This window comes from Heterodontus francisci, unplaced genomic scaffold, assembly GCF_036365525.1.
Source record: "Heterodontus francisci isolate sHetFra1 unplaced genomic scaffold, sHetFra1.hap1 HAP1_SCAFFOLD_75, whole genome shotgun sequence".
Classification (NCBI taxonomy): Eukaryota; Metazoa; Chordata; class Chondrichthyes; order Heterodontiformes; family Heterodontidae; genus Heterodontus; species Heterodontus francisci.
This window is the reverse complement of record NW_027141820.1, coordinates 6,482,868-6,553,712: the sequence shown is the minus strand read 5'-3', so window position 1 is coordinate 6,553,712 and position 70,845 is coordinate 6,482,868.

Genomic DNA, 70,845 nt, shown 5'->3' with positions numbered 1-70,845 from the left:
TGCTGGGTCAGTGAACATGTCCTGGGTTAGGTGATGATCACCTGGTTAGTTTCCAGGTGCTGGGTCAGTGAACATGTCCTGGGTTAGGTGATGATCACCTGGTTAGTTTCCAGGTGCTGTGTCAGTGAACATGTCCTGGGTTAGGTGATGATCACCTGGTCAGTTTCCAGGTACTGGGTCAGTGAACATGTCCTGGGTTAGGTGATGATCACCTGGTTAGTTTCCAGATGCTGGGTCAGTGAACATGTCCTGGATTAGGTGATGATCAACTGGTTAGTTTCCAGGTGCTAGGTCAGTGAACATGTCCCGGATTAGGCGATGATCACCTGGTTAGTATCCAGGTGCTGGGTCAGTAAACATGTCCTGGATTAGGTGATGATCACCTGGTTAGTTTCCAGGTGCTGGGACAGTGAACATGTCCTGGATTAGGCGATGATCACCTGGTCAGTTTCCAGGTGCTGTGTCAGTGAACATGTGCTGGGTTAGGTGATGATCACCTGGTCGGTTTCCAGGTGCCGTGTCAGTGAACATGTCCCGGATTAGGCGATGATCACCTGGTCAGTTTCCAGGTACTGGGTCAGTGAACATGTCCTGGGTTAGGTGATGATCACCTGGTCAGTTTCCAGGTACTGGGTCTGTGAACATGTCCTGGGTTAGGTGATGATCACCTGGTCAGTTTCCAGGTGCTGGTTCAGTGAACATGTCCTGGGTTAGGTGATGATCACCTGGTCAGTTTCCAGGTACTGGGTCAGTGAACATGTCCTGGATTTGGTAATGACACCTGGTCAGTTTCCAGGTGCTGTGTCAGTGAACATGTCCTGGGTTAGGCGATGATCGCCTGGTCAGTTTCCAGGTGCTGGTTCAGTGAACATGTCCTGGATTAGGCGATGATCACCTGGTCAGTTTCCAGGTGCTGTGTCAGTGAACATGTCCTGGGTTAGGTGATGATCACCTGGTCAGTTTCCAGGTGCTGGGTCAGTGACCATGTCCTGGATTAGCTGATGCTCACCTGGTCAGTTTCCAGTTGCTGGGTCAGTAAACATGTCCTGGATTAGGTGATGATCACCTGGTTAGTTTCCAGGTCCTGGGTCAGTGAACATGTCCTGGATTAGGTGATGATTACCTGGTTAGTTTCCAGGTGCTAGGTCAGTGAACATGTCCCGGATTAGGCGATGATCACCTGGTTAATTTCCAGGTGCTGGGTCAGTAAACATGTCCTGGATTAGGTGATGATCACCTGGTTAGTTTCCAGGTGCTGGGTCAGTGAACATGTCCTGGATTAGGCGATGATCACCTGGTCAGTTTCCAGGTGCTGTGTCAGTGAACATGTGCTGGGTTAGGTGATGATCACCTGGTCGGTTTCCAGGTGCTGTGTCAGTGAACATGTCCCGGATTAGGCGATGATCTCCTGGTCAGTTTCCAGGTACCGGGTCAGTGAACATGTCCTGGGTTAGGTGATGCTCACCTGTTCAGTTTCCAGGTACTGGGTCAGTGAACATTTCCTGGGTTAGGTGATGATCACCTGGTCAGTTTCCAGGTACTGGTTCAGTGAACATGTCCTGGGTTAGGTAATGATCACCTGGTCAGTTTCCAGGTGCAAGGTCAGTGAACATGTGCTGGGTTAGGTGATGATCACCTGGTGAGTTTCCAGGTGCTGGTTCAGTGAACATGTCCTGGATTAGGCGATGATCACCTGGTCAGTTTCCAGGTGCTGTGTCAGTGAACATGTCCTGGGTTAGGTGATGATCACCTGGTCAGTTTCCAGGTGCTGTGTCAGTGAACATGTCCTGGATTAGGCGATGATCACCTGGTCAGTTTCCAGGTGCTGGGTCAGTGAACATGTCCTGGATTAGGCGATGATCACCTGTTCAGTTTCCAGGTGCTGTGTCAGTGAACATGTCCTGGATTAGGCGATGATCACCTGGCCAGTTTCCAGGTGCTGGGTCAGTGAACATGTCCTGGGTTCGGTGATGATCACCTGGTCAGTTTCCAGGTGCTGGTTCAGTGAACATGTCCTGGATTAGGCGCTGATCACCTGGTCAGTTTCCAGGTGCTGTGTCAGTGAACATGTCCTGGGTTAGGTGATGATCACCTGGTCAGTTTCCAGGTGCTGGGTCTGTGAACATGTCCTGGATTAGGCGATGATCACCTGGTCAGTTTCCAGGTGCTGTGTCAGTGAACATGTCCTGGATTAGGTGATGATCAACTGGTTAGTTTCCAGGTGCTAGGTCAGTGAACATGTCCCGGATTAGGCGATGATCACCTGGTTAGTATCCAGGTGCTGGGTCAGTAAACATGTCCTGGATTAGGCGATGATCACCTGGTTAGTTTCCAGGTGCTGGGTCAGTGAACATGTCCTGGATTAGGCGATGATCACCTGGTCAGTTTCCAGGTGCTGTGTCAGTGAACATGTGCTGGGTTAGGTGATGATCACCTGGTCGGTTTCCAGGTGCCGTGTCAGTGAACATGTCCCGGATTAGGCGATGATCACCTGGTCAGTTTCCAGGTACTGGGTCAGTGAACATGTCCTGGGTTAGGTGATGATCACCTGGTCAGTTTCCAGGTACTGGGTCAGTGAACATGTCCTGGGTTAGGTGATGATCACCTGGTCAGTTTCCAGGTGCTGGTTCAGTGAACATGTCCTGGGTTAGGTGATGATCACCTGGTCAGTTTCCAGGTACTGGGTCAGTGAACATGTCCTGGATTTGGTAATGATCATCTGGTCAGTTTCCAGGTGCTGTGTCAGTGAACATGTCCTGGGTTAGGCGATGATCGCCTGGTCAGTTTCCAGGTGCTGGTTCAGTGAACATGTCCTGGATTAGGCGATGGTCACCTGGTCAGTTTCCAGGTGCTGTGTCAGTGAACATGTCCTGGGTTAGGTGATGATCACCTGGTCAGTTTCCAGGTGCTGGGTCAGTGACCATGTCCTGGATTAGCTGATGCTCACCTGGTCAGTTTCCAGTTGCTGGGTCAGTAAACATGTCCTGGATTAGGTGATGATCACCTGGTTAGTTTCCAGGTCCTGGGTCAGTGAACATGTCCTGGATTAGGTGATGATTACCTGGTTAGTTTCCAGGTGCTAGGTCAGTGAACATGTCCCGGATTAGGCGATGATCACCTGGTTAATTTCCATGTGCTGGGTCAGTAAACATGTCCTGGATTAGGTGATGATCACCTGGTCAGTTTCCAGGTACTGGGTCAGTGAACATTTCCTGGGTTAGGTGATGATCACCTGGTCAGTTTCCAGGTACTGGTTCAGTGAACATGTCCTGGGTTAGGTAATGATCACCTGGTCAGTTTCCAGGTGCAAGGTCAGTGAACATGTGCTGGGTTAGGTGATGATCACCTGGTGAGTTTCCAGGTGCTGTGTCAGTGAACATGTCCTGGATTAGGCGATGATCACCTGGTCAGTTTCCAGGTGCTGTGTCAGTGAACATGTCCTGGATTAGGCGATGATCACCTGGTCAGTTTCCAGGTGCTGTGTCAGTGAACATGTCCTGGGTTAGGTGATGATCACCTGGTCAGTTTCCAGGTGCTGTGTCAGTGAACATGTCCTGGATTAGGCGATGATCACCTGGTCAGTTTCCAGGTGCTGGGTCAGTGAACATGTCCTGGATTAGGCGATGATCACCTGTTCAGTTTCCAGGTGCTGTGTCAGTGAACATGCCCTGGATTAGGCGATGATCACCTGGCCAGTTTCCAGGTGCTGGGTCAGTGAACATGTCCTGGGTTAGGTGATGATCACCTGGTCAGTGTCCAGGTGCTGTGTCAGTGAACATGTTCTGGGTTAGGTGATGATCACCTGGTTAGTTTCCAGGGACTGGTTCAGTGAACATGTCCTGGGTTAGGTGATGATCACCTGGACAGTTTCCAGGTGCTGGTTCAGTGAACATGTCCTGGATTAGGCGATGATCACCTGGTCAGTTTCCAGGTGCTGTGTCAGTGAACATGTCCTGGGTTCGGTGATGATCACCTGGTCAGTTTCCAGGTGCTGGTTCAGTGAACATGTCCTGGATTAGGCGCTGATCACCTGGTCAGTTTCCAGGTGCTGTGTCAGTGAACATGTCCTGGGTTAGGTGATGATCACCTGGTCAGTTTCCAGGTGCTGGGTCTGTGAACATGTCCTGGATTAGGCGATGATCACCTGGTCAGTTTCCAGGTGCTGTGTCAGTGAACATGTCCTGGATTAGGTGATGATCAACTGGTTAGTTTCCAGGTGCTAGGTCAGTGAACATGTCCCGGATTAGGCGATGATCACCTGGTTAGTATCCAGGTGCTGGGTCAGTAAACATGTCCTGGATTAGGTGATGATCACCTGGTCAGTTTCCAGGTGCTGGGTCAGTGAACATGTCCTGGATTAGGCGATGATCACCTGGTCAGTTTCCAGGTGCTGTGTCAGTGAACATGTGCTGGGTTAGGTGATGATCACCTGGTCGGTTTCCAGGTGCCGTGTCAGTGAACATGTCCCGGATTAGGCGATGATCACCTGGTCAGTTTCCAGGTACTGGGTCAGTGAACATGTCCTGGGTTAGGTGATGATCACCTGGTCAGTTTCCAGGTACTGGGTCAGTGAACATGTCCTGGGTTAGGTGATGATCACCTGGTCAGTTTCCAGGTGCTGGTTCAGTGAACATGTCCTGGGTTAGGTGATGATCACCTGGTCAGTTTCCAGGTACTGGGTCAGTGAACATGTCATGGATTTGGTAATGATCATCTGGTCAGTTTCCAGGTGCTGTGTCAGTGAACATGTCCTGGGTTAGGCGATGATCGCCTGGTCAGTTTCCAGGTGCTGGTTCAGTGAACATGTCCTGGATTAGGCGATGGTCACCTGGTCAGTTTCCAGGTGCTGTGTCAGTGAACATGTCCTGGGTTAGGTGATGATCACCTGGTCAGTTTCCAGGTGCTGGGTCAGTGACCATGTCCTGGATTAGCTGATGCTCACCTGGTCAGTTTCCAGTTGCTGGGTCAGTAAACATGTCCTGGATTAGGTGATGATCACCTGGTTAGTTTCCAGGTCCTGGGTCAGTGAACATGTCCTGGATTAGGTGATGATTACCTGGTTAGTTTCCAGGTGCTAGGTCAGTGAACATGTCCCGGATTAGGCGATGATCACCTGGTTAATTTCCAGGTGCTGGGTCAGTAAACATGTCCTGGATTAGGTGATGATCACCTGGTTAGTTTCCAGGTGCTGGGTCAGTGAACATGTCCTGGATTAGGCGATGATCACCTGGTCAGTTTCCAGGTGCTGTGTCAGTGAACATGTGCTGGGTTAGGTGATGATCACCTGGTCGGTTTCCAGGTGCTGTGTCAGTGAACATGTCCCGGATTAGGCGATGATCTCCTGGTCAGTTTCCAGGTACCGGGTCAGTGAACATGTCCTGGGTTAGGTGATGCTCACCTGTTCAGTTTCCAGGTACTGGGTCAGTGAACATTTCCTGGGTTAGGTGATGATCACCTGGTCAGTTTCCAAGGACTGGTTCAGTGAACATGTCCTGGGTTAGGTAATGATCACCTGGTCAGTTTCCAGGTGCAAGGTCAGTGAACATGTGCTGGGTTAGGTGATGATCACCTGGTGAGTTTCCAGGTGCTGGTTCAGTGAACATGTCCTGGATTAGGCGATGATCACCTGGTCAGTTTCCAGGTGCTGTGTCAGTGAACATGTCCTGGGTTAGGTGATGATCACCTGGTCAGTTTCCAGGTGCTGTGTCAGTGAACATGTCCTGGATTAGGCGATGATCACCTGGTCAGTTTCCAGGTGCTGGGTCAGTGAACATGTCCTGGATTAGGCGATGATCACCTGTTCAGTTTCCAGGTGCTGTGTCAGTGAATATGTCCTGGATTAGGCGATGATCACCTGGCCAGTTTCCAGGTGCTGGGTCAGTGAACATGTCCTGGGTTAGGTGATGATCACCTGGTCAGTGTCCAGGTGCTGTGTCAGTGAACATGTCCTGGGTTAGGTGATGATCACCTGGTTAGTTTCCAGGGACTGGTTCAGTGAACATGTCCTGGGTTAGGTGATGATCACCTGGACAGTTTCCAGGTGCTGGTTCAGTGAACATGTCCTGGATTAGGCGATGATCACCTGGTCAGTTTCCAGGTGCTGTGTCAGTGAACATGTCCTGGGTTCGGTGATGATCACCTGGTCAGTTTCCAGGTGCTGGTTCAGTGAACATGTCCTGGATTAGGCGATGATCACCTGGTCAGTTTCCAGGTGCTGTGTCAGTGAACATGTCCTGGGTTAGGTGATGATCACCTGGTCAGTTTCCAGGTGCTGGGTCTGTGAACATGTCCTGGATTAGGCGATGATCACCTGGTCAGTTTCCAGGTGCTGTGTCAGTGAACATGTCCTGGATTAGGTGATGATCACCTGGTTAGTTGCCAGGTGCTGGTTCAGTGAACATGTCCTGGGTTAGGTGATGTTCACCTGGTCAGTTTCCAGGTGCTGTGTCAGTGAACATGTCCTGGGTTAGGTGATGATCACCTGGTCAATTTGCAGGTGCTGGGTCAGTGAACATGTCCTGGGTTAGGTGATGATCACCTGGTCAGTTTCCAGGTGCTGTGTCAGTGAATATGTCCTGGGTTAGGTGATGATCACCTGGTTAGATTCCAGGTGCTGGGTCAGTGAACATGTCCTGGGTTAGGTGATGATCACCTGGTCAGTTTCCAGGTGCTGGGTCAGTGAACATGTCCTGGGTTAGGTGATGATCACCTGGTTAGTTTCCAGGTGCTGGGTCAGTGAACATGTCCTGGGTTAGGTGATGATCACCTGGTTAGTTTCCAGGTGCTGTGTCAGTGAACATGTCCTGGGTTAGGTGATGATCACCTGGTCAGTTTCCAGGTACTGGGTCAGTGAACATGTCCTGGGTTAGGTGATGATCACCTGGTTAGTTTCCAGGTGCTGGGTCAGTGAACATGTCCTGGATTAGGTGATGATCAACTGGTTAGTTTCCAGGTGCTAGGTCAGTGAACATGTCCCGGATTAGGCGATGATCACCTGGTTAGTATCCAGGTGCTGGGTCAGTAAACATGTCCTGGATTAGGTGATGATCACCTGGTTAGTTTCCAGGTGCTGGGTCAGTGAACATGTCCTGGATTAGGCGATGATCACCTGGTCAGTTTCCAGGTGCCGTGTCAGTGAACATGTCCCGGATTAGGCGATGATCACCTGGTCAGTTTCCAGGTACTGGGTCAGTGAACATGTCCTGGGTTAGGTGATGATCACCTGGTCAGTTTCCAGGTACTGGGTCAGTGAACATGTCCTGGGTTAGGTGATGATCACCTGGTCAGTTTCCAGGTGCTGGTTCAGTGAACATGTCCTGGGTTAGGTGATGATCACCTGGTCAGTTTCCAGGTACTGGGTCAGTGAACATGTCCTGGATTTGTTAATGATCACCTGGTCAGTTTCCAGGTGCTGTGTCAGTGAACATGTCCTGGATTAGGCGATGATCACCTGGTCAGTTTCCAGGTGCTGTGTCAGTGAACATGTCCTGGGTTAGGTGATGATCACCTGGTTAGTTTCCAGGTGCTGGGTCAGTGACCATGTCCTGGATTAGCTGATGCTCACCTGGTCAGTTTCCAGTTGCTGGGTCAGTAAACATGTCCTGGATTAGGTGATGATCACCTGGTTAGTTTCCAGGTCCTGGGTCAGTGAACATGTCCTGGATTAGGTGATGATTACCTGGTTAGTTTCCAGGTGCAAGGTCAGTGAACATGTCCCGGATTAGGCGATGATCACCTGGTTAATTTCCAGGTGCTGGGTCAGTAAACATGTCCTGGATTAGGTGATGATCACCTGGTTAGTTTCCAGGTGCTGGGTCAGTGAACATGTCCTGGATTAGGCGATGATCACCTGGTCAGTTTCCAGGTGCTGTGTCAGTGAACATGTGCTGGGTTAGGTGATGATCACCTGGTCGGTTTCCAGGTGCTGTGTCAGTGAACATGTCCCGGATTAGGCGATGATCTCCTGGTCAGTTTCCAGGTACCGGGTCAGTGAACATGTCCTGGGTTAGGTGATGCTCACCTGTTCAGTTTCCAGGTACTGGGTCAGTGAACATGTCCTGGGTTAGGTGATGATCACCTGGTCAGTTTCCAGGTACTGGTTCAGTGAACATGTCCTGGGTTAGGTAATGATCACCTGGTCAGTTTCCAGGTGCAAGGTCAGTGAACATGTGCTGGGTTAGGTGATGATCACCTGGTGAGTTTCCAGGTGCTGGTTCAGTGAACATGTCCTGGATTAGGCGATGATCACCTGGTCAGTTTCCAGGGGCTGTGTCAGTGAACATGTCCTGGGTTAGGTGATGATCACCTGGTCAGTTTCCAGGTGCTGTGTCAGTGAACATGTCCTGGATTAGGCGATGATCACCTGGTCAGTTTCCAGGTGCTGGGTCAGTGAACATGTCCTGGGTTAGGTGATGACCACCTGGTCAGATTCCAGGTGCTGTGTCAGTGAACATGTCCTGGATTAGGCGATGATCACTAGGTCAGTTTCCAGGTGCTGGGTCAGTGAACATGTCCTGGATTAGGTGATGATCACCTGGTCAGTTTCCAGGTGCTGTGTCAGTGAACATGTCCTGGGTTAGGTGATGATCACCTGGTCAGTTTCCAGGTGCTGGGTTAGTGAACATGTCCTGGGTTAGGTGATGATCACCTGCTGAGTTTCCAGGTACTGGGTCAGTGAACATGTCCTGGGTTAGGTGATGATCACCTGGTCAGTTTCCAGGTGCTGGGTCAGTAAACATGTCCTGGATTAGGTGATGATCACCTGGTCAGTTTCCAGGTACTGGGTCAGCGAACATGTCCTGGGTTAGGTGATGATCACCTGGTCAGTTTCCAGGGGCTGTGTCAGTGAACATGTCCTGGGTTAGGTGATGATCACCTTGTCAGTTTCCAGGTGCTTTGTCAGTGAACATGTCCTGGGTTCGGTGATGATCACCTGGTCAGTTTCCAGGTGCTGGGTCATTGAACATGTCCTGGATTAGGCGATGATCACCTGTTCAGATTCCAGGTGCTGTGTCAGTGAACATGTCCTGGATTAGGCGATGATCACCTGGCCAGTTTCCAGGTGCTGTGTCAGTGAACACGTCCTGGGTTAGGTGATGATCACCTGGTCAGTTTCCAGGTGCTGTGTCAGTGAACATGTCCTGGGTTAGGTGATGATCACCTGGTTAGTTTCCAGGGACTGGTTCAGTGAACATGTCCTGGGTTAGGTGTTGATCACCTGGACAGTTTCCAGGTGCTGGTTCAGTGAACATGTCCTGGATTAGGCGATGATCACCTGGTCAGTTTCCAGGTACTGGGTCAGTGAACATGTCCTGGATTAGGTGATGATCACCTGGTCAGTTTCCAGGTGCTGGTTCAGTGAACATGTCCTGGATTAGGTGATGATCACCTGGTCAGTTTCCAGGTGCTGTGTCAGTGAACATGTCCTGGGTTAGGTGATGATCACCTGGTCAGTTTCCAGGTGCTGTGTCAGTGAACATGTCCTGGGTTAGGTGATGATCACCTGGTCAGTTTCCAGGTGCTGGGTCAGTGAACATGTCCTGGATTAGGCGATGATCACCTGGTCAGTTTCCAGGTGCTGTGTCAGTGAACATGTCCTGGATTAGGCGATGATCACCTGGTCAGTTTCCAGGTGCTGTGTCAGTGAATATGTCCTGGGTTAGGTGATGATCACCTGGTTAGATTCCAGGTGCTGGGTCAGTGAACATGTCCTGGGTTAGGTGATGATCAAGTGGTCAGTTTCCAGGTGCTGGGTCAGTGAACATGTCCTGGGTTAGGTGATGATCACCTGGTTAGTTTCCAGGTGCTGGGTCAGTGAACATGTCCTGGGTTAGGTGATGATCACCTGGTTAGTTTCCAGGTGATGTGTCAGTGAACATGTCCTGGGTTAGGTGATGATCACCTGGTCAGTTTCCAGGTACTGGGTCAGTGAACATGTCCTGGGTTAGGTGATGATCACCTGGTTAGTTTCCAGGTACTGGGTAAGTGAACATGTCCTGGGTTAGGTGATGATCACCTGGTTAGTTTCCAGGTGCTGGGTCAGTGAACATGTCCTGGATTAGGTGATGATCACCTGGTTAGTTGCCAGGTGCTGGTTCAGTGAACATGTCCTGGGTTAGGTGATGTTCACCTAGTCAGTTTCCAGGTGCTGTGTCAGTGAGCATGTCCTGGGTTAGGTGATGATCACCTGGTCAATTTCCAGGTGCTGGGTCAGTGAACATGTCCTGGGTTAGGTGATGATCACCTGGTCAGTTTCCAGGTGCTGAGTCAGTGAATGTGTCCTGGGTTAGGTGATGATTACCTGGTTAGATTCCAGGTGCTGGGTCAGTGAACATGTCCTGGGTTGGGTGATGCTCACCTGGTCAGTTTCCAGGTACTGGGTCAGTGAACATGTCCTGGGTTAGGTGATGATCATCTGGTTAGTTTCCAGGTGCTGGGTAAGTGAACATGTCCTGGGATAGGTGATGATCACCTGGTTAGTTTCCAGGTGCTGTGTCAGTGAACATGTCCTGGGTTAGGTGATGATCACCTAGTCAGTTTCCAGGTACTGGGTCAGTGAACATGTCCTGGGTGAGGTGATGATCACCTGGTCAGTTTCCAGGTGCTGTGTCAGTGAACATGTCCTGGGTTAGGTGATGATCACCTGGTTAGTTTCCAGGTGCTGGGTCAGTGAACATGTCTCGGATTAGGTGATGATCACCTGGTCAGTTTCCAGGTGCTGTGTCAGTGAACATGTCCTGGGTTAGGTGATGATCACCTGGTTAGTTTCCAGGTGCTGTGTCAGTGAACATGTCCTGGGTTAGGTGATGATCACCTGGTTAGTTTCCAGGTGATAGGTCAGTGAACATGTCCTGGATTAGGCGATGATCACCTGGTCAGTTTCCAGGTGCTGTGTCAGTGAACATGTCCTGGATTAGGTGATGTTCAGCTGGTCAGTTTCCAGGTGCTGTGTCAGTGAACATGTCCTGGGTTAGGTGATGCTCACCTGGTCAGTTTCCAGGTGCTGTGTCAGTGAACATGTCCTGGGTTAGGTGATGTTCACCTGGTCAGTTTCCAGGTGCTGGGTCAGTGAACATGTCCTGGGTTAGGTGATGATCACCTGGTCAGTTTCCAGGTGCTGGGTCAGTGAACATGTCCTGGGTTAGGTGATGATCACCTGGTCAGTTTCCAGGTGCTGTGTCAGTGAACATGTCCTGGGTTAGGTGATGATCACCTGGTTAGTTTCCAGGGACTGGTTCAGTGAACATGTCCTGGGTTAGGTGATGATCACCTGGACAGTTTCCAGGTGCTGGGTCAGTGAACATGTCCTGGATTAGGCGATGATCACCTGGTCAGTTTCCAGGTGCTGGGTCAGTGAACATGTCCTGGGTTCGGTGATGATCACCTGGTCAGTTTCCAGGTGCTGGTTCAGTGAACATGTCCTGGATTAGGCGATGATCACCTGGTCAGTTTCCAGGTGCTGTGTCAGTGAACATGTCCTGGGTTAGGTGATGATCACCTGGTCAGTTTCCAGGTGCTGTGTCAGTGAACATGTCCTGGGTTAGGTGATGATCACCTGGTCAGTTTCCAGGTGCTGGGTCAGTGAACATGTCCTGGGTTAGGTGATGTTCACCTGGTCAATTTCCAGGTGCTGTGTCAGTGAACATGTCCTGGGTTAGGTGATGATCACCTGGTCAGTTTCCTGGTGCTGTGTCAGTGAATATGTCCTGGGTTAGGTGATGATCACCTGGTTAGATTCCAGGTGCTGGGTCAGTGAACATGTCCTGGGTTAGGTGATGATCACCTGGTCAGTTTCCAGGTGCTGGGTCAGTGAACATGTCCTGGGTTAGGTGATGATCACCTGGTTAGTTTCCAGGTGCTGGGTCAGTGAACATGTCCTGGGTTAGGTGATGATCACCTGGTTAGTTTCCAGGTGCTGTGTCAGTGAACATGTCCTGGGTTAGGTGATGATCACCTGGTCAGTTTCCAGGTACTGGGTCAGTGAACATGTCCTGGGTTAGGTGATGATCACCTGGTTAGTTTCCAGGTACTGGGTCAGTGAACATGTCCTGGGTTAGGTGATGATCACCTGGTTAGTTTCCATGTGCTGGGTCAGTGAACATGTCCCGGATTAGGTGATGATCACCTGGTCAGTTTCCAGGTGCTGTGTCAGTGAACATGTCCTGGGTTAGGTGATGATCACCTGGTCAGTTTCCAGGTGCTGTGTCAGTGAACATGTCCTGGGTTAGGTGATGATCACCTGGTTAGTTTCCAGGTACTGGGTCAGTGAACATGTCCTGGATTAGGTGATGATCACCTGGCCAGTTTCCAGGTACTGGGTCAGTGAACATGTCCTGGGTTAGCAGATGATCACCTGGTTATTTTCCAGGTGCTGGGTCAGTGAACATGTCCTGGGTTAGGTGATGATCACCTGGTCAGTTTCCAGGTGCTGTGTCAGTGAACATGTCCTGGGTTAGGTGATGTACACCTGGTCAGTTTCCAGGTGCTGGGTCAGTGAACATGTCCTGGATTAGGCGATGATCACCTGGTCAGTTTCCAGGTACTGTGTCAGTGAACATGTCCTGGATTAGGCGATGATCACCTGGTCAGTTTCCAGGTGCTGGGTCAGTGAACATGTCCTGGGTTAGGTGATGTACACCTGGTCAGTTTCCAGGTGCTGGGTCAGTGAACATGTCCTGGGTTAGGTGATGATCACCTGGTTAGTTTCCAGGTGATAGGTCAGTGAACATGTCCTGGATTAGGCGATGATCACCTGGTCAGTTTCCAGGTGCTGTGTCAGTGAACATGTCCTGGATTAGGTGATGTTCAGCTGGTCAGTTTCCAGGTGCTGTGTCAGTGAACATGTCCTGGGTTAGGTGATGCTCACCTGGTCAGTTTCCAGGTGCTGTGTCAGTGAACATGTCCTGGGTTAGGTGATGTTCACCTGGTCAGTTTCCAGGTGCTGGGTCAGTGAACATGTCCTGGGTTAGGTGATGATCACCTGGTCAGTTTCCAGGTGCTGGGTCAGTGAACATGTCCTGGATTAGGTGATGATCACCTGGTCAGTTTCCAGGTACTGGGTCAGTGAACATGTCCTGGGTTAGTTGATGTACACCTGGTCAGTTTCCAGGTACTCGGTCAGTAAACATGTCCTGGATTAGGTGATGATCACCTGGTCAGTTTCCAGTTGCTGGGTCAGTGAACATGTCCTGGGTTAGGTGATGATCACCTGGTCAGTTTCCAGGTGCTGTGTCAGTGAACATGTCCTGGGTTAGGTGATGATCACCTGGTTAGTTTCCAGGTACTGGGTCAGTGAACATGTCCTGGGTTAGGTGATGATCACCTGGTCATTTTCCAGGTGCTGGTTCAGTGAGCATGTCCTGGATTAGGCGATGATCACCTGGTCAGTTTCCAGGTACTGGGTCAGTGAACATGTCCTGTGTTAGGTGATGATCACCTGGTGAGTTTCCAGGTGCTGGTTCAGTGAACATGTCCTGGATTAGGCGATGATCAGCTGGTCAGTTTCCAGGTGCTGTGTCATTGAACATGTCCTGGGTACGGTGATGATCACCTGGTCAGTTTCCAGGTGCTGTGTCAGTGAACATGTCCTGGGTTAGGTGATGATCACCTGGTCAGTTTCCAGGTGCTGGGTCAATGAACATGTCCTGGATTAGGCGATGATCACCTGGTCAGTTTCCAGGTGATGTGTCAGTGAACATGTCCTGGATTAGGCGATGATCACCTGGTTAGTTTCCAGGTGCTGTGTCAGTGAACATGTCCTGGGTTAGGTGATGATCACCTGGTTAGTTTCCATGTGCTGGCTCTGTGAACATGTCCTGGGTTAGGTGATGATCACCTGGTCAGTTTCCAGGTTCTGGGTCAGTGAACATGTCCTGGGTTAGGTGATGATCACCTGGTCAGTTTCCAGGTACTGGGTCAGTGAACATGTCCTGGGTTAGGTGATGATCACCTGGTCAGTTTCCATGTGCTGTGTCAGTGAACATGTCCTGGGTGAGGTGATGATCACCTGGTTAGTTTCCAGGTGCTGGGTCAGTGAACATGTCCTGGGTTAGGTGATGATCACCTGGTCAGTTTCCAGGTGCTGTGTCAGTGAACATGTCCTGGGTAAGGTGATGATCACCTGGTTAGTTTCCAGGTGCTGTGTCAGTGAACATGTCCGGGATTAGGCGATGATCAACTGGTCAGTTTCCAGGTGCTGGGTCAGTGAACATGTCCTGCGTTAGGTGATGTACACCAGGTCAGTTTCCAGGTGCTGGGTCAGTGAACATGTCCTGGGTTAGGTGATGATCACCTGGTCAGTTTCCAGGTGCTGGGTCAGTGAACATGTCCTGGGTTAGGTGATGATCACCTGACCAGTTTCCAGGTACTGGGTCAGTGAACATGTCCTGGGTTAGGTGATGATCACCTGGTTAGTTTCCAGGTGCTGGTTCAGTGAACATGTCCTGGGTTAGGTGATGATCACCTGGTCAGTTTCCAGGTGCTGTGTCAGTGAACATGTCCTGGGTTAGGTGATGTTCACCTGGTCAGTTTCCAGGTGCTGTGTCAGTGAACATGTCCTGGGTTAGGTGATGATCACCTGGTCAGTTTCTGGAACTGTTCCAGAGTTGAGGTGTTTGGTCGGTCCTCCAGTATATTCTCCAATTCATAATCAGTATATGTACTTAACTGGAAAATGTATAATTTACAATACTGCTACACTGTAATCTCCAGATCATACAGTCAAATATATATGTTGCGTGGCTGGTTTTGTATTACTGTCAGGGAATGATCTGCCTTCTAGATGCTATAAAAATAGGAAAGGGTTGAAAGCAGGATATGTGGGACACTTCAATAGAGGTAATGGGTAATTATGGGTCATTCAATTAAACTAAAAGAACATCAGAAATAAAAGAACAGAACAGCAAACAGAGGCAGCCTTGTTCCCATGGGAATGTAGACTATGCATCTTATTTGGAATGTGATAATGTGCAAAGGAGCACTGGTGTTCTGGTTCAAGACAGGACAGGGGATGGTGTTGGGAGGAACCTCTATCTGGAATCATTGGTCCATCAAGAATGTTACATGTCTACAGTGTGAAAGATGCCTCTTTGCATTGTCACAGCTCTGATAACTTCAGCGGGAGGAAAAAATGTGATCTCAGGGGTTATTAGACTGAAACCTGAGTAAAAGAGGTTCTTGTGAATGTCTATACCTATAATTGTAATAAGAGGATAGTAGTTATTCAATGATTGGTCTAGTGTAATTTTGTATGTTTGTATTATTGTAAGGGTTATACAAAGAGTGTCCAAATAGACAGAAGGTGTAGAAGATTTCAAAAGGCACAAAGACAAGTGATTTCACCCACAGCTGCAGATATTTATTACCATGAATTTTACCCAAGGGAAAAACCGGGTCATATAAATGACACATTGGAAACTACTGTTCAGATACTGTGAGGTATCATATCTTACTTGTGCAGAATAAAGTTTTATCACTGCCATCAATTTGGGCCGATGTCGACTCAATGTAATTAATTAACTGTAATTAATCAAATGCAGGACTGAACCATGACAGAGGGTGCAGTCACTCTGGGTTCAGCATGAATTATTCAATAATTTAAACTTAATCACTTCAGAGAACATTATTTCCAAATTCTTGAAGGAAACCTCAATGGCGGCCGTGGTACCCAGCATTCCAAGCGGGAATGAATATGCCGTACACACTCAACAGGAGGCCACCGCGCAGGCGCATATCCAGCCGCACAGAGACACTGCGCATGCTCCAGAGACAGGCGGCCATTGCGGTGGAAGGTGGTTGAAGTCGGTGACGCACATAAGACTAATGTAGCCGGCGAGCGGGGAGGAGGCTTCAGAAGGACTTGGTGTGGCCCGCAAACGCGAATAAGAATGTCAAAGTCCCGCTTTGGTAAGTCAGGCTCCTTTCACCTGCGAAGAGAATCCGGGGAAGGAAAAAGAGGCGGGAAGATTCAGATCGCCGCCATTTTGCTGCTGGGGCAACAGAGCGCATGCGCAATATCCTGGTGATGTCAGCTTCGGAATCCTCTGTGTTGAGCTGGAGCTGAAACAGCACAGGCTGGGGATGGAGGCTGGGATCTTCCAGTGCTCACTCAGCACAGGCTGGGGATGGAGGCTGGGATCTTCCTGTGCTCACTCAGCACAGGCTGGGGATGGAGGCTGGGATCTTCCTGTGCTCACGCAGCACAGGCTGGGGATGGAGGCTGGGATCTTCCTGTGCTCACTCAGCACAGGCTGGGGATGGAGGCTGGGATCTTCCTGTGCTCACTCAGCACTGGCAGGGGATGGAGGCTGGGATCTTCCTGTGCTCAGTCAGCACAGGCTGGGGATGGAGGCTGGGATCTTCCTGTGCTCACTCAGCACAGGCTGGGGATGGAGGCTGGGATCTTCCTGTGCTCACTCAGCACAGGCTGGGGATGGATGCTGGGATCTTCCTGTGCTCACTCAGCACAGGCTGGTGATGGAGGCTGGGATCTTCCTGTGCTCACTCAGCACAGGCTGGGGATGGAGGCTGGGATCTTCCTGTGCTCACTCAGCACAGGCTGGGGACGGAGGCTGGGATCTTCCAGTGCTCACTCAGCGCAGGCTGGGGACGGAGGCTGGGATCTTCCTGTGCTCACTCAGCGCAGGCTGTGGACGGAAGCTGGGATCGTCCTGTGCTCACACAGCACAGGCTGGGGACGGAGGCTGGGATCTTCCTGTGCTCACTCAGCACAGGCTGGGGATGGAGGCTGGGAACTTCCTGTGCTCACTCAGCACAGGCTGGGGATGGAGGCTGGGATCTTCCTGTGCTCACTCAGCACAGGCTGGGGATGGAGGCTGGGATCTTCCTGTGCTCACTCAGCACAGGCTGGGGATGGAGGCTGGGATCATCCTGTGCTCACTCAGCACAGGCTGGGGATGGAGGCTGGGATCTTCCTGTGCTCACTCAGCACAGGCTGGGGATGGAGGCTGGCATCTTCCTGTGCTCACTCAGCGCAGGCTGGGGACGGAGGCTGGGATCTTCCTGTGCCCACTGAGCGCAGGCTGGGGACGGAGGCTGGGATCTTCCTGTGCTCACTCAGCGCAGGCTGGGGACGGAGGCTGGGATCGTCCTGTGCTCACACAGCACAGGCTGGGGATGGAGACTGGGATCTTCCTGCGCTCACTCAGCACAGGCTGGGGATGGAGGCTGGGATCTTCCTGTGCTCACTCAGCACTGGCTGGGGATGGAGGCTGGGATCTTCCTGTGCTCACTCAGCACAGGCTGGGGATGGAGGCTGGGATCTTCCTGTGCTCACTCAGCACTGGCTGGGGACGGAGGCTGGGATCTATCTGTGCTCACTCAGCACAGGCTGGGAATGGAGGCTGGGATCTTCCTGTGCTCACTCAGCACAGGCTGGGGATGGAGGCTGGGATCTTCCTGTGCTCACTCAGCACAGGCTGGGGATGGAGGCTGGGATCGTCCTGTGCTTACACATCACAGGCTGGGGATGGAGGCTGGGATCTTCCTGTGCTCACTCAGCACAGGCTGGGATGGAGGCTGGGATCTTCCTGTGCTCACTCAGCACAGGCTGGGATGGAGGCTGGGATCTTCCTGTGCTCACTCAGCACAGGCTGGGGATGGAGGCTGGGATCTTCCTGTGCTCGCTCAGCACAGGCTGGGGATGGAGGCTGGGATCTTTCTGTGCTCGCTCAGCACAGGCTGGGGATGGAGGCTGGGATATTCCTGTGCCCGCTCAGCACAGTTTGGGGATGGAGGCTGGGATCTTCCTGTGCTCGCTCAGCACAGGCTGGGGATGGATGCTGGGATCTTCCTGTGCTCGCTCAGCACAGGCTGGGGATGGAGGCTGGGATCTTCCTGTGCCCACTCAGCACAGGCTGGGGATGGAGGCTGGGATCTTCCTGTGCTCACTCAGCACAGGCTGGGGATGGAGGCTGGGATCTTCCTGTGCTCACTCAGCACAGGCTGGGGATGGAGGCTGGGATCGTCCTGTGCACACTCAGCACAGGCTGGGGATGGAGGCTGGTATCTTCCTGTGCTCACTCAGCACAGGCTGGGGATGGAGGCTGGGATCTTCCTGTGCTCACTCAGCACCTGCTGGGGCTGGAGGCTGGGATCTTCCTGTGCTCACTCAGCACAGGCTGGGGATGGAGGCTGGGATCTTCCTGTGCTCACTCAGCACAGGCTGGGGATGGAGGCTGGGATCTTCCTGTGCTCACTCAGCACAGGCTGGGGATGGAGGCTGGGATCTTCCTGTGCTCACTCAGCACAGGCTGGGGATGGAGGCTGGGATCTTCCTGTGCTCACTCAGCACAGGCTGGGGATGGAGGCTGGGATCTTCCTGTGCTCACTCAGCACAGGCTGGGGATGGAGGCTGGGATCTTCCTGTGCTCACTCAGCGCAGGCTGGGGATGGAGGCTGGGATCTTCCTGTGCTCACTCAGCACAGGTTGGGGATGGAGGCTGGGTTCTTCCTGTGCTCACTCAGCACAGGCTGGGGATGGAGGCTGGGATCTTCCTGTGCTCACACAGCACAGGCTGGGAATGGAGGCTGGGATCTTCCTGTGCTCGCTCAGCGCAGGCTGGGGATGGAGGCTGGGATCTTCCTGAGCTCACTCAGCGCAGGCTGGGGATGGAGGCTGGGATCTTCCTGAGCTCACTCAGCGCAGGCTGGGGATGGAGGCTGGGATCTTCCTGTGCTCACTCAGCACAGGCTGGGGATGGAGGCTGGGATCTTCCTGTGCTCACTCAGCACAGGCTGGGGATGGAGGCTGGGATCTTCCTGTGCTCACTCAGCACAGGCTGGGGATGGAGGCTGGGATCTTCCTGTGCTCACTCAGCACAGGCTGGGGATGGAGGCTGGGATCTTCCTGTGCTCACTCAGCACAGGCTGGGGATGGAGGCTGGCATCTTCCTGTGCTCACTCAGCGCAGGCTGGGGACGGAGGCTGGGATCTTCCTGTGCTCACTGAGCGCAGGCTGGGGACGGAGGCTGGGATCTTCCTGTGCTCACTCAGCGCAGGCTGGGGACGGAGGCTGGGATCGTCCTGTGCTCACACAGCACAGGCTGGGGATGGAGGCTGGGATCTTCCTGCGCTCACTCAGCACAGGCTGGGGATGGAGGCTGGGATCTTCCTGTGCTCACTCAGCACTGGCTGGGGATGGAGGCTGGGATCTTCCTGTGCTCACTCAGCACAGGCTGGGGATGGAGGCTGGGATCTTCCTGTGCTCACTCAGCACAGGCTGGGATGGAGGCTGGGATCTTCCTGTGCTCACTCAGCACAGGCTGGGATGGAGGCTGGGATCTTCCTGTGCTCACTCAGCACAGGCTGGGGATGGAGGCTGGGATCTTCCTGTGCTCGCTCAGCACAGGCTGGGGATGGAGGCTGGGATCTTTCTGTGCTCGCCCAGCACAGGCTGGGGATGGAGGCTGGGATATTCCTGTGCCCGCTCAGCACAGTTTGGGGATGGAGGCTGGGATCTTCCTGTGCTCGCTCAGCACAGGCTGGGGATGGATGCTGGGATCTTCCTGTGCTCGCTCAGCACAGGCTGGGGATGGAGGCTGGGATCTTCCTGTGCCCACTCAGCACAGGCTGGGGATGGAGGCTGGGATCTTCCTGTGCTCACTCAGCACAGGCTGGGGATGGAGGCTGGGATCTTCCTGTGCTCACTCAGCACAGGCTGGGGATGGAGGCTGGGATCGTCCTGTGCTCACTCAGCGCAGGCTGGGGATGGAGGCTGGTATCTTCCTGTGCTCACTCAGCACAGGCTGGGGATGGAGGCTGGGATCTTCCTGTGCTCACTCAGCACCTGCTGGGGCTGGAGGCTGGGATCTTCCTGTGCTCACTCAGCACAGGCTGGGGATGGAGGCTGGGATCTTCCTGTGCTCACTCAGCACAGGCTGGGGATGGAGGCTGGGATCTTCCTGTGCTCACTCAGCACAGGCTGGGGATGGAGGCTGGGATCTTCCTGTGCTCACTCAGCACAGGCTGGGGATGGAGGCTGGGATCTTCCTGTGCTCACTCAGCACAGGTTGGGGATGGAGGCTGGGATCTTCCTGTGCTCACTCAGCACAGGCTGGGGATGGAGGCTGGGATCTTCCTGTGCTCACACAGCACAGGCTGGGAATGGAGGCTGGGATCTTCCTGTGCTCGCTCAGCGCAGGCTGGGGATGGAGGCTGGGATCTTCCTGAGCTCACTCAGCGCAGGCTGGGGATGGAGGCTGGGATCTTCCTGAGCTCACTCAGCGCAGGCTGGGGATGGAGGCTGGGATCTTCCTGTGCTCACTCAGCACAGGCTGGGGATGGAGGCTGGGATCTTCCTGTGCTCACTCAGCACAGGCTGGGGATGGAGGCTGGGATCTTCCTGTGCTCACTCAGCACAGGCTGGGGATGGAGGCTGGGATCTTCCTGTGCTCACTCAGCACAGGCTGGGGATGGAGGCTGGGATCTTCCTGTGCTCACTCAGCACAGGCTGGGGATGGAGGCTGGGATCTTCCTGTGCTCACTCAGCGCAGGCTGGGGACGGAAGCTGGGATCTTCCTGTGCTCACTGAGCGCAGGCTGGGGACGGAGGCTGGGATCTTCCTGTGCTCACTCAGCGCAGGCTGGGGACGGAGGCTGGGATCGTCCTGTGCTCACACAGCACAGGCTGGGGATGGAGGCTGGGATCTTCCTGCGCTCACTCAGCACAGGCTGGGGATGGAGGCTGGGATCTTCCTGTGCTCACTCAGCACTGGCTGGGGATGGAGGCTGGGATCTTCCTGTGCTCACTCAGCACAGGCTGGGGATGGAGGCTGGGATCTTCCTGTGCTCACTCAGCACAGGCTGGGATGGAGGCTGGGATCTTCCTGTGCTCACTCAGCACAGGCTGGGATGGAGGCTGGGATCTTCCTGTGCTCACTCAGCACAGGCTGGGGATGGAGGCTGGGATCTTCCTGTGCTCGCTCAGCACAGGCTGGGGATGGAGGCTGGGATCTTTCTGTGCTCGCTCAGCACAGGCTGGGGATGGAGGCTGGGATATTCCTGTGCCCGCTCAGCACAGTTTGGGGATGGAGGCTGGGATCTTCCTGTGCTCGCTCAGCACAGGCTGGGGATGGATGCTGGGATCTTCCTGTGCTCGCTCAGCACAGGCTGGGGATGGAGGCTGGGATCTTCCTGTGCCCACTCAGCACAGGCTGGGGATGGAGGCTGGGATCTTCCTGTGCTCACTCAGCACAGGCTGGGGATGGAGGCTGGGATCTTCCTGTGCTCACTCAGCACAGGCTGGGGATGGAGGCTGGGATCGTCCTGTGCTCACTCAGCACAGGCTGGGGATGGAGGCTGGTATCTTCCTGTGCTCACTCAGCACAGGCTGGGGATGGAGGCTGGGATCTTCCTGTGCTCACTCAGCACCTGCTGGGGCTGGAGGCTGGGATCTTCCTGTGCTCACTCAGCACAGGCTGGGGATGGAGGCTGGGATCTTCCTGTGCTCACTCAGCACAGGCTGGGGATGGAGGCTGGGATCTTCCTGTGCTCACTCAGCACAGGCTGGGGATGGAGGCTGGGATCTTCCTGTGCTCACTCAGCACAGGCTGGGGATGGAGGCTGGGATCTTCCTGTGCTCACTCAGCACTGGCTGGGGATGGAGGCTGGGATCTTCCTGTGCTCACTCAGCACTGGCAGGGGATGGAGGCTGGGATCTTCCTGTGCTCACTCAGCACAGGCTGGGGATGGAGGCTGGGATCTTCCTGTGCTCACTCAGCACAGGTTGGGGATGGAGGCTGGGATCTTCCTGTGCTCACTCAGCACAGGCTGGGGATGGAGGCTGGGATCTTCCTGTGCTCACACAGCACAGGCTGGGAATGGAGGCTGGGATCTTCCTGTGCTCGCTCAGCGCAGGCTGGGGATGGAGGCTGGGATCTTCCTGTGCTCACTCAGCGCAGGCTGGGGATGGAGGCTGGGATCTTCCTGAGCTCACTCAGCGCAGGCTGGGGATGGAGGCTGGGATCTTCCTGTGCTCACTCAGCACAGGCTGGGGATGGAGGCTGGGATCTTCCTGTGCTCACTCAGCACAGGCTGGGGATGGAGGCTGGGATCTTCCTGTGCTCACTCAGCACAGGCTGGGGATGGAGGCTGGGATCTTCCTGTGCTCACTCAGCACAGGCTGGGGATGGAGGCTGGGATCTTCCTGTGCTCACTCAGCACAGGCTGGGGATGGAGGCTGGGATCTTCCTGTGCTCACTCAGCGCAGGCTGGGGACGGAGGCTGGGATCTTCCTGTGCTCACTGAGCGCAGGCTGGGGACGGAGGCTGGGATCTTCCTGTGCTCACTCAGCGCAGGCTGGGGACGGAGGCTGGGATCGTCCTGTGCTCACACAGCACAGGCTGGGGATGGAGGCTGGGATCTACCTGCGCTCACTCAGCACAGGCTGGGGATGGAGGCTGGGATCTTCCTGTGCTCACTCAGCACTGGCTGGGGATGGAGGCTGGGATCTTCCTGTGCTCACTCAGCACAGGCTGGGGATGGAGGCTGGGATCTTCCTGTGCTCACTCAGCACAGGCTGGGGATGGAGGCTGGGATCTTCCTGTGCTCACTCAGCACAGGCCGGGGATGGAGGCTGGGATCTTCCTGTGCTCACTCAGCACAGGCTGGGGATGGAGGCTGGGATCTTCCTGTGCTCACTCAGCACAGGCTGGGGATGGAGGCTGGGATCGTCCTGTGCTTACACAGCACAGGCTGGGGATGGAGGCTGGGATCTTCCTGTGCTCACTCAGCACAGGCTGGGATGGAGGCTGGGATCTTCCTGTGCTCACTCAGCACAGGCTGGGATGGAGGCTGGGATCTTCCTGTGCTCACTCAGCACATGCTAGGGATGGAGGCTGGGATCTTCCTGGGCTCGCTCAGCACATGCTGGGGATGGAGGCTGGGATCTTTCTGTGCTCGCTCAGCACAGGCTGGGGATGGAGGCTGGGATATTCCTGTGCCCGCTCAGCACAGTTTGGGGATGGAGGCTGGGATCATCCTGTGCTCGCTCAGCACAGGCTGGGGATGGAGGCTGGGATCTTCCTGTGCTCGCTCAGCACAGGCTGGGGATGGAGGCTGGGATCTTCCTGTGCCCACTCAGCACAGGCTGGGGATGGAGGCTGGGATCTTCCTGTGCTCACTCAGCACAGGCTGGGGATGGAGGCTGGGATCTTCCTGTGCTCACTCAGCACAGGCTGGGGATGGAGGCTGGGATCGTCCTGTGCTCACTCAGCACAGGCTGGGATGGAGGCTGGGATCTTCCTGTGCTCACTCAGCACAGGCTGGGATGGAGGCTGGGATCTTCCTGTGCTCACTCAGCACATGCTAGGGATGGAGGCTGGGATCTTCCTGGGCTCGCTCAGCACATGCTGGGGATGGAGGCTGGGATCTTTCTGTGCTCGCTCAGCACAGGCTGGGGATGGAGGCTGGGATATTCCTGTGCCCGCTCAGCACAGTTTGGGGATTGGGGCTGGGATCATCCTGTGCTCGCTCAGCACAGGCTGGGGATGGAGGCTGGGATCTTCCTGTGCTCGCTCAGCACAGGCTGGGGATGGAGGCTGGGATCGTCCTGTGCTCACTCAGCACAGGCTGGGGATGGAGGCTGGTATCTTCCTGTGCTCACTCAGCACAGGCTGGGGATGGAGGCTGGGATCTTCCTGTGCTCACTCAGCACAGGCTGGGGATGGAGGCTGGGATCTTCCTGTGCTCACTCAGCACAGGCTGGGGATGGAGGCTGGGATCTTCCTGTGCTCACTCAGCACAGGCTGGGGATGGAGGCTGGGATCTTCCTGTGCTCACTCAGCACAGGCTGGGGATGGAGGCTGGGATCTTCCTGTGCTCACTCAGCACTGGCAGGGGATGGAGGCTGGGATCTTCCTGTGCTCACTCAGCACAGGCTGGGGATGGTGGCTGGGATCTTCCTGTGCTCACTCAGCACAGGTTGGGGATGGAGGCTGGGATCTTCCTGTGCTCACTCAGCACAGGCTGGGGATGGAGGCTGGGATCTTCCTGTGCTCACACAGCACAGGCTGGGGATGGAGGCTGGGATCTTCCTGTGCTCACTCAGCGCAGGCTGGGGATGGATGCCGGGATCTTCCTGTGCTCACTCAGCGCAGGCTGGGGATGGAGGCTGGGATCTTCCTGAGCTCACTCAGCGCAGGCTGGGGATGGAGGCTGGGATCTTCCTGAGCTCACTCAGCGCAGGCTGGGGATGGAGGCTGGGATCTTCCTGTGCTCACTCAGCACAGGCTGGGGATGGAGGCTGGGATCTACCTGTGCTCACTCAGCACAGGCTGGGGATGGAGGCTGGGATCTTCCTGTGCTCACTCAGCACAGGCTGGGGATGGAGGCTGGGATCTTCCTGTGCTCACTCAGCACAGGCTGGGGATGGAGGCTGGGATCTCCCTGTGCTCACTCAGCACAGGCTGGGGATGGAGGCTGGGATCTTCCTGTGCTCACTCAGCACAGGCTGGGGATGGTGGCTGGGATCTTCCTGTGCTCACTCAGCACAGGCTGGGGATGGAGGCTGGGATCTTCCTGTGCTCACTCAGCACAGGCTGGGGATGGAGGCTGGGAGCTTCCTGTGCTCACTCAGCACAGGCTGGGGATGGAGGCTGGGATCTTCCTGTGCTCACTCAGCGCAGGCTGGGGACGGAGGCTGGGATCTTCCTGTGCTCACTCAGCGCAGGCTGGGGACGGAGGCTGGGATCTTCCTGTGCTCACTCAGCGCAGGCTGGGGATGGAGGCTGGGATCGTCCTGTGCTCACACAGCACAGGCTGGGGACGGAGGCTGGGATCTTCCTGTGCTCAGTCAGCACAGGCTGGGGACGGAGGCTGGGATCTGCCTGTGCTCACTCAGCACAGGCTGGGGATGGAGGCTGGGATCTTCCTGTGCTCACTCAGCACAGGCTGGGGATGGAGGCTGGGATCTTCCTGTGCTCACTCAGCACAGGCTGGGGATGGAGGCTGGGATCTTCCTGTGCTCGCTCAGCGCAGGCTGGGGATGGAGGCTGGGATCTTCCTGTGCTCACTCAGCGCAGGCTGTGGACGGAGGCTGGGATCTTCCTGTGCTCACTCAGTGCAGGCTGGGGACGGAGGCTGGGATCTTCCTGTGCTCACTCAGCGCAGGCTGGGGATGGAGGCTGGGATCTTCCTGTGCTCACTCAGCGCAGGCTGGGGACGGAGGCTGGGATATTCCTGTGCTCACTCAGCGCAGGCTGGGGACGGAGGCTGGGATCTTCCTGTGCCCACTCAGCACAGGCTGGGGATGGAGGCTGGGATCTTCCTGTGCTCACTCAGCACAGGCTGGGGATGGAGGCTCGGATCTTCCTGTGCTCACTCAGCACAGGCTGGGAATGGAGGCTGGGATCGTCCTGTGCTCACTCAGCACAGGCTGGGGATGGAGGCTGGGATCTTCCTGTGCTCACTCAGCACAGGCTGGGGATGGAGGCTGGGATCTTCCTGTGCTCGCTCAGCGCAGGCTGGGGATGGAGGCTGGGATCTTCCTGTGCTCACTCAGCGCAGGCTGTGGACGGAGGCTGGGATCTTCCTGTGCTCACTCAGTGCAGGCTGGGGACGGAGGCTGGGATCTTCCTGTGCTCACTCAGCGCAGGCTGGGGATGGAGGCTGGGATCTTCCTGTGCTCACTCAGCGCAGGCTGGGGACGGAGGCTGGGATCTTCCTGTGCTCACTCAGCGCAGGCTGGGGACGGAGGCTGGGATCTTCCTGTGCCCACTCAGCACAGGCTGGGGATGGAGGCTGGGATCTTCCTGTGCTCACTCAGCACAGGCTGGGGATGGAGGCTGGGATCTTCCTGTGCTCACTCAGCACAGGCTGGGGATGGAGGCTGGGATCTTCCTGTGCTCACTCAGCACAGGCTGGGGATGGAGGCTGGGATCTTCCTGTGCTCGCTCAGCGCAGGCTGGGGATGGAGGCTGGGATCTTCCTGTGCTCGCTCAGCGCAGGCTGTGGACGGAGGCTGGGATCTTCCTGTGCTCACTCAGTGCAGGCTGGGGACGGAGGCTGGGATCTTCCTGTGCTCACTCAGCGCAGGCTGGGGATGGAGGCTGGGATCTTCCTGTGCTCACTCAGCGCAGGCTGGGGACGGAGGCTGGGATCTTCCTGTGCTCACTCAGCGCAGGCTGGGGACGGAGGCTGGGATCTTCCTGTGCCCACTCAGCACAGGCTGGGGATGGAGGCTGGGATCTTCCTGTGCTCACTCAGCACAGGCTGGGGATGGAGGCTCGGATCTTCCTGTGCTCACTCAGCACAGGCTGGGGATGGAGGCTGGGATCGTCCTGTGCTCACTCAGCACAGGCTGGGGATGGAGGCTGGGATCTTCCTGTGCTCACTCAGCACAGGCTGTGGATGGAGGCTGGGATCTTCCTCTGCTCACTCAGCACCTGCTGGGGATGGAGGCTGGGATGTTCCTGTGCTCACTCAGCACAGGCTGGGGATGGAGGCTGGGATCTTCCTGTGCTCACTCAGCACAGGCTGGGGATGGAGGCTGGGATCTTCCTGTGCTCACTCAGCACAGGCTGGGGATGGAGGCTGGGATCTTCCTGTGCTCACTCAGCACTGGCAGGGGATGGAGCCTGGGATCATCCTGTGCTCACTCAGCACAGGCTGGGGATGGAGGCTGGGATCTTCCTGTGCTCACTCAGCACAGGTTGGGGTTGGAGGCTGGGATCTTCCTGTGCTCACTCAGCACAGGCTGGGGATGGAGGCTGGGATCTTCCTGTGCTTACTCAGCACAGGCTGGGGATGGAGGCTGGGATCTTCCTGTGCTCACTCAGCACAGGCTGGGGATGGATGCTGGGATCTTCCTGTGCTCACTCAGCACAGGCTGGGGATGGAGGCTGGGATCTTCCTGTGCTCACTCAGCGCAGGCTGGGGATGGATGCCGGGATCTTCCTGTGCTCACTCAGCGCAGGCTGGGGATGGAGGCTGGGATCTTCCTGTGCTCACTCAGCGCAGGCTGGGGACGGAGGCTGGGAACTTCCTGTGCTCACTCAGCGCAGGCTGGGGACGGAGGCTGGGATCTTCCTGTGCCCACTCAGCACAGGCTGGGGATGGAGGCTGGGATCTTCCTGTGCTCACTCAGCACAGGCTGGGGATAGAGGCTGGGATCTTCCTGTGCTCACTCAGCACAGGCTGGGGATGGAGGCTGGGATCTTCCTCTGCTCACTCAGCACCTGCTGGGGATGGAGGCTGGGATGTTCCTGTGCTCATTCAGCACAGGCTGGGGATGGAGGCTGGGATCTTCCTGTGCTCACTCAGCACAGGCTGGGGACGGAGGCTGGGATCTTCCTGTGCTCACTCAGCACAGGCTGGGGATGGAGGCTGGGATCTTCCTGTGCTCACTCAGCACAGGCTGGGGATGGAGGCTGGGATCATCCTGTGCTCACTCAGCACTGGCAGGGGATGGAGCCTGGGATCATCCTGTGCTCACTCAGCACAGGCTGGGGATGGAGGCTGGGATCTTCCTGTGCTCACTCAGCACAGTTTGGGGTTGGAGGCTGGGATCTTCCTGTGCTCACTCAGCACAGGCTGGGGATGGAGGCTGGGATCTTCCTGTGCTTACTCAGCACAGGCTGGGGATGGAGGCTGGGATCTTCCTGTGCTCACTCAGCGCAGGCTGGGGATGGATGCCGGGATCTTCCTGTGCTCACTCAGCGCAGGCTGGGGATGGAGGCTGGGATCTTCCTGAGCTCACACAGCGCAGGCTGGGGATGGAGGCTGGGATCTTCCTGAGCTCACTCAGCGCAGGCTGGGGATGGAGGCTGGGATCTTCCTGTGCTCACTCAGCGCAGGCTGGGGATGGATGCCGGGATCTTCCTGTGCTCACTCAGCGCAGGCTGGGGATGGAGGCTGGGATCTTCCTGAGCTCACACAGCGCAGGCTGGGGATGGAGGCTGGGATCTTCCTGAGCTCACTCAGCGCAGGCTGGGGATGGAGGCTGGGATCTTCCTGTGCTCACTCAGCACAGGCTGGGGATGGAGGCTGGGATCTACCTGTGCTCACTCAGCACAGGCTGGGGATGGAGGCTGGGATCTTCCTGTGCTCACTCAGCACAGGCTGGGGATGGAGGCTGGGATCTTCCTGTGCTCACTCAGCACAGGCTGGGGATGGAGGCTGGGATCTCCCTGTGCTCACTCAGCACAGGCTGGGGATGGAGGCTGGGATCTTCCTGTGCTCACTCAGCACAGGCTGGGGATGGAGGCTGGGATCTTCCTGTGCTCACTCAGCACAGGCTGGGGATGGAGGCTGGGATCTTCCTGTGCTCACTCAGCACAGGCTGGGGATGGAGGCTGGGATCTTCCTGTGCTCACTCAGCACAGGCTGGGAATGGAGGCTGGGATCTTCCTGTGCTCACTCAGCGCAGGCTGGGGACGGAGGCTGGGATCTTCCTGTGCTCACTCAGCACAGGCTGGGGATGGAGGCTGGGATCTTCCTGTGCTCACTCAGCACAGGCTGGGGATGGAGGCTGGGATCTTCCTGTGCTCACTCAGCGCAGGCTGGGGACGGAGGCTGGGATCTTCCTGTGGTCACTCAGCGCAGGCTGGGGACGGAGGCTGGGATCTTCCTGTGCTCACTCAGCGCAGGCTGGGGATCGAGGCTGGGATCGTCCTGTGCTCACACAGCACAGGCTGGGGACGGAGGCTGGGATCTTCCTGTGCTCACTCAGCACAGGCTGGGGACGGAGGCTGGGATCTTCCTGTGCTCACTCAGCACAGGCTGGGGATGGAGGCTGGGGTCTTCCTGTGCTCACTCAGCACAGGCTGGGGATGGAGGCTGGGATCTTCCTGTGCTCACTCAGCACAGGCTGGGGATGGAGGCTGGGATCTTCCTGCGCTCACTCAGCACTGGCTGGGGATGGAGGCTGGGATCTTCCTGTGCTCACTCAGCACAGGCTGCGGATGGAGGCTGGGATCTTCCTGTGCTCACTCAGCTCAGGCTGGGGATGGAGGCTGGGATCTTCCTGTGCTCACTCAGCACAGGCTGGGGATGGAGGCTGGGATCTTCCTGTGCTCACTCAGCACAGGCTGGGGATGGAGGCTGGGATCTTCCTGTGCTCACTCAGCGCAGGCTGGGGACGGAGGCTGGGATCTTCCTGTGCTCAGTGAGCGCAGGCTGGGGACGGAGGCTGGGATCTTCCTGTGCTCACTCAGCGCAGCTGGGGACGGAGGCTGGGATCGTCCTGTGCTCACACAGCACAGGCTGGGGATGGAGGCTGGGATCTTCCTGTGCTCACTCAGCACAGGCTGGGGATGGAGGCTGGGATCTTCCTGTGCTCACTCAGCACTGGCTGGGGATGGAGGCTGGGATCTTCCTGTGCTCACTCAGCACAGGCTGGGGATGGAGGCTGGGATCTTCCTGTGCTCACTCAGCACAGGCTGGGGATGGAGGCTGGGATCTTCCTGTGCTCACTCAGCACAGGCTGGGGATGGAGGCTGGGATCTTCCTGTGCTCACTCAGCACAGGCTGGGGATGGAGGCTGGGATCTTCCTGTGCTCACTCAGCGCAGGCTGGGGACGGAGGCCGGGATCTTCCTGTGCTCACTGAGCGCATGCTGGGGACGGAGGCTGGGATCTTCCTGTGCTCACTCAGCGCAGGCTGGGGACGGAGGCTGGGATCGTCCTGTGCTCACACAGCACAGGCTGGGGATGGAGGCTGGGATCTTCCTGCGCTCACTCAGCACAGGCTGGGGATGGAGGCTGGGATCTTCCTGTGCTCACTCAGCACAGGCTGGGGATGGAGGCTGGGATCTTCCTGTGCTCACTCAGCACAGGCTGGGGATGGAGGCTGGGATCTTCCTGTGCTCACTCAGCACAGGCTGGGGATGGAGGCTGGGATCTTCCTGTGCTCACTCAGCACAGGCTGGGGATGGAGGCTGGGATCGTCCTGTGCTTACACAGCACAGGCTGGGGATGGAGGCTGGGATCTTCCTGTGCTCACTCAGCACAGGCTGGGATGGAGGCTGGGATCTTCCTGTGCTCACTCAGCACAGGCTGGGATGGAGGCTGGGATCTTCCTGTGCTCACACAGCACAGGCTGGGGATGGAGGCTGGGATCTTCCTGTGCTCGCTCAGCACAGGCTGGGGATGGAGGCTGGGATCTTTCTGTGCTCGCTCAGCACAGGCTGGGGATGGAGGCTGGGATATTCCTGTGCCCGCTCAGCACAGTTTGGGGATGGAGGCTGGGATCTTCCTGTGCTCGCTCAGCACAGGCTGGGGATGGAGGCTGGGATCTTCCTGTGCTCGCTCAGCACAGGCTGGGGATGGAGGCTGGGATCTTCCTGTGCCCACTCAGCACAGGCTGGGGATGGAGGCTGGGATCTTCCTGTGCTCACACAGCACAGGCTGGGGATGGAGGCTGGGATCTTCCTGTGCTCACTCAGCACAGGCTGGGGATGGAGGCTGGGATCGTCCTGTGCTCACTCAGCACAGGCTGGGGATGGAGGCTGGTATCTTCCTGTGCTCACTCAGCACAGGCTGGGGATGGAGGCTGGGATCTTCCTGTGCTCACTCAGCACCTGCTGGGGCTGGAGGCTGGGATCTTCCTGTGCTCACTCAGCACAGGCTGGGGATGGAGGCTGGGATCTTCCTGTGCTCACTCAGCACATGCTGGGGATGGAGGCTGGGATCTTCCTGTGCTCACTCAGCACATGCTGGGGATGGAGGCTGGGATCTTCCTGTGCTCACTCAGCACAGGCTGGGGATGGAGGCTGGGATCTTCCTGTGCTCACTCAGCACAGGCTGGGGATGGAGGCTGGGATCTTCCTGTGCTCACTCAGCACTGGCAGGGGATGGAGGCTGGGATCTTCCTGTGCTCACTCAGCACAGGCTGGGGATGGAGGCTGGGATCTTTCTGTGCTCACTCAGCACAGGTTGGGGATGGAGGCTGGGATCTTCCTGTGCTCACTCAGCACAGGCTGGGGATGGAGGCTGGGATCTTCCTGTGCTCACACAGCACAGGCTGGGGATGGAGGCTGGGATCTTCCTGTGCTCACTCAGCGCATGCTGGGGATGGATGCTGGGATCTTCCTGTGCTCACTCAGCGCAGGCTGGGGATGGAGGCTGGGATCTTCCTGAGCTCACTCAGCGCAGGCTGGGGATGGAGGCTGGGATCTTCCTGAGCTCACTCAGCGCAGGCTGGGGATGGAGGCTGGGATCTTCCTGTGCTCACTCAGCACAGGCTGGGGATGGAGGCTGGGATCTTCCTGTGCTCACACAGCACAGGCTGGGGATGGAGGCTGGGATCTCCCTGTGCTCACTCAGCACAGGCTGGGGATGGAGGCTGGGATCTTCCTGTGCTCACTCAGCACAGGCTGGGGATGGAGGCTGGGATCTTCCTGTGCTCACTCAGCACAGGCTGGGGATGGAGGCTGGGATCTTCCTGTGCTCACTCAGCACAGGCTGGGGATGGAGGCTGGGATCTTCCTGTGCTCACTCAGCACAGGCTGGGGATGGAGGCTGGGATCTTCCTGTGCTCACTCAGCGCAGGCTGGGGACGGAGGCTGGGATCTTCCTGTGCTCACTCAGCGCAGGCTGGGGACGGAGGCTGGGATCTTCCTGTGCTCACTCAGCGCAGGCTGGGGATGGAGGCTGGGATCGTCCTGTGCTCACACAGCACAGGCTGCGGACGGAGGCTGGGATCTTCCTGTGCTCACTCAGCACAGGCTGGGGACGGAGGCTGGGATCTTCCTGTGCTCACTCAGCACAGGCTGGGGATGGAGGCTGGGATCTTCCTGTGCTCACTCAGCACAGGCTGGGGTTGGAGGCTGGGATCTTCCTGTGCTCACTCAGCACAGGCTGGGGATGGAGGCTGGGATCTTCCTGTGCTCGCTCAGCGCAGGCTGGGGATGGAGGCTGGGATCTTCCTGTGCTCACTCAGCGCAGGCTGTGGACGGAGGCTGGGATCTTCCTGTGCTCACTCAGCGCAGGCTGGGGACGGAGTCTGGGATCTTCCTGTGCTCACTCAGCGCAGTCTGGGGATGGAGGCTGGGATCTTCCTGTGCTCACTCAGCGCAGGCTGGGGACGGAGGCTGGGATCTTCCTGTGCTCACTCAGCGCAGGCTGGGGACGGAGGCTGGGACCTTCCTGTGCCCACTCAGCACAGGCTGGGGATGGAGGCTGGGATCTTCCTGTGCTCACTCAGCACAGGCTGGGAATGGAGGCTGGGATCTTCCTGTGCTCACTCAGCGCAGGCTGGGGACGGAGGCTGGGATCTTCCTGTGCTCACTCAGCACAGGCTGGGGATGGAGGCTGGGATCTTCCTGTGCTCACTCAGCACAGGCTGGGGATGGAGGCTGGGATCTTCCTGTGTTCACTCAGCGCAGGCTGGGGACGGAGGCTGGGATCTTCCTGTGGTCACTCAGCGCAGGCTGGGGACGGAGGCTGGGATCTTCCTGTGCTCACTCAGCGCAGGCTGGGGACGGAGGCTGGGATCGTCCTGTGCTCACACAGCACAGGCTGGGGACGGAGGCTGGGATCTTCCTGTGCTCACTCAGCACAGGCTGGGGACGGAGGCTGGGATCTTCCTGTGCTCACTCAGCACAGGCTGGGGATGGAGGCTGGGATCTTCCTGTGCTCACTCAGCACAGGCTGGGGATGGAGGCTGGGATCTTCCTGTGCTCACTCAGCACAGGCTGGGGATGGAGGCTGGGATCTTCCTGTGCTCACTCAGCACTGGCTGGGGATGGAGGCTGGGATCTTCCTGTGCTCACTCAGCACAGGCTGGGGATGGAGGCTGGGATCTTCCTGTGCTCACTCAGCACAGGCTGGGGATGGAGGCTGGGATCTTCCTGTGCTCACTCAGCACAGGCTGGGGATGGAGGCTGGGATCTTCCTGTGCTCACTCAACGCAGGCTGGGGATGGAGGCTGGGATCTTCCTGTGCTCACTCAGCGCAGGCTGGGGACGGAGGCTGGGATCTTCCTGTGCTCACTGAGCGCAGGCTGGGGACGGAGGCTGGGATCTTCCTGTGCTCACTCAGCGCAGCTGGGGACGGAGGCTGGGATCGTCCTGTGCTCACACAGCACAGGCTGGGGATGGAGGCTGGGATCTTCCTGTGCTCACTCAGCACAGGCTGGGGATGGAGGCTGGGATCTTCCTGTGCTCACTCAGCACTGGCTGGGGATGGAGGCTGGGATCTTCCTGTGCTCACTCAGCACAGGCTGGGGATGGAGGCTGGGATCTTCCTGTGCTCACTCAGCACAGGCTGGGGATGGAGGCTGGGATCTTCCTGTGCTCACTCAGCACCGGCTGGGGATGGAGGCTGGGATCTTCCTGTGCTCACTCAGCACAGGCTGGGGATGGAGGCTGGGATCTTCCTGTGCTCACTCAGCGCAGGCTGGGGACGGAGGCCGGGATCTTCCTGTGCTCACTTAGCGCATGCTGGGGACGGAGGCTGGGATCTTCCTGTGCTCACTCAGCGCAGGCTGGGGACGGAGGCTGGGATCGTCCTGTGCTCACACAGCACAGGCTGGGGATGGAGGCTGGGATCTTCCTGCGCTCACTCAGCACAGGCTGGGGATGGAGGCTGGGATCTTCCTGTGCTCACTCAGCACTGGCTGGGGATGGAGGCTGGGATCTTCCTGTGCTCACTCAGCACAGGCTGGGGATGGAGGCTGGGATCTTCCTGTGCTCACTCAGCACAGGCTGGGGATGGAGGCTGGGATCTTCCTGTGCTCACTCAGCACAGGCTGGGGATGGAGGCTGGGATCTTCCTGTGCTCACTCAGCACAGGCTGGGGATGGAGGCTGGGATCTTCCTGTGCTCACTCAGCACAGGCTGGGGATGGAGGCTGGGATCGTCCTGTGCTTACACAGCACAGGCTGGGGATGGAGGCTGTTTCATCCTGTGCTCACTCAGCACAGGCTGGGATGGAGGCTGGGATCTTCCTGTGCTCACTCAGCACAGGCTGGGATGGAGGCTGGGATCTTCCTGTGCTCACTCAGCACAGGCTGGGGATGGAGGCTGGGATCTTCCTGTGCTCGCTCAGCACAGGCTGAGGATGGAGGCTGGGATCTTTCTGTGCTCGCTCAGCACAGGCTGGGGATGGAGGCTGGGATATTCCTGTGCCCGCTCAGCACAGTTTGGGGATGGAGGCTGGGATCTTCCTGTGCTCGCTCAGCACAGGCTGGGGATGGAGGCTGGGATCTTCCTGTGCTCGCTCAGCACAGGCTGGGGATGGAGGCTGGGATCTTCCTGTGCCCACTCAGCACAGGCTGGGGATGGAGGCTGGGATCTTCCTGTGCTCACTCAGCACAGGCTGGGGATGGAGGCTGGGATCTTCCTGTGCTCACTCAGCACAGGCTGGGGATGGAGGCTGGGATCGTCCTGTGCTCACTCAGCACAGGCTGGGGATGGAGGCTGGTATCATCCTGTGCTCACTCAGCACAGGCTGGGGATGGAGGCTGGGATCTTCCTGTGCTCACTCAGCACCTGCTGGGGCTGGAGGCTGGGATCTTCCTGTGCTCACTCAGCACAGGCTGGGGATGGAGGCTGGCATCTTCCTGTGCTCACTCAGCACAGGCTGGGGATGGAGGCTGGGATCTTCCTGTGCTCACTCAGCACAGGCTGGGGATGAAGGCTGGGATCTTCCTGTGCTCACTCAGCACAGGCTGGGGATGGAGGCTGGGATCTTCCTGTGCTCACTCAGCACAGGCTGGGGATGGAGGCTGGGATCTTCCTGTGCTCACTCAGCACTGGCAGGGGATGGAGGCTGGGATCTTCCTGTGCTCACTCAGCACAGGCTGGGGATGGAGGCTGGGATCTTCCTGTGCTCACTCAGCACAGGTTGGGGATGGAGGCTGGGATCTTCCTGTGCTCACTCAGCACAGGCTGGGGATGGAGGCTGGGATCTTCCTGTGCTCACACAGCACAGGCTGGGGATGGAGGCTGGGATCTTCCTGTGCTCACTCAGCGCATGCTGGGGATGGATGCTGGGATCTTCCTGTGCTCAGTCAGCGCAGGCTGGGGATGGAGGCTGGGATCTTCCTGAGCTCACTCAGCGCAGGCTGGGGATGGAGGCTGGGATCTTCCTGAGCTCACTCAGCGCAGGCTGGGGATGGAGGCTGGGATCTTCCTGTGCTCACTCAGCACAGGCTGGGGATGGAGGCTGGGATCTTCCTGTGCTCACACAGCACAGGCTGGGGATGGAGGCTGGGATCTCCCTGTGCTGACTCAGCACAGGCTGGGGATGGAGGCTGGGATCTTCCTGTGCTCACTCAGCACAGGCTGGGGATGGAGGCTGGGATCTTCCTGTGCTCACTCAGCACAGGCTGGGGATGGAGGCTGGGATCTTCCTGTGCTCACTCAGCACAGGCTGGGGATGGAGGCTGGGATCTTCCTGTGCTCACTCAGCACAGGCTGGGGATGGAGGCGGGGATCTTCCTGTGCTCACTCAGCGCAGGCTGGGGACGGAGGCTGGGATCTTCCTGTGCTCACTCAGCGCAGGCTGGGGACGGAGGCTGGGATCTTCCTGTGCTCACTCAGCGCAGGCTGGGGATGGAGGCTGGGATCGTCCTGTGCTCACACAGCACAGGCTGGGGACGGAGGCTGGGATCTTCCTGTGCTCACTCAGCACAGGCTGGGGACGGAGGCTGGGATCTTCCTGTGCTCACTCAGCACAGGCTGGGGATCGAGGCTGGGATCTTCCTGTGCTCACTCAGCACAGGCTGGGGATGGAGGCTGGGATCTTCCTGTGCTCACTCAGCACAGGCTGGGGATGGAGGCTGGGATCTTCCTGTGCTCGCTCAGCGCAGGCTGGGGATGGAGGCTGGGATCTTCCTGTGCTCACTCAGCGCAGGCTGTGGACGGAGGCTGGGATCTTCCTGTGCTCACTCAGCGCAGGCTGGGGACGGAGGCTGGGATCTTCCTGTGCTCACTCAGCGCAGGCTGGGGATGGAGGCTGGGATCTTCCTGTGCTCACTCAGCGCAGGCTGGGGACGGAGGCTGGGATCTTCCTGTGCTCACTCAGCGCAGGCTGGGGACGGAGGCTGGGACCTTCCTGTGCCCACTCAGCACAGGCTGGGGATGGAGGCTGGGATCTTCCTGTGCTCACTCAGCACAGGCTGGGGATGGAGGCTGGGATCTTCCTGTGCTCACTCAGCACAGGCTGGGGATGGAGGCTGGGATCGTCCTGTGCTCACTCAGCACAGGCTGGGGATGGAGGCTGGGATCTTCCTGTGCTCACTCAGCACAGGCTGGGGATGGAGGCTGGGATCTTCCTCTGCTCACTCAGCACCTGCTGGGGATGGAGGCTGGGATGTTCCTGTGCTCACTCAGCACAGGCTGGGGATGGAGGCTGGGATCTTCCTGTGCTCACTCAGCACAGGCTGGGGATGGAGGCTGGGATCTTCCTGTGCTCACTCAGCACAGGCTGGGGATGGAGGCTGGGATCTTCCTGTGCTCACTCAGCACAGGCTGGGGATGGAGGCTGGGATCTTCCTGTGCTCACTCAGCACAGGCTGGGGATGGAGGCTGGGATCTTCCTGTGCTCACTCAGCACTGGCAGGGGATGGAGCCTGGGATCATCCTGTGCTCACTCAGCACAGGCTGGGGATGGAGGCTGGGATCTTCCTGTGCTCACTCAGCACAGGTTGGGGATGGAGGCTGGGATCTTCCTGTGCTCACTCAGCACAGGCTGGGGATGGAGGCTGGGATCTTCCTGACCTCACTCATCACAGGCTGGGAATGGAGGCTGGGATCTTCCTGTGCTCACTCAGCACAGGCTGGGGATGGATGCTGGGATCTTCCTGTGCTCACTCAGCACAGGCTGGGGATGGAGGCTGGGATCTTCCTGTGCTCACTCAGCGCAGGCTGGGGATGGATGCCGGGATCTTCCTGTGCTCACTCAGCGCAGGCTGGGGATGGAGGCTGGGATCTTCCTGAGCTCACTCAGCGCTGGCTGGGGATGGAGGCTGGGATCTTCCTGAGTTCACTCATCGCAGGCTGGGGATGGAGGCTGGGATCTTCCTGTGCTCACTCAGCACAGGCTGGGGATGCAGGCTGGGATCTACCTGTGCTCACTCAGCACAGGCTGGGGATGGAGGCTGGGATCTTCCTGTGCTCACTCAGCACAGGCTGGGGATGGAGACTGGGATCTTCCTGTGCTCACTCAGCACAGGTTGGGGATGGAGGCTGGGATCTCCCTGTGCTCACTCAGCACAGGCTGGGGATGGAGGCTGGGATCTTCCTGTGCTCACTCAGCACAGGCTGGGGATGGAGGCTGGGATCTTCCTGTGCTCACTCAGCACAGGCTGGGGATGGAGGCTGGGATCTTCCTGTGCTCACTCAGCACAGGCTGGGGATGGAGGCTGGGATCTTCCTGTGCTCACTCAGCACAGGCTGGGAATGGAGGCTGGGATCTTCCTGTGCTCACTCAGCGCAGGCTGGGGACGGAGGCTGGGATCTTCCTGTGCTCACTCAGCACAGGCTGGGGATGGAGGCTGGGATCTTCCTGTGCTCACTCAGCACAGGCTGGGGATGGAGGCTGGGATCTTCCTGTGCTCACTCAGCGCAGGCTGGGGACGGAGGCTGGGATCTTCCTGTGCTCACTCAGCGCAGGCTGGGGACGGAGGCTGGGATCTTCCTGTGCTCACTCAGCGCAGGCTGGGGATGGAGGCTGGGATCGTCCTGTGCTCACACAGCACAGGCTGGGGACGGAGGCTGGGATCTTCCTGTGCTCACTCAGCACAGGCTGGGGACGGAGGCTGGGATCTTCCTGTGCTCACTCAGCACAGGCTGGGGATGGAGGCTGGGATCTTCCTGTGCTCACTCAGCACAGGCTGGGGATGGAGGCTGGGATCTTCCTGTGCTCACTCAGCACAGGCTGGGGAAGGAGGCTGGGATCTTCCTGTGCTCACTCAGCGCAGGCTGGGGACGGAGGCTGGGATCTTCCTGTGCTCACTCAGCTCAGGCTGGGGACGGAGGCTGGGATCTTCCTGTGCTCACTCAGCGCAGGCTGGGGACGGAGGCTGGGATCGTCCTGTGCTCACACAGCACAGGCTGGGGACGGAGGCTGGGATCTTCCTGTGCTCACTCAGCACAGGCTGTGGACGGAGGCTGGGATCTTCCTGTGCTCACTCAGCACAGGCTGGGGTTGGAGGCTGGGATCTTCCTGTGCTCGCTCAGCACAGGCTGGGGATGGAGGCTGGGATCTTCCTGTGCTCACTCAGCACAGGCTGGGGATGGAGGCTGGGATCTTCCTGTGCTCGCTCAGCGCAGGCTGGGGATGGAGGCTGGGATCTTCCTGTGCTCACTCAGCGCAGGCTGTGGACGGAGGCTGGGATCTTCCTGTGCTCACTCAGCGCAGGCTGGGGACGGAGGCTGGGATCTTCCTGTGCTCACTCAGCGCAGGCTGGGGATGGAGGCTGGGATCTTCCTGTGCTCACTCAGCGCAGGCTGGGGACGGAGGCTGGGATCTTCCTGTGCTCACTCAGCGCAGGCTGGGGACGGAGGCTGGGACCTTCCTGTGCCCACTCAGCACAGGCTGGGGATGGAGGCTGGGATCTTCCTGTGCTCACTCAGCACAGGCTGGGGATGGAGGCTGGGATCTTCCTGTGCTCACTCAGCACAGGCTTGGGATGGAGGCTGGGATCATCCTGTGCTCACTCAGCACAGGCTGGGGATGGAGGCTGGGATCTTCCTGTGCTCACTCAGCACAGGCTGGGGATGGAGGCTGGGATCTTCCTCTGCTCACTCAGCACCTGCTGGGGATGGAGGCTGGGATGTTCCTGTGCTCACTCAGCACAGGCTGGGGATGGAGGCTGGGATCTTCCTGTGCTCACTCAGCACAGGCTGGGGATGGAGGCTGGGATCTTCCTGTGCTCACGCAGCACATGCTGGGGATGGAGGCTGGGATCTTCCTGTGCTCGCTCAGCGCAGGCAGGGGATGGAGGCTGGGATCTTCCTGTGCTCACTCAGCGCAGGCTGTGGACGGAGGCTAGGATCTTCCTGTGCTCACTCAGCGCAGGCTGGGGACGGAGGCTGGGATCTTCCTGTGCTCACACAGCACAGGCTGGGGATGGAGGCTGGGATCTTCCTGTGCTCACTCAGCACAGGCTGGGGATGGAGGCTGGGATCTCCCTGTGCTCACTCAGCACAGGCTGGGGATGGAGGCTGGGATCTTCCTGTGCTCACTCAGCACAGGTTGGGGATGGAGGCTGGGATCTTCCTGTGCTCACTCAGCACAGGCTGGGGATGGAGGCTGGGATCTTCCTGTGCTCACTCAGCACAGGCTGGGGATGGAGGCTGGGATCTTCCTGTGCTCACTCAGCACAGGCTGGGAATGGAGGCTGGGATCTTCCTGTGCTCACTCAGCGCAGGCTGTGGACGGAGGCTGGGATCTTCCTGTGCTCACTCAGCACAGGCTGGGGATGGAGGCTGGGATCTTCCTGTGCTCACTCAGCACAGGCTGGGGATGGAGGCTGGGATCTTCCTGTGCTCTCTCAGCGCAGGCTGGGGACGGAGGCTGGGATCTTCCAGTGCTCACTCAGCGCAGGCTGGGGACGGAGGCTGGGATCTTCCTGTGCTCACTCAGCGCAGGCTGGGGAAGGAGGCTGGGATCGTCCTGTGCTCACTCAGCGCAGGCTGGGGATGGAGGCTGGGATCGGCCTGTGCTCACACACACAGGCTGGGGACGGAGGCTGGGATCTTCCTGTGCTCACTCAGCACAGGCTGGGGACGGAGGCTGGGATCTTCCTGTGCTCACTCAGCACAGGCTGGGGATGGAGGCTGGGATCTTCCTGTGCTCACTCAGCACAGGCTGGGGATGGAGGCTGGGATCTTCCTGTGCTCCCTCAGCACATGCTGGGGATGGAGGCTGGGATCTTCCTGTGCTCGCACAGCGCAGGCAGGGGATGGAGGCTGGGATCTTCCTGTGCTCACTCAGCGCAGGCTGTGGACGGAGGCTGGGATCTTCCTGTGCTCACTTAGCGCAGGCTGGGGACGGAGGCTGGGATCTTCCTGTGCTCACACAGCACAGGCTGGGGATGGAGGCTGGGATCTTCCTGTGCTCACTCAGCACAGGCTGGGGATGGAGGCTGGGATCTCCCTGTGCTCACTCAGCACAGGCTGGGGATGGAGGCTGGGATCTTCCTGTGCTCACTCAGCACAGGCTGGGAATGGAGGCTGGGATCTTCCTGTGCTCACTCAGCACAGGCTGGGGATGGAGGCTGGGATCTTCCTGTGCTCACTCAGCACAGGCTGGGGATGGAGGCTGGGATCTTCCTGTGCTCACTCAGCACAGGCTGGGGATGGAGGCTGGGATCTTCCTGTGCCCACTCAGCACAGGCTGGGGATGGAGGCTGGGATCTTCCTGTGCTCACTCAGCACAGGCTGGGGATGGAGGCTGGGATCTTCCTGTGCTCACTCAGCGCAGTCTGTGGACGGAGGCTGGGATCTTCCTGTGCTCACTGAGCGCAGGCTGGGGACGGAGGCTGGGATCTTCCTGTGCTCACTCAGCGCAGGCTGGGGACGGAGGCTGGGATCGTCCTGTGCTCACACAGCACAGGCTGGGGATGGAGGCTGGGATCTTCCTGCGCTCACTCAGCACAGGCTGGGGATGGAGGCTGGGATCTTCCTGTGCTCACTCAGCACTGGCTGGGGATGGAGGCTGGGATCTTCCTGTGCTCACTCAGCACAGGCTGGGGATGGAGGCTGGGATCTTCCTGTGCTCACTCAGCACAGGCTGGGATGGAGGCTGGGATCTTCCTGTGCTCACTCAGCACAGGCTGGGATGGAGGCTGGGATCTTCCTGTGCTCACTCAGCACAGGCTGGGGATGGAGGCTGGGATCTTCCTGTGCTCGCTCAGCACAGGCTGGGGATGGAGGCTGGGATCTTTCTGTGCTCGCTCAGCACAGGCTGGGGATGGAGGCTGGGATATTCCTGTGCCCGCTCAGCACAGTTTGGGGATGGAGGCTGGGATCTTCCTGTGCTCGCTCAGCACAGGCTGGGGATGGATGCTGGGATCTTCCTGTGCTCGCTCAGCACAGGCTGGGGATGGAGGCTGGGATCTTCCTGTGCCCACTCAGCACAGGCTGGGGTTGGAGGCTGGGATCTTCCTGTGCTCACTCAGCACAGGCTGGGGATGGAGGCTGGGATCTTCCTGTGCTCACTCAGCACAGGCTGGGGATGGAGGCTGGGATCGTCCTGTGCTCACTCAGCACAGGCTGGGGATGGAGGCTGGTATCTTCCTGTGCTCACTCAGCACAGGCTGGGGATGGAGGCTGGGATCTTCCTGTGCTCACTCAGCACCTGCTGGGGCTGGAGGCTGGGATCTTCCTGTGCTCACTCAGCACAGGCTGGGGATGGAGGCTGGGATCTTCCTGTGCTCACTCAGCACAGGCTGGGGATGGAGGCTGGGATCTTCCTGTGCTCACTCAGCACAGGCTGGGGATGGAGGCTGGGATCTTCCTGTGCTCGCTCAGCACAGGCTGGGGATGGAGGCTGGGATCTTCCTGTGCTCACTCAGCACAGGCTGGGGATGGAGGCTGGGATCTTCCTGTGCTCACTCAGCACTGGCAGGGGATGGAGGCTGGGATCTTCCTGTGCTCACTCAGCACAGGCTGGGGATGGAGGCTGGGATCTTCCTGTGCTCACTCAGCACAGGTTGGGGATGGAGGCTGGGATCTTCCTGTGCTCACTCAGCACAGGCTGGGGATGGAGGCTGGGATCTTCCTGTGCTCACACAGCACAGGCTGGGAATGGAGGCTGGGATCTTCCTGTGCTCGCTCAGCACAGGTTGGGGATGGAGGCTGGGATCTTCCTGAGCTCACTCAGCGCAGGCTGGGGATGGAGGCTGGGATCTTCCTGAGCTCACTCAGCGCAGGCTGGGGATGGAGGCTGGGATCTTCCTGTGCTCACTCAGCACAGGCTGGGGATGGAGGATGGGATCTTCCTGTGCTCACTCAGCACAGGCTGGGGATGGAGGCTGGGATCTTCCTGTGCTCACTCAGCACAGGCTGGGGATGGAGGCTGGGATCTTCCTGTGCTCACTCAGCACAGGCTGGGGATGGAGGCTGGGATCTTCCTGTGCTCACTCAGCACAGGCTGGGGATGGAGGCTGGGATCTTCCTGTGCTCACTCAGCGCAGGCTGGGGACGGAGGCTGGGATCTTCCTGTGCTCACTGAGCGCAGGCTGGGGACGGAGGCTGGGATCTTCCTGTGCTCACTCAGCGCAGGCTGGGGACGGAGGCTGGGATCGTCCTGTGCTCACACAGCACAGGCTGGGGATGGAGGCTGGGATCTACCTGCGCTCACTCAGCACAGGCTGGGGATGGAGGCTGGGATCTTCCTGTGCTCACTCAGCACTGGCTGGGGATGGAGGCTGGGATCTTCCTGTGCTCACTCAGCACAGGCTGGGGATGGAGGCTGGGATCTTCCTGTGCTCACTCAGCACAGGCTGGGGATGGAGGCTGGGATCTTCCTGTGCTCACTCAGCACAGGCTGGGGATGGAGGCTGGGATCTTCCTGTGCTCACTCAGCACAGGCTGGGGATGGAGGCTGGGATCGTCCTGTGCTTACACAGCACAGGCTGGGGATGGAGGCTGGGATCTTCCTGTGCTCACTCAGCACAGGCTGGGATGGAGGCTGGGATCTTCCTGTGCTCACTCAGCACAGGCTGGGATGGAGGCTGGGATCTTCCTGTGCTCACTCAGCACATGCTAGGGATGGAGGCTGGGATCTTCCTGGGCTCGCTCAGCACATGCTGGGGATGGAGGCTGGGATCTTCCTGTGCCCACTCAGCACAGGCTGGGGATGGAGGCTGGGATCATCCTGTGCTCACTCAGCACAGGCTGGGGATGGAGGCTGGGATCTTCCTGTGCTCGCTCAGCACAGGCTGGGGATGGAGGCTGGGATCTTCCTGTGCCCACTCAGCACAGGCTGGGGATGGAGGCTGGGATCTTCCTGTGCCCACTCAGCACAGGCTGGGGATGGAGGCTGGGATCTTCCTGTGCTCACTCAGCACAGGCTGGGGATGGAGGCTGGGATCTTCCTGTGCTCACTCAGCACAGGCTGGGGATGGAGGCTGGGATCGTCCTGTGCTCACTCAGCACAGGCTGGGATGGAGGCTGGGATCTTCCTGTGCTCACTCAGCACAGGCTGGGATGGAGGCTGGGATCTTCCTGTGCTCACTCAGCACAGGCTAGGGATGGAGGCTGGGAACTTCCTGGGCTCGCTCAGCACATGCTGGGGATGGAGGCTGGGATCTTTCTGTGCTCGCTCAGCACAGGCTGGGGATGGAGGCTGGGATCATCCTGTGCTCGCTCAGCACAGGCTGGGGATGGAGGCTGGGATCTTCCTGTGCTCGCTCAGCACAGGCTGGGGATGGAGGCTGGGATCTTCCTGTGCCCACTCAGCACAGGCTGGGGATGGAGGCTGGGATCTTCCTGTGCTCACTCAGCACAGGCTGGGGATGGAGGCTGGGATCTTCCTGTGCTCACTCAGCACAGGCTGGGGATGGAGGCTGGGATCGTCCTGTGCTCACTCAGCACAGGCTGGGGATGGAGGCTGGGATCTTCCTGAGCTCACTCAGCACAGGCTGGGGATGGAGGCTGGGATCTTCCTGTGCTCACTCAGCACAGGCTGGGGATGGAGGCTGGGATCTTCCTGTGCTCAATCAGCACTGGCAGGGGATGGAGGCTGGGATCTTCCTGTGCTCACTCAGCACAGGCTGGGGATGGTGGCTGGGATCTTCCTGTGCTCACTCAGCACAGGTTGGGGATGGAGGCTGGGATCTTCCTGTGCTCACTCAGCACAGGCTGGGGATGGAGGCTGGGATCTTCCTGTGCTCACACAGCACAGGCTGGGGATGGAGGCTGGGATCTTCCTGTGCTCACTCAGCGCAGGCTGGGGATGGATGCCGGGATCTTCCTGTGCTCACTCAGCGCAGGCTGGGGATGGAGGCTGGGATCTTCCTGAGCTCACTCAGCGCAGGCTGGGGATGGAGGCTGGGATCTTCCTGAGCTCACTCAGCGCAGGCTGGGGATGGAGGCTGGGATCTTCCTGTGCTCACTCAGCACAGGCTGGGGATGGAGGCTGGGATCTACCTGTGCTCACTCAGCACAGGCTGGGGATGGAGGCTGGGATCTTCCTGTGCTCACTCAGCACAGGCTGGGGATGGAGGCTGGGATCTTCCTGTGCTCACTCAGCACAGGCTGGGGATGGAGGCTGGGATCTCCCTGTGCTCACTCAGCACAGGCTGGGGATGGAGGCTGGGATCTTCCTGTGCTCACTCAGCACAGGCTGGGGATGGTGGCTGGGATCTTCCTGTGCTCACTCAGCACAGGCTGGGGATGGAGGCTGGGATCTTCCTGTGCTCACTCAGCACAGGCTGGGGATGGAGGCTGGGAGCTTCCTGTGCTCACTCAGCACAGGCTGGGGATGGAGGCTGGGATCTTCCTGTGCTCACTCAGCGCAGGCTGGGGTCGGAGGCTGGGATCTTCCTGTGCTCACTCAGCGCAGGCTGGGGACGGAGGCTGGGATCTTCCTGTGCTCACTCAGCGCAGGCTGGGGATGGAGGCTGGGATCGTCCTGTGCTCACACAGCACAGGCTGGGGACGGAGGCTGGGATCTTCCTGTGCTCATTCAGCACAGGCTGGGGACGGAGGCTGGGATCTTCCTGTGCTCACTCAGCACAGGCTGGGGATGGAGGCTGGGATCTTCCTGTGCTCACTCAGCACAGGCTGGGGATGGAGGCTGGGATCTTCCTGTGCTCACTCAGAACAGGCTGGGGATGGAGGCTGGGATCTTCCTGTGCTCGCTCAGCGCAGGCTGGTGATGGAGGCTGGGATCTTCCTGTGCTCACTCAGCGCAGGCTGTGGACGGAGGCTGGGATCTTCCTGTGCTCACTCAGTGCAGGCTGGGGACGGAGGCTGGGATCTTCCTGTGCTCACTCAGCGCAGGCTGGGGATGGAGGCTGGGATCTTCCTGTGCTCACTCAGCGCAGGCTGGGGACGGAGGCTGGGATATTCCTGTGCTCACTCAGCGCAGGCTGGGGACGGAGGCTGGGATCTTCCTGTGCCCACTCAGCACAGGCTGGGGATGGAGGCTGGGATCTTCCTGTGCTCACTCAGCACAGGCTGGGGATGGAGGCTCGGATCTTCCTGTGCTCACTCAGCACAGGCTGGGGATGGAGGCTGGGATCGTCCTGTGCTCACTCAGCACAGGCTGGGGATGGAGGCTGGGATCTTCCTGTGCTCACTCAGCACAGGCTGGGGATGGAGGCTGGGATCTTCCTGTGCTCGCTCAGCGCAGGCTGGGGATGGAGGCTGGGATCTTCCTGTGCTCACTCAGCGCAGGCTGTGGACGGAGGCTGGGATCTTCCTGTGCTCACTCAGTGCAGGCTGGGGACGGAGGCTGGGATCTTCCTGTGCTCACTCAGCGCAGGCTGGGGATGGAGGCTGGGATCTTCCTGTGCTCACTCAGCGCAGGCTGGGGACGGAGGCTGGGATCTTCCTGTGCTCACTCAGCGCAGGCTGGGGACGGAGGCTGGGATCTTCCTGTGCCCACTCAGCACAGGCTGGGGATGGAGGCTGGGATCTTCCTGTGCTCACTCAGCACAGGCTGGGGATGGAGGCTGGGATCTTCCTGTGCTCACTCAGCACAGGCTGGGGATGGAGGCTGGGATCTTCCTGTGCTCACTCAGCACAGGCTGGGGATGGAGGCTGGGATCTTCCTGTGCTCGCTCAGCGCAGGCTGGGGATGGAGGCTGGGATCTTCCTGTGCTCACTCAGCGCAGGCTGTGGACGGAGGCTGGGATCTTCCTGTGCTCACTCAGTGCAGGCTGGGGACGGAGGCTGGGATCTTCCTGTGCTCACTCAGCGCAGGCTGGGGATGGAGGCTGGGATCTTCCTGTGCTCACTCAGCACAGGCTGGGGATGGAGGCTGGGATCTTCCTCTGCTCACTCAGCACCTGCTGGGGATGGAGGCTGGGATGTTCCTGTGCTCACTCAGCACAGGCTGGGGATGGAGGCTGGGATCTTCCTGTGCTCACTCAGCACAGGCTGGGGATGGAGGCTGGGATCTTCCTGTGCTCACTCAGCACAGGCTGGGGATGGAGGCTGGGATCTTCCTGTGCTCACTCAGCACTGGCAGGGGATGGAGCCTGGGATCATCCTGTGCTCACTCAGCACAGGCTGGGGATGGAGGCTGGGATCTTCCTGTGCTCACTCAGCACAGGTTGGGGTTGGAGGCTGGGATCTTCCTGTGCTCACTCAGCACAGGCTGGGGATGGAGGCTGGGATCTTCCTGTGCTTACTCAGCACAGGCTGGGGATGGAGGCTGGGATCTTCCTGTGCTCACTCAGCACAGGCTGGGGATGGATGCTGGGATCTTCCTGTGCTCACTCAGCACAGGCTGGGGATGGAGGCTGGGATCTTCCTGTGCTCACTCAGCGCAGGCTGGGGATGGATGCCGGGATCTTCCTGTGCTCACTCAGCGCAGGCTGGGGATGGAGGCTGGGATCTTCCTGTGCTCACTCAGCGCAGGCTGGGGACGGAGGCTGGGATCTTCCTGTGCTCACTCAGCGCAGGCTGGGGACGGAGGCTGGGATCTTCCTGTGCCCACTCAGCACAGGCTGGGGATGGAGGCAGGGATCTTCCTGTGCTCACTCAGCACAGGCTGGGGATGGAGGCTGGGATCTTCCTGTGCTCACTCAGCACAGGCTGGGGATGGAGGCTGGGATCTTCCTCTGCTCACTCAGCACCTGCTGGGGATGGAGGCTGGGATGTTCCTGTGCTCATTCAGCACAGGCTGGGGATGGAGGCTGGGATCTTCCTGTGCTCACTCAGCACAGGCTGGGGATGGAGGCTGGGATCTTCCTGTGCTCACTCAGCACAGGCTGGGGATGGAGGCTGGTATCTTCCTGTGCTCACTCAGCACAGGCTGGGGATGGAGGCTGGGATCTTCCTGTGCTCACTCAGCACAGGCTGGGGATGGAGGCTGGGATCATCCTGTGCTCACTCAGCACTGGCAGGGGATGGAGCCTGGGATCATCCTGTGCTCACTCAGCACAGGCTGGGGATGGAGGCTGGGATCTTCCTGTGCTCACTCAGCACAGTTTGGGGTTGGAGGCTGGGATCTTCCTGTGCTCACTCAGCACAGGCTGGGGATGGAGGCTGGGATCTTCCTGTGCTTACTCAGCACAGGCTGGGGATGGAGGCTGGGATCTTCCTGTGCTCACTCAGCACAGGCTGTGGATGGATGCTGGGATCTTCCTGTGCTCACTCAGCACAGGCCGGGGATGGAGGCTGGGATCTTCCTGAGCTCACACAGCGCAGGCTGGGGATGGAGGCTGGGATCTTCCTGAGCTCACTCAGCGCAGGCTGGGGATGGAGGCTGGGATCTTCCTGTGCTCACTCAGCACAGGCTGGGGATGGAGGCTGGGATCTACCTGTGCTCACTCAGCACAGGCTGGGGATGGAGGCTGGGATCTTCCTGTGCTCACTCAGCACAGGCTGGGGATGGAGGCTGGGATCTTCCTGTGCTCACTCAGCACAGGCTGGGGATGGAGGCTGGGGTCTCCCTGTGCTCACTCAGCACAGGCTGGGGATGGAGGCTGGGATCTTCCTGTGCTCACTCAGCACAGGCTGGGGATGGAGGCTGGGATCTTCCTGTGCTCACTCAGCACAGGCTGGGGATGGAGGCTGGGATCTTCCTGTGCTCACTCAGCACAGGCTGGGGATGGAGGCTGGGATCTTCCTGTGCTCACTCAGCACAGGCTGGGAATGGAGGCTGGGATCTTCCTGTGCTCACTCAGCGCAGGCTGGGGACGGAGGCTGGGATCTTCCTGTGCTCACTCAGCACAGGCTGGGGATGGAGGCTGGGATCTTCCTGTGCTCACTCAGCACAGGCTGGGGATGGAGGCTGGGATCTTCCTGTGCTCACTCAGCGCAGGCTGGGGACGGAGGCTGGGATCTTCCTGTGGTCACTCAGCGCAGGCTGGGGACGGAGGCTGGGATCTTCCTGTGCTCACTCAGCGCAGGCTGGGGATCGAGGCTGGGATCGTCCTGTGCTCACACAGCACAGGCTGGGGACGGAGGCTGGGATCTTCCTGTGCTCACTCAGCACAGGCTGGGGACGGAGGCTGGGATCTTCCTGTGCTCACTCAGCACAGGCTGGGGATGGAGGATGGGGTCTTCCTGTGCTCACTCAGCACAGGCTGGGGATGGAGGCTGGGATCTTCCTGTGCTCACTCAGCACAGGCTGGGGATGGAGGCTGGGATCTTCCTGCGCTCACTCAGCACTGGCTGGGGATGGAGGCTGGGATCTTCCTGTGCTCACTCAGCACAGGCTGCGGATGGAGGCTGGGATCTTCCTGTGCTCACTCAGCACAGGCTGGGGATGGAGGCTGGGATCTTCCTGTGCTCACTCAGCACAGGCTGGGGATGGAGGCTGGGATCTTCCTGTGCTCACTCAGCACAGGCTGGGGATGGAGGCTGGGATCTTCCTGTGCTCACTCAGCGCAGGCTGGGGACGGAGGCTGGGATCTTCCTGTGCTCAGTGAGCGCAGGCTGGGGACGGAGGCTGGGATCTTCCTGTGCTCACTCAGCGCAGCTGGGGACGGAGGCTGGGATCGTCCTGTGCTCACACAGCACAGGCTGGGGATGGAGGCTGGGATCTTCCTGTGCTCACTCAGCACAGGCTGGGGATGGAGGCTGGGATCTTCCTGTGCTCACTCAGCACTGGCTGGGGATGGAGGCTGGGATCTTCCTGTGCTCACTCAGCACAGGCTGGGGATGGAGGCTGGGATCTTCCTGTGCTCACTCAGCACAGGCTAGGGATGGAGGCTGGGATCTTCCTGTGCTCACTCAGCACAGGCTGGGGATGGAGGCTGGGATCTTCCTGTGCTCACTCAGCACAGGCTGGGGATGGAGGCTGGGATCTTCCTGTGCTCACTCAGCGCAGGCTGGGGACGGAGGCCGGGATCTTCCTGTGCTCACTGAGCGCATGCTGGGGACGGAGGCTGGGATCTTCCTGTGCTCACTCAGCGCAGGCTGGGGACGGAGGCTGGGATCGTCCTGTGCTCACACAGCACAGGCTGGGGATGGAGGCTGGGATCTTCCTGCGCTCACTCAGCACAGGCTGGGGATGGAGGCTGGGATCTTCCTGTGCTCACTCAGCACTGGCTGGGGATGGAGGCTGGGATCTTCCTGTGCTCACTCAGCACAGGCTGGGGATGGAGGCTGGGATCTTCCTGTGCTCACTCAGCACAGGCTGGGGATGGAGGCTGGGATCTTCCTGTGCTCACTCAGCACAGGCTGGGGATGGAGGCTGGGATCTTCCTGTGCTCACTCAGCACAGGCTGGGGATGGAGGCTTTGATCTTCCTGTGCTCACTCAGCACAGGCTGGGGATGGAGGCTGGGATCGTCCTGTGCTTACACAGCACAGGCTGGGGATGGAGGCTGGGATCTTCCTGTGCCCACTCAGCACAGGCTGGGATGGAGGCTGGGATCTTCCTGTGCTCACTCAGCACAGGCTGGGATGGAGGCTGGGATCTTCCTGTGCTCACACAGCACAGGCTGGGGATGGAGGCTGGGATCTTCCTGTGCTCGCTCAGCACAGGCTGGGGATGGAGGCTGGGATCTTTCTGTGCTCGCTCAGCACAGGCTGGGGATGGAGGCTGGGATATTCCTGTGCCCGCTCAGCACAGTTTGGGGATGGAGGCTGGGATCTTCCTGTGCTCGCTCAGCACAGGCTGGGGATGGAGGCTGGGATCTTCCTGTGCTCGCTCAGCACAGGCTGGGGATGGAGGCTGGGATCTTCCTGTGCCCACTCAGCACAGGCTGGGGATGGAGGCTGGGATCTTCCTGTGCTCACTCAGCACAGGCTGGGGATGGAGGCTGGGATCTTCCTGTGCTCACTCAGCACAGGCTGGGGATGGAGGCTGGGATCGTCCTGTGCTCACTCAGCACAGGCTGGGGATGGAGGCTGGTATCTTCCTGTGCTCACTCAGCACAGGCTGGGGATGGAGGCTGGGATCTTCCTGTGCTCACTCAGCACCTGCTGGGGCTGGAGGCTGGGATCTTCCTGTGCTCACTCAGCACAGGCTGGGGATGGAGGCTGGGATCTTCCTGTGCTCACTCAGCACATGCTGGGGATGGAGGCTGGGATCTTCCTGTGCTCACTCAGCACATGCTGGGGATGGAGGCTGGGATCTTCCTGTGCTCACTCAGCACAGGCTGGGGATGGAGGCTGGGATCTTCCTGTGCTCACTCAGCACAGGCTGGGGATGGAGGCTGGGATCTTCCTGTGCTCACTCAGCACTGGCAGGGGATGGAGGCTGGGATCTTCCTGTGCTCACTCAGCACAGGCTGGGGATGGAGGCTGGGATCTTTCTGTGCTCACTCAGCACAGGTTGGGGATGGAGGCTGGGATCTTCCTGTGCTCACTCAGCACAGGCTGGGGATGGAGGCTGGGATCTTCCTGTGCTCACACAGCACAGGCTGGGGATGGAGGCTGGGATCTTCCTGTGCTCACTCAGCGCAGGCTGGGGACGGAGGCTGGGATCTTCCTGTGCTCACTCAGCGCAGGCTGGGGACGGAGGCTGGGATCGTCCTGTGCTCACACAGCACAGGCTGGGGACGGAGGCTGGGATCTTCCTGTGCTCACTCAGCACAGGCTGGGGACGGAGGCTGGGATCTTCCTGTGCTCACTCAGCACAGGCTGGGGACGGAGGCTGTGATCATCCTGTGCTCACTCAGCACAGGCTGGGGTTGGAGGCTGGGATCTTCCTGTGCTCACTCAGCACAGGCTGGGGATGGAGGCTGGGATCTTCCTGTGCTCGCTCAGCGCAGGCTGGGGATGGAGGCTGGGATCTTCCTGTGCTCGCTCAGCGCAGGCTGGGGATGGAGGCTGGGATCTTCCTGTGCTCACTCAGCGCAGGCTGTGGACGGAGGCAGGGATCTTCCTGTGCTCACACAGCGCAGGCTGGGGACGGAGGCTGGGATCTTCCTGTGCTCACTCAGCGCAGTCTGGGGATGGAGGCTGGGATCTTCCTGTGCTCACTCAGCGCAGGCTGGGGACGGAGGCTGGGATCTTCCTGTGCTCACTCAGCGCAGGCTGGGGACGGAGGCTGGGACCTTCCTGTGCCCACTCAGCACAGGCTGGGGATGGAGGCTGGGATCTTCCTGTGCTCACTCAGCACAGGCTGGGAATGGAGGCTGGGATTTTCCTGTGCTCACTCAGCGCAGGCTGGGGACGGAGGCTGGGATCTTCCTGTGCTCACTCAGCACAGGCTGGGGATGGAGGCTGGGATCTTCCTGTGCTCACTCAGCACAGGCTGGGGATGGAGGCTGGGATCTTCCTGTGTTCACTCAGCGCAGGCTGGGGACGGAGGCTGGGATCTTCCTGTGGTCACTCAGCGCAGGCTGGGGACGGAGGCTGGGATCTTCCTGTGCTCACTCAGCGCAGGCTGGGGACGGAGGCTGGGATCGTCCTGTGCTCACACAGCACAGGCTGGGGACGGAGGCTGGGATCTTCCTGTGCTCACTCAGCACAGGCTGGGGACGGAGGCTGGGATCTTCCTGTGCTCACTCAGCACAGGCTGGGGATGGAGGCTGGGATCTTCCTGTGCTCACTCAGCACAGGCTGGGGATGGAGGCTGGGATCTTCCTGTGCTCACTCAGCACAGGCTGGGGATGGAGGCTGGGATCTTCCTGTGCTCACTCAGCACTGGCTGGGGATGGAGGCTGGGATCTTCCTGTGCTCACTCAGCACAGGCTGGGGATGGAGGCTGGGATCTTCATGTGCTCACTCAGCACAGGCTGGGGATGGAGGCTGGGATCTTCCTGTGCTCACTCAGCACAGGCTGGGGATGGAGGCTGGGATCTTCCTGTGCTCACTCAACACAGGCTGGGGATGGAGGCTGGGATCTTCCTGTGCTCACTCAGCGCAGGCTGGGGACGGAGGCTGGGATCTTCCTGTGCTCACTGAGCGCTTGCTGGGGACGGAGGCTGGGATCTTCCTGTGCTCACTCAGCGCAGCTGGGGACGGAGGCTGGGATCGTCCTGTGCTCACACAGCACAGGCTGGGGATGGAGGCTGGGATCTTCCTGTGCTCACTCAGCACAGGCTGGGGATGGAGGCTGGGATCTTCCTGTGCTCACTCAGCACTGGCTGGGGATGGAGGCTGGGATCTTCCTGTGCTCACTCAGCACAGGCTGGGGATGGAGGCTGGGATCTTCCTGTGCTCACTCAGCACAGGCTGGGGATGGAGGCTGGGATCTTCCTGTGCTCACTCAGCACAGGCTGGGGATGGAGGCTGGGATCTTCCTGTGCTCACTCAGCACAGGCTGGGGATGGAGGCTGGGATCTTCCTGTGCTCACTCAGCGCAGGCTGGGGACGGAGGCCGGGATCTTCCTGTGCTCACTGAGCGCATGCTGGGGACGGAGGCTGGGATCTTCCTGTGCTCACTCAGCGCAGGCTGGGGACGGAGGCTGGGATCGTCCTGTGCTCACACAGCACAGGCTGGGGATGGAGGCTGGGATCTTCCTGCGCTCACTCAGCACAGGCTGGGGATGGAGGCTGGGATCTTCCTGTGCTCACTCAGCACAGGCTGGGGATGGAGGCTGGGATCTTCCTGTGCTCACTCAGCACAGGCTGGGGATGGAGGCTGGGATCGTCCTGTGCTCACTCAGCACTGGCTGGGGATGGAGGCTGGGATCTTCCTGTGCTCACTCAGCACAGGCTGGGGATGGAGGCTGGGATCTTCCTGTGCTCACTCAGCACAGGCTGGGGATGGAGGCTGGGATCTTCCTGTGCTCACTCAGCACAGGCTGGGGATGGAGGCTGGGATCTTCCTGTGCTCACTCAGCACAGGCTGGGGATGGAGGCTGGGATCGTCCTGTGCTTACACAGCACAGGCTGGGGATGGAGGCTGGGATCTTCCTGTGCTCACTCAGCACAGGCTGGGGATGGAGGCTGGGATCTTCCTGTGCTCACTCAGCACCTGCTGGGGCTGGAGGCTGGGATCTTCCTGTGCTCACTCAGCACAGGCTGGGGATGGAGGCTGGCATCTTCCTGTGCTCACTCAGCACCTGCTGGGGCTGGAGGCTGGGATCGTCCTGTGCTCACTCAGCACAGGCTGTGGATGGAGGCTGGGATCTTCCTGTGCTCACTCAGCACAGGCTGGGGATGGAGGCTGGGATCTTCCTGTGCTCACTCAGCACAGGCTGGGGATGGAGGCTGGGATCTTCCTGTGCTCACTCAGCACAGGCTGGGGATGGAGGCTGGGATCTTCCTGTGCTCACTCAGCACTGGCAGGGGATGGAGGCTGGGATCTTCCTGTGCTCACTCAGCACAGGCTGGGGATGGAGCATGGGATCTTCCTGTGCTCACTCAGCACAGGTTGGGGATGGAGGCTGGGATCTTCCTGTGCTCACTCAGCACAGGCTGGGGATGGAGGCTGGGATCTTCCTGTGCTCACACAGCACAGGCTGGGGATGGAGGCTGGGATCTTCCTGTGCTCACTCAGCGCATGCTGGGGATGGATGCTGGGATCTTCCTGTGCTCAGTCAGCGCAGGCTGGGGATGGAGGCTGGGATCTTCCTGAGCTCACTCAGCGCAGGCTGGGGATGGAGGCTGGGATCTTCCTGAGCTCACTCAGCGCAGGCTGGGGATGGAGGCTGGGATCTTCCTGTGCTCACTCAGCACAGGCTGGGGATGGAGGCTGGGATCTTCCTGTGCTCACACAGCACAGGCTGGGGATGGAGGCTGGGATCTCCCTGTGCTCACTCAGCACAGGCTGGGGATGGAGGCTTTGATCTTCCTGTGCTCACTCAGCACAGGCTGGGGATGGAGGCTGGGATCTTCCTGTGCTAACTCAGCACAGGCTGGGGATGGAGGCTGGGATCTTCCTGTGCTCACTCAGCACAGGCTGGGGATGGAGGCTGGGATCTTCCTGTGCTCACTCAGCACAGGCTGGGGATGGAGGCGGGGATCTTCCTGTGCTCACTCAGCGCAGGCTGGGGACGGAGGCTGGGATCTTCCTGTGCTCACTCAGCGCAGGCTGGGGACGGAGGATGGGATCTTCCTGTGCTCACTCAGCGCAGGCTGGGGATGGAGGCTGGGATCGTCCTGTGCTCACACAGCACAGGCTGGGGACGGAGGCTGGGATCTTCCTGTGCTCACTCAGCACAGGCTGGGGACGGAGGCTGGGATCTTCCTGTGCTCACTCAGCACAGGCTGGGGATCGAGGCTGGGATCTTCCTGTGCTCACTCAGCACAGGCTGGGGATGGAGGCTGGGATCTTCCTGTGCTCACTCAGCACAGGCTGGGGATGGAGGCTGGGATCTTCCTGTGCTCGCTCAGCGCAGGCTGGGGATGGAGGCTGGGATCTTCCTGTGCTCACTCAGCGCAGGCTGTGGACGGAGGCTGGGATCTTCCTGTGCTCACTCAGCGCAGGCTGGGGACGGAGGCTGGGATCTTCCTGTGCTCACTCAGCGCAGGCTGGGGATGGAGGCTGGGATCTTCCTGTGCTCACTCAGCGCAGGCTGGGGACGGAGGCTGGGATCTTCCTGTGCTCACTCAGCGCAGGCTGGGGACGGAGGCTGGGACCTTCCTGTGCCCACTCAGCACAGGCTGGGGATGGAGGCTGGGATCTTCCTGTGCTCACTCAGCACAGGCTGGGGATGGAGGCTGGGATCTTCCTGTGCTCACTCAGCACAGGCTGGGGATGGAGGCTGGGATCGTCCTGTGCTCACTCAGCACAGGCTAGGGATGGAGGCTGGGATCTTCCTGTGCTCACTCAGTACAGGCTGGGGATGGAGGCTGTGATCTTCCTCTGCTCACTCAGCACCTGCTGGGGATGGAGGCTGGGATCTTCCTGTGCTCACTCAGCACAGGCTGGGGATGGAGGCTGGGATCTTCCTGTGCTCACTCAGCACAGGCTGGGGATGGAGGCTGGGATCTTCCTGTGCTCACTCAGCACAGGCTGGGGATGGAGGCTGGGATCTTCCTGTGCTCACTCAGCACAGGCTGGGGATGGAGGCTGGGATCTTCCTGTGCTCACTCAGCACAGGCTGGGGATGGAGGCTGGGATCTTCCTGTGCTCACTCAGCACTGGCAGGGGATGGAGCCTGGGATCATCCTGTGCTCACTCAGCACAGGCTGGGGATGGAGGCTGGGATCCTCCTGTGCTCACTCAGCACAGGTTGGGGATGGAGGCTGGGATCTTCCTGTGCTCACTCAGCACAGGCTGGGGATGGAGGCTGGGATCTTCCTGACCTCACTCATCACAGGCTGGGAATGGAGGCTGGGATCTTCCTGTGCTCACTCAGCACAGGCTGGGGATGGATGCTGGGATCTTCCTGTGCTCACTCAGCACAGGCTGGGGATGGAGGCTGGGATCTTCCTGTGCTCACTCAGCGCAGGCTGGGGATGGATGCCGGGATCTTCCTGTGCTCACTCAGCGCAGGCTGGGGATGGAGGCTGGGATCTTCCTGAGCTCACTCAGCGCTGGCTGGGGATGGAGGCTGGGATCTTCCTGAGCTCACTCATCGCAGGCTGGGGATGGAGGCTGGGATCTTCCTGTGCTCACTCAGCACAGGCTGGGGATGCAGGCTGGGATCTACCTGTGCTCACTCAGCACAGGCTGGGGATGGAGGCTGGGATCTTCCTGTGCTCACTCAGCACAGGCTGGGGATGGAGGCTGGGATCTTCCTGTGCTCACTCAGCACAGGTTGGGGATGGAGGCTGGGATCTCCCTGTGCTCACTCAGCACAGGCTGGGGATGGAGGCTGGGATCTTCCTGTGCTCACTCAGCACAGGCTGGGGATGGAGGCTGGAATCTTCCTGTGCTCACTCAGCACAGGCTGGGGATGGAGGCTGGGATCTTCCTGTGCTCACTCAGCACAGGCTGGGAATGGAGGCTGGGATCTTCCTGTGCTCACTCAGCACAGGCTGGGGATGGAGGCTGGGATCTTCCTGTGCTCACTCAGCACAGGCTGGGGATGGAGGCTGGGATCTTCCTGTGCTCACTCAGCACAGGCTGGGGATGGAGGCTGGGATCTTCCTGTGCTCACTCAGCACAGGCTGGGAATGGAGGCTGGGATCTTCCTGTGCTCACTCAGCGCAGGCTGGGGACGGAGGCTGGGATCTTCCTGTGCTCACTCAGCACAGGCTGGGGATGGAGGCTGGGATCTTCCTGTGCTCACTCAGCACAGGCTGGGGATGGAGGCTGGGATCTTCCTGTGCTCACTCAGCGCAGGCTGGGGACGGAGGCTGGGATCTTCCTGTGCTCACTCAGCGCAGGCTGGGGACGGAGGCTGGGATCTTCCTGTGCTCACTCAGCGCAGGCTGGGGATGGAGGCTGGGATCGTCCTGTGCTCACACAGCACAGGCTGGGGACGGAGGCTGGGATCTTCCTGTGCTCACTCAGCACAGGCTGGGGACGGAGGCTGGGATCTTCCTGTGCTCACTCAGCACAGGCTGGGGATGGAGGCTGGGATCTTCCTGTGCTCACTCAGCACAGGCTAGGGATGGAGGCTGGGATCTTCCTGTGCTCACTCAGCACAGGCTGGGGAAGGAGGCTGGGATCTTCCTGTGCTCACTCAGCGCAGGCTGGGGACGGAGGCTGGGATCTTCCTGTGCTCACTCAGCTCAGGCTGGGGACGGAGGCTGGGATCTTCCTGTGCTCACTCAGCGCAGGCTGGGGACGGAGGCTGGGATCGTCCTGTGCTCACACAGCACAGGCTTGGGACGGAGGCTGGGATCTTCCTGTGCTCACTCAGCACAGGCTGTGGACGGAGGCTGGGATCTTCCTGTGCTCACTCAGCACAGGCTGGGGATGGAGGCTGGGATCTTCCTGTGCTCGCTCAGCACAGGCTGGGGATGGAGGCTGGGATCTTCCTGTGCTCACTCAGCACAGGCTGGGGCTGGAGGCGGGGATCTTCCTGTGCTCGCTCAGCGCAGGCTGGGGATGGAGGCTGGGATCTTCCTGTGCTCACTCAGCGCAGGCTGTGGACGGAGGCTGGGATCTTCCTGTGCTCACTCAGCGCAGGCTGGGGACGGAGGCTGGGATCTTCCTGTGCTCACTCAGCGCAGGCTGGGGATGGAGGCTGGGATCTTCCTGTGCTCACTCAGCGCAGGCTGGGGACGGAGGCTGGGATCTTCCTGTGCTCACTCAGCGCAGGCTGGGGACGGAGGCTGGGACCTTCCTGTGCCCACTCAGCACAGGCTGGGGATGGAGGCTGGGATCTTCCTGTGCTCACTCAGCACAGGCTGGGGATGAAGGCTGGGATCTTCCTGTGCTCACTCAGCACAGGCCTGGGATGGAGGCTGGGATCATCCTGTGCTCACTCAGCACAGGCTGGGGATGGAGGCTGGGATCTTCCTGTGCTCACTCAGCACAGGCTGGGGATGGAGGCTGGGATCTTCCTCTGCTCACTCAGCACCTGCTGGGGATGGAGGCTGGGATGTTCCTGTGCTCACTCAGCACAGGCTGGGGATGGAGGCTGGGATCTTCCTGTGCTCACTCAGCACAGGCTGGGGATGTAGGCTGGGATCTTCCTGTGCTCACGCAGCACATGCTGGGGATGGAGGCTGGGATCTTCCTGTGCTCGCTCAGCGCAGGCAGGGGATGGAGGCTGGGATCTTCCTGTGCTCACTCAGCGCAGGCTGTGGACGGAGGCTGGGATCTTCCTGTGCTCACTCAGCGCAGGCTGGGGACGGAGGCTGGGATCTTCCTGTGCTCACACAGCACAGGCTGGGGATGGAGGCTGGGATCTTCCTGTGCTCACTCAGCGCAGGCTGGGGACGGAGGCTGGAATCTTCCTGTGCTCACTCAGCACAGGCTGGGGACGGAGGCTGGGACCTTCCTGTGCCCACTCAGCACAGGCTGGGGATGGAGGCTGGGATCTTCCTGTGCTCACTCAGCACAGGCTGGGAATGGAGGCTGGGATTTTCCTGTGCTCACTCAGCGCAGGCTGGGGACGGAGGCTGGGATCTTCCTGTGCTCACTCAGCACAGGCTGGGGATGGAGGCTGGGATCTTCCTGTGCTCACTCAGCACAGGCTGGGGATGGAGGCTGGGATCTTCCTGTGTTCACTCAGCGCAGGCTGGGGACGGAGGCTGGGATCTTCCTGTGGTCACTCAGCGCAGGCTGGGGACGGAGGCTGGGATCTTCCTGTGCTCACTCAGCGCAGGCTGGGGACGGAGGCTGGGATCGTCCTGTGCTCACACAGCACAGGCTGGGGACGGAGGCTGGGATCTTCCTGTGCTCACTCAGCACAGGCTGGGGACGGAGGCTGGGATCTTCCTGTGCTCACTCAGCACAGGCTGGGGATGGAGGCTGGGATCTTCCTGTGCTCACTCAGCACAGGCTGGGGATGGAGGCTGGGATCTTCCTGTGCTCACTCAGCACAGGCTGGGGATGGAGGCTGGGATCTTCCTGTGCTCACTCAGCACTGGCTGGGGATGGAGGCTGGGATCTTCCTGTGCTCACTCAGCACAGGCTGGGGATGGAGGCTGGGATCTTCATGTGCTCACTCAGCACAGGCTGGGGATGGAGGCTGGGATCTTCCTGTGCTCACTCAGCACAGGCTGGGGATGGAGGCTGGGATCTTCCTGTGCTCACTCAACACAGGCTGGGGATGGAGGCTGGGATCTTCCTGTGCTCACTCAGCGCAGGCTGGGGACGGAGGCTGGGATCTTCCTGTGCTCACTGAGCGCTTGCTGGGGACGGAGGCTGGGATCTTCCTGTGCTCACTCAGCGCAGCTGGGGACGGAGGCTGGGATCGTCCTGTGCTCACACAGCACAGGCTGGGGATGGAGGCTGGGATCTTCCTGTGCTCACTCAGCACAGGCTGGGGATGGAGGCTGGGATCTTCCTGTGCTCACTCAGCACTGGCTGGGGATGGAGGCTGGGATCTTCCTGTGCTCACTCAGCACAGGCTGGGGATGGAGGCTGGGATCTTCCTGTGCTCACTCAGCACAGGCTGGGGATGGAGGCTGGGATCTTCCTGTGCTCACTCAGCACAGGCTGGGGATGGTGGCTGGGATCTTCCTGTGCTCACTCAGCACAGGCTGGGGATGGAGGCTGGGATCTTCCTGTGCTCACTCAGCGCAGGCTGGGGACGGAGGCCGGGATCTTCCTGTGCTCACTGAGCGCATGCTGGGGACGGAGGCTGGGATCTTCCTGTGCTCACTCAGCGCAGGCTGGGGACGGAGGCTGGGATCGTCCTGTGCTCACACAGCACAGGCTGGGGATGGAGGCTGGGATCTTCCTGCGCTCACTCAGCACAGGCTGGGGATGGAGGCTGGGATCTTCCTGTGCTCACTCAGCACAGGCTGGGGATGGAGGCTGGGATCTTCCTGTGCTCACTCAGCACAGGCTGGGGATGGAGGCTGGGATCGTCCTGTGCTCACTCAGCACTGGCTGGGGATGGAGGCTGGGATCTTCCTGTGCTCACTCAGCACAGGCTGGGGATGGAGGCTGGGATCTTCCTGTGCTCACTCAGCACAGGCTGGGGATGGAGGCTGGGATCTTCCTGTGCTCACTCAGCACAGGCTGGGGATGGAGGCTGGGATCTTCCTGTGCTCACTCAGCACAGGCTGGGGATGGAGGCTGGGATCGTCCTGTGCTTACACAGCACAGGCTGGGGATGGAGGCTGGGATCTTCCTGTGCTCACTCAGCACAGGCTGGGGATGGAGGCTGGGATCTTCCTGTGCTCACTCAGCACCTGCTGGGGCTGGAGGCTGGGATCTTCCTGTGCTCACTCAGCACAGGCTGGGGATGGAGGCTGGCATCTTCCTGTGCTCACTCAGCACCTGCTGGGGCTGGAGGCTGGGATCGTCCTGTGCTCACTCAGCACAGGCTGGGGACGGAGGCTGGGATCTTCCTGTGCTCACTCAGCACAGGCTGGGGATGGAGGCTGGGATCTTCCTGTGCTCACTCAGCACAGGCTGGGGATGGAGGCTGGGATCTTCCTGTGCTCACTCAGCACAGGCTGGGGATGGAGGCTGGGATCTTCCTGTGCTCACTCAGCACTGGCAGGGGATGGAGGCTGGGATCTTCCTGTGCTCACTCAGCACAGGCTGGGGATGGAGCATGGGATCTTCCTGTGCTCACTCAGCACAGGTTGGGGATGGAGGCTGGGATCTTCCTGTGCTCACTCAGCACAGGCTGGGGATGGAGGCTGGGATCTTCCTGTGCTCACACAGCACAGGCTGGGGATGGAGGCTGGGATCTTCCTGTGCTCACTCAGCGCATGCTGGGGATGGATGCTGGGATCTTCCTGTGCTCAGTCAGCGCAGGCTGGGGATGGAGGCTGGGATCTTCCTGAGCTCACTCAGCGCAGGCTGGGGATGGAGGCTGGGATCTTCCTGAGCTCACTCAGCGCAGGCTGGGGATGGAGGCTGGGATCTTCCTGTGCTCACTCAGCACAGGCTGGGGATGGAGGCTGGGATCTTCCTGTGCTCACACAGCACAGGCTGGGGATGGAGGCTGGGATCTCCCTGTGCTCACTCAGCACAGGCTGGGGATGGAGGCTTTGATCTTCCTGTGCTCACTCAGCACAGGCTGGGGATGGAGGCTGGGATCTTCCTGTGCTAACTCAGCACAGGCTGGGGATGGAGGCTGGGATCTTCCTGTGCTCACTCAGCACAGGCTGGGGATGGAGGCTGGGATCTTCCTGTGCTCACTCAGCACAGGCTGGGGATGGAGGCGGGGATCTTCCTGTGCTCACTCAGCGCAGGCTGGGGACGGAGGCTGGGATCTTCCTGTGCTCACTCAGCGCAGGCTGGGGACGGAGGATGGGATCTTCCTGTGCTCACTCAGCGCAGGCTGGGGATGGAGGCTGGGATCGTCCTGTGCTCACACAGCACAGGCTGGGGACGGAGGCTGGGATCTTCCTGTGCTCACTCAGCACAGGCTGGGGACGGAGGCTGGGATCTTCCTGTGCTCACTCAGCACAGGCTGGGGATCGAGGCTGGGATCTTCCTGTGCTCACTCAGCACAGGCTGGGGATGGAGGCTGGGATCTTCCTGTGCTCACTCAGCACAGGCTGGGGATGGAGGCTGGGATCTTCCTGTGCTCGCTCAGCGCAGGCTGGGGATGGAGGCTGGGATCTTCCTGTGCTCACTCAGCGCAGGCTGTGGACGGAGGCTGGGATCTTCCTGTGCTCACTCAGCGCAGGCTGGGGACGGAGGCTGGGATCTTCCTGTGCTCACTCAGCGCAGGCTGGGGATGGAGGCTGGGATCTTCCTGTGCTCACTCAGCGCAGGCTGGGGACGGAGGCTGGGATCTTCCTGTGCTCACTCAGCGCAGGCTGGGGACGGAGGCTGGGACCTTCCTGTGCCCACTCAGCACAGGCTGGGGATGGAGGCTGGGATCTTCCTGTGCTCACTCAGCACAGGCTGGGGATGGAGGCTGGGATCTTCCTGTGCTCACTCAGCACAGGCTGGGGATGGAGGCTGGGATCGTCCTGTGCTCACTCAGCACAGGCTAGGGATGGAGGCTGGGATCTTCCTGTGCTCACTCAGTACAGGCTGGGGATGGAGGCTGTGATCTTCCTCTGCTCACTCAGCACCTGCTGGGGATGGAGGCTGGGATCTTCCTGTGCTCACTCAGCACAGGCTGGGGATGGAGGCTGGGATCTTCCTGTGCTCACTCAGCACAGGCTGGGGATGGAGGCTGGGATCTTCCTGTGCTCACTCAGCACAGGCTGGGGATGGAGGCTGGGATCTTCCTGTGCTCACTCAGCACAGGCTGGGGATGGAGGCTGGGATCTTCCTGTGCTCACTCAGCACAGGCTGGGGATGGAGGCTGGGATCTTCCTGTGCTCACTCAGCACTGGCAGGGGATGGAGCCTGGGATCATCCTGTGCTCACTCAGCACAGGCTGGGGATGGAGGCTGGGATCCTCCTGTGCTCACTCAGCACAGGTTGGGGATGGAGGCTGGGATCTTCCTGTGCTCACTCAGCACAGGCTGGGGATGGAGGCTGGGATCTTCCTGACCTCACTCATCACAGGCTGGGAATGGAGGCTGGGATCTTCCTGTGCTCACTCAGCACAGGCTGGGGATGGATGCTGGGATCTTCCTGTGCTCACTCAGCACAGGCTGGGGATGGAGGCTGGGATCTTCCTGTGCTCACTCAGCGCAGGCTGGGGATGGATGCCGGGATCTTCCTGTGCTCACTCAGCGCAGGCTGGGGATGGAGGCTGGGATCTTCCTGAGCTCACTCAGCGCTGGCTGGGGATGGAGGCTGGGATCTTCCTGAGCTCACTCATCGCAGGCTGGGGATGGAGGCTGGGATCTTCCTGTGCTCACTCAGCACAGGCTGGGGATGCAGGCTGGGATCTACCTGTGCTCACTCAGCACAGGCTGGGGATGGAGGCTGGGATCTTCCTGTGCTCACTCAGCACAGGCTGGGGATGGAGGCTGGGATCTTCCTGTGCTCACTCAGCACAGGTTGGGGATGGAGGCTGGGATCTCCCTGTGCTCACTCAGCACAGGCTGGGGATGGAGGCTGGGATCTTCCTGTGCTCACTCAGCACAGGCTGGGGATGGAGGCTGGAATCTTCCTGTGCTCACTCAGCACAGGCTGGGGATGGAGGCTGGGATCTTCCTGTGCTCACTCAGCACAGGCTGGGAATGGAGGCTGGGATCTTCCTGTGCTCACTCAGCACAGGCTGGGGATGGAGGCTGGGATCTTCCTGTGCTCACTCAGCACAGGCTGGGGATGGAGGCTGGGATCTTCCTGTGCTCACTCAGCACAGGCTGGGGATGGAGGCTGGGATCTTCCTGTGCTCACTCAGCACAGGCTGGGAATGGAGGCTGGGATCTTCCTGTGCTCACTCAGCGCAGGCTGGGGACGGAGGCTGGGATCTTCCTGTGCTCACTCAGCACAGGCTGGGGATGGAGGCTGGGATCTTCCTGTGCTCACTCAGCACAGGCTGGGGATGGAGGCTGGGATCTTCCTGTGCTCACTCAGCGCAGGCTGGGGACGGAGGCTGGGATCTTCCTGTGCTCACTCAGCGCAGGCTGGGGACGGAGGCTGGGATCTTCCTGTGCTCACTCAGCGCAGGCTGGGGATGGAGGCTGGGATCGTCCTGTGCTCACACAGCACAGGCTGGGGACGGAGGCTGGGATCTTCCTGTGCTCACTCAGCACAGGCTGGGGACGGAGGCTGGGATCTTCCTGTGCTCACTCAGCACAGGCTGGGGATGGAGGCTGGGATCTTCCTGTGCTCACTCAGCACAGGCTAGGGATGGAGGCTGGGATCTTCCTGTGCTCACTCAGCACAGGCTGGGGAAGGAGGCTGGGATCTTCCTGTGCTCACTCAGCGCAGGCTGGGGACGGAGGCTGGGATCTTCCTGTGCTCACTCAGCTCAGGCTGGGGACGGAGGCTGGGATCTTCCTGTGCTCACTCAGCGCAGGCTGGGGACGGAGGCTGGGATCGTCCTGTGCTCACACAGCACAGGCTTGGGACGGAGGCTGGGATCTTCCTGTGCTCACTCAGCACAGGCTGTGGACGGAGGCTGGGATCTTCCTGTGCTCACTCAGCACAGGCTGGGGATGGAGGCTGGGATCTTCCTGTGCTCGCTCAGCACAGGCTGGGGATGGAGGCTGGGATCTTCCTGTGCTCACTCAGCACAGGCTGGGGCTGGAGGCGGGGATCTTCCTGTGCTCGCTCAGCGCAGGCTGGGGATGGAGGCTGGGATCTTCCTGTGCTCACTCAGCGCAGGCTGTGGACGGAGGCTGGGATCTTCCTGTGCTCACTCAGCGCAGGCTGGGGACGGAGGCTGGGATCTTCCTGTGCTCACTCAGCGCAGGCTGGGGATGGAGGCTGGGATCTTCCTGTGCTCACTCAGCGCAGGCTGGGGACGGAGGCTGGGATCTTCCTGTGCTCACTCAGCGCAGGCTGGGGACGGAGGCTGGGACCTTCCTGTGCCCACTCAGCACAGGCTGGGGATGGAGGCTGGGATCTTCCTGTGCTCACTCAGCACAGGCTGGGGATGAAGGCTGGGATCTTCCTGTGCTCACTCAGCACAGGCCTGGGATGGAGGCTGGGATCATCCTGTGCTCACTCAGCACAGGCTGGGGATGGAGGCTGGGATCTTCCTGTGCTCACTCAGCACAGGCTGGGGATGGAGGCTGGGATCTTCCTCTGCTCACTCAGCACCTGCTGGGGATGGAGGCTGGGATGTTCCTGTGCTCACTCAGCACAGGCTGGGGATGGAGGCTGGGATCTTCCTGTGCTCACTCAGCACAGGCTGGGGATGTAGGCTGGGATCTTCCTGTGCTCACGCAGCACATGCTGGGGATGGAGGCTGGGATCTTCCTGTGCTCGCTCAGCGCAGGCAGGGGATGGAGGCTGGGATCTTCCTGTGCTCACTCAGCGCAGGCTGTGGACGGAGGCTGGGATCTTCCTGTGCTCACTCAGCGCAGGCTGGGGACGGAGGCTGGGATCTTCCTGTGCTCACACAGCACAGGCTGGGGATGGAGGCTGGGATCTTCCTGTGCTCACTCAGCACAGGCTGGGGATGGAGGCTGGGATCTCCCTGTGCTCACTCAGCACAGGCTGGGGATGGAGGCTGGGATCTTCCTGTGCTCACTCAGCACAGGTTGGGGATGGAGGCTGGGATCTTCCTGTGCTCACTCAGCACAGGCTGGGGATGGAGGCTGGGATCTTCCTGTGCTCACTCAGCACAGGCTGGGGATGGAGGCTGGGATCTTCCTGTGCTCACTCAGCACAGGCTGGGAATGGAGGCTGGGATCTTCCTGTGCTCACTCAGCGCAGGCTGTGGACGGAGGCTGGGATCTTCCTGTGCTCACTCAGCACAGGCTGGGGATGGAGGCTGGGATCTTCCTGTGCTCACTCAGCACAGGCTGGGGATGGAGGCTGGGATCTTCCTGTGCTCTCTCAGCGCAGGCTGGGGACGGAGGCTGGGATCTTCCAGTGCTCACTCAGCGCAGGCTGGGGACGGAGGCTGGGATCTTCCTGTGCTCACTCAGCGCAGGCTGGGGAAGGAGGCTGGGATTTTCCTGTGCTCACTCAGCGCAGGCTGGGGATGGAGGCTGGGATCGGCCTGTGCTCACACACACAGGCTGGGGACGGAGGCTGGGATCTTCCTGTGCTCACTCAGCACAGGCTGGGGACGGAGGCTGGGATCTTCCTGTGCTCACTCAGCACAGGCTGGGGATGGAGGCTGGGATCTTCCTGTGCTCACTCAGCACAGGCTGGGGATGGAGGCTGGGATCTTCCTGTGCTCACTCAGCACATGCTGGGGATGGAGGCTGGGATCTTCCTGTGCTCGCACAGCGCAGGCAGGGGATGGAGGCTGGGATCTTCCTGTGCTCACTCAGCGCAGGCTGTGGACGGAGGCTGGGATCTTCCTGTGCTCACTTAGCGCAGGCTGGGGACGGAGGCTGGGATCTTCCTGTGCTCACACAGCACAGGCTGGGGATGGAGGCTGGGATCTTCCTGTGCTCACTCAGCACAGGCTGGGGATGGAGGCTGGGATCTCCCTGTGCTCACTCAGCACAGGCTGGGGATGGAGGCTGGGATCTTCCTGTGCTCACTCAGCACAGGCTGGGGATGGAGGCTGGGATCTTCCTGTGCTCACTCAGCACAGGCTGGGGATGGAGGCTGGGATCTTCCTGTGCTCACTCAGCACAGGCTGGGGATGGAGGCTGGGATCTTCCTGTGCTCACTCAGCACAGGCTGGGAATGGAGGCTGGGATCTTCCTGTGCTCACTCAGCGCAGGCTGGGGACGGAGGCTGGGATCTTCCTGTGCTCACTCAGCACAGGCTGGGGATGGAGGCTGGGATCTTCCTGTGCTCACTCAGCACAGGCTGGGGATGGAGGCTGGGATCTTCCTGTGCTCACTCAGCGCAGGCTGGGGACGGAGGCTGGGATCTTCCTGTGCTCACTCAGCGCAGGCTGGGGACGGAGGCTGGGATCTTCCTGTGCTCACTCAGCGCAGGCTGGGGATGGAGGCTGGAATCGTCCTGTGCTCTCACAGCACAGGCTGGGGACGGAGGCTGGGATCTTCCTGTGCTCACTCAGCACAGGCTGGGGACGGAGGCTGGGATCTTCCTGTGCTCACTCAGCACAGGCTGGGGTTGGAGGCTGGGATCTTCCTGTGCTCACTCAGCACAGGCTGGGGATGGAGGCTGGGATCTTCCTGTGCTCACTCAGCACAGGCTGGGGATGGAGGCTGGGATCTTCCTGTGCTCGCTCAGCACAGGCTGGGGATGGAGGCTGGGATCTTCCTGTGCTCATTCAGCGCAGGCTGTCGACGGAGGCTGGGATCTTCCTGTGCTCACTCAGCGCAGTCTGGGGACGGAGGCTGGGATCTTCCTGTGCTCACTCAGCGCAGGCTGGGGATGGAGGCTGGGATCTTCCTGTGCTCACTCAGCGCAGGATGGGGACGGAGGCTGGGATCTTCCTGTGCTCACTCAGCGCAGGCTGGGGACGGAGGCTGGGATCTTCCTGTGCCCACTCAGCACAGGCTGGGGATGGAGGCTGGGATCTTCCTGTGCTCACTCAGCACAGGCTGGGGATGGAGGCTGGGATCGTCCTGTGCTCACTCAGCACAGGCTGGGGATGGAGGCTGGGATCTTCCTGTGCTCACTCAGCACAAGCTGGGGATGGAGGCTGGGATCTTCCTCTGCTCACTCAGCACCTGCTGGGGATGGAGGCTGGGATGTTCCTGTGCTCACTCAGCACAGGCTGGGGATGGAGGCTGGGATCTTCCTGTGCTCACTCAGCACAGGCTGGGGATGGAGGCTGGGATCTTCCTGTGCTCACTCAGCACAGGCTGGGGATGGAGGCTGGGATCTACCTGTGCTCACTCAGCACAGGCTGGGGATGGAGGCTGGGATCTTCCTGTGCTCACTCAGCACAGGCTGGGGATGGAGGCTGGGATCTTCCTGTGCTCACTCAGCACTGGCAGGGGATGGAGCCTGGGATCATCCTGTGCTCACTCAGCACAGGCGGGGGATGGAGGCTGGGATCTTCCTGTGCTCACTCAGCACAGGTTGGGGATGGAGTCTGGGATCTTCCTGTGCTCACTCAGCACAGGCTGGGGATGGAGGCTGGGATCTTCCTGTGCTCACTCAGCACAGGCTGGGGATGGAGGCTGGGATCATCCTGTGCTCACTCAGCACAGGCTGGGGATGGATGCTGGGATCTTCCTGTGCTCACTCAGCACAGGCTGGGGATGGAGGCTGGGATCTTCCTGTGCTCACTCAGCGCAGGCTGGGGATGGATGCCGGGATCTTCCTGTGCTCACTCAGCCGAGGCTGGGGATGGAGGCTGGGATCTTCCTGAGCTCACTCAGCTCAGGCTGGGGATGGAGGCTGGGATCTTCCTGTGCTCACTCAGCACAGGCTGGGGATGGAGGCTGGGATCTTCCTGTGCTCACTCAGTACAGGCTGGGGATGGAGGCTGGGATATTCCTGTGCTCACTCAGCGCAGGCTGGGGATGGAGGCTGGGATCTTCCTGTGCTCACTCAGCGCAGGCTGGGGATGGAGGCTGGGATCTTCCTGTGCTCACTCAGCACAGGCTGGGGACGGAGGCTGGGATCTTCCTGTGCTCACTCAGCACAGGCTGGGGACGGAGGCTGGGATCTTCCTGTGCTCACTCAGCGCAGGCTGGGGATGGAGGCTGGGATCGTCCTGTGCTCACACAGCACAGGCTGGGGACGGAGGCTGGGATCTTCCTGTGCTCACTCAGCACAGGCTGGGGATGGAGGCTGGGATCTTCCTGTGCTCACTCAGCACAAGCTGGGGATGGAGGCTGGGATCTTCCTGTGCTCACTCAGCGCAGGCTGGGGACGGAGGATGGGATCTTCCTGTGCCCAATCAGCACAGGCTGGGGATGGAGGCTGGGATCTTCCTGTGCTCACTCAGCACAGGCTGGGGATGGAGGCTGGGATCTTCCTGTGCTCACTCAGCACAGGCTGGGGATGGAGGCTGGGATCGTCCTGTGCTCACTCAGCACAGGCTGGGGATGGAGGCTGGGATCTTCCTGTGCTCACTCAGCACAAGCTGGGGATGGAGGCTGGGATCTTCCTCTGCTCACTCAGCACCTGCTGGGGATGGAGGCTGGGATTTTCCTGTGCTCACTCAGCACAGGCTGGGGATGGAGGCTGGGATCTTCCTGTGCTCACTCAGCACAGGCTGGGGATGGAGGCTGGGATCTTCCTGTGCTCACTCAGCACAGGCTGGGGATGGAGGCTGGGATCTTCCTGTGCTCACTCAGCACAGGCTGGGGATGGAGGCTGGGATCATCCTGTGCTCACTCAGCACAGGCTGGGGATGGATGCTGGGATCTTCCTGTGCTCACTCAGCACAGGCTGGGGATGGAGGCTGGGATCTTCCTGTGCTCACTCAGCGCAGGCTGGGGATGGATGCCGGGATCTTCCTGTGCTCACTCAGCGCAGGCTGGGGATGGAGGCTGGCATCTTCCTGAGCTCACTCAGCGCAGGCTGGGGATGGAGGCTGGGATCTTCCTGTGCTCACTCAGCACAGGCTGGGGATGGAGGCTGGGATCTTCCTGTGCTCACTCAGCACAGGCTGGGGATGGAGGCTGGGATCTTCCTGTGCTCACTCAGCGCATGCTGGGGATGGAGGCTGGGATCTTCCTGTGCTCACTCAGCACAGGCTGGGGATGGAGGCTGGGATCTTCCTGTGCTCACTCAGCGCAGGCTGGGGACGGAGGCTGGGATCTTCCTGTGCTCACTCAGCACAGGCTGGGGACGGAGGCTGGGATCTTCCTGTGCTCACTCAGCGCAGGCTGGGGATGGAGGCTGGGATCGTCCTGTGCTCACACAGCACAGGCTGGGGACGGAGGCTGGGATCTTCCTGTGCTCACTCAGCACAGGCTGGGGACGGAGGCTGGGATCTTCCTGTGCTCACTCAGCACAGGCTGGGGATGGAGGCTGGGATCTTCCTGTGCTCACTCAGCACAGGCTGGGGATGGAGGCTGGGATCTTCCTGTGCTCACTCAGCGCAGGCTGGGGATGGAGGCTGGGATCTTCCTGTGCTCACTCAGCGCAGGCTGGGGATGGAGGCTGGGATCTTCCTGTGCTCACTCAGCGCAGGCTGTGGACGGAGGCTGGGATCTTCCTGTGCTCACTCAGCGCAGGCTGGGGACGGAGGCTGGGATCTTCCTGTGCTCACTCAGCGCAGGCTGGGGACGGAGGCTGGGATCTTCCTGTGCTCACTCAGCGCAGGCTGGGGACGGAGGCTGGGATCTTCCTGTGCTCACTCAGCGCAGGCTGGGGATGGAGGCTGGGATCTTCCTGTGCCCACTCAGCACAGGCTGGGGATGGAGGCTGGGATCTTCCTGTGCTCACTCAGCACAGGCTGGGGATGGAGGCTGGGATCTTCCTGTGCTCACTCAGCACAGGCTGGGGATGGAGGCTGGGATCGTCCTGTGCTCACTCAGCACAGGCTGGGGATGGAGGCTGGGATCTTCCTGTGCTCACTCTGCACAGGCTGGGGATGGAGGCTGGGATCTCCCTCTGCTCACTCAGCACCTGCTGGGGATGGAGGCTGGGATGTTCCTGTGCTCACTCAGCACAGGCTGGGGATGGAGGCTGGGATCTTCCTGTGCTCACTCAGCATAGGCTGGGGATGGAGGCTGGGAACTTCCTGTGCTCACTCAGCACAGGCTGGGGATGGAGGCTGGGATCTTCCTGTGCTCACTCAGCACAGGCTGGGGACGGAGGCTGGGATCTTCCTGTGCTCACTCAGCACAGGCTGGGGATGGAGGCTGGGATCTTCCTGTGCTCACTCAGCACTGGCAGGGGATGGAGCCTGGGATCATCCTGTGCTCACTCAGCACAGGCTGGGGATGGAGGCTGGGATCTTCCTGTGCTCACTCAGCACAGGTTGGGGATGGAGGCTGGGATCTTCCTGTGCTCACTCAGCACAGGCTGGGGATGGAGGCTGGGATCTTCCTGTGCTCACTCAGCACAGGCTGGGGATGGAGGCTGGGATCTTCCTGTGCTCACTCAGCACAGGCTGGGAATGGAGGCTGGGATCTTCCTGTGCTCACTCAGCACAGGCTGGGGATGGATGCTGGGATCTTCCTGTGCTCACTCAGCACAGGCTGGGGATGGAGGCTGGGATCTTCCTGAGCTCACTCAGCGCAGGCTAGGGATGGAGGCTGGGATCTTCCTGTGCTCACTCAGCACAGGCTGGGGATGGAGGCTGGGATCTACCTGTGCTCACTCAGCACAGGCTGGGGATGGATGCTGGGATCTTCCTGTGCTCACTCAGCACAGGCTGGGGATGGAGGCTGGGATCTTCCTGTGCTCACTCAGCACAGGCTGGGGATGGAGGCTGGGATCTTCCTGTGCTCACTCAGCACAGGCTGGGGATGGAGGCTGGGATCTTCCTGTGCTCACTCAGCACAGGCTGGGGATGGAGGCTGGGATCTTCCTGTGCTCACTCAGCACAGGCTGGGGATGGAGGCTGGGATCTTCCTGTGCTCACTCAGCACAGGCTGTGGATGGAGGCTGGGATCTTCCTGTGCTCACTCAGCACAGGCTGGGGAAGGAGGCTGGGATCTTCCTGTGCTCACTCAACGCAGGCTGGGGACGGAGGCTGGGATCTTCCTGTGCTCACTCAGCGCAGGCTGGGGACGGAGGCTGGGATCTTCCTGTGCTCACTCAGCGCAGGCTGGGGACGGAGGCTGGGATCGTCCTGTGCTCACACAGCACAGGCTGGGGACGGAGGCTGGGATCTTCCTGTGCTCACTCAGCACAGGCTGGGGACGGAGGCTGGGATCTTCCTGTGCTCACTCAGCACAGGCTGGGGACGGAGGCTGGGATCTTCCTGTGCTCACTCAGCACAGGCTGGGGCTGGAGGCGGGGATCTTC